The sequence below is a fragment of the Gossypium arboreum genome, chromosome 6 (assembly GCF_025698485.1).
Source record: "Gossypium arboreum isolate Shixiya-1 chromosome 6, ASM2569848v2, whole genome shotgun sequence".
Lineage (NCBI taxonomy): Eukaryota > Viridiplantae > Streptophyta > Magnoliopsida > Malvales > Malvaceae > Gossypium > Gossypium arboreum.
This window is the reverse complement of record NC_069075.1, coordinates 111,839,171-111,911,259: the sequence shown is the minus strand read 5'-3', so window position 1 is coordinate 111,911,259 and position 72,089 is coordinate 111,839,171. Positions and strand designations below refer to the sequence as shown.

At 36.2% G+C, this 72,089-nt stretch overlaps 1 protein-coding gene across 7 annotated transcripts; it reads right to left on the bottom strand.

Moving 5' to 3' along the window:
• Positions 1 to 32,173: 32,173 nt before the first annotated feature.
• Positions 32,174 to 52,040, bottom strand: LOC108477093 (cytokinin riboside 5'-monophosphate phosphoribohydrolase LOG8). 7 transcript variants are annotated; one of them, XR_008284498.1, is made up of 9 exons: positions 51,671 to 52,020; positions 51,027 to 51,124; positions 50,846 to 50,876; positions 50,462 to 50,600; positions 50,275 to 50,345; positions 50,043 to 50,186; positions 49,655 to 49,757; positions 39,504 to 39,548; positions 32,238 to 32,400 (listed from the first exon to the last, which is right to left on the bottom strand). XR_008284498.1 is itself a non-coding variant. In XM_053030216.1 (8 exons), the coding sequence occupies exons 1-8, from the start codon at positions 51,782 to 51,784 to the stop codon at positions 32,287 to 32,289; spliced, it is 756 nt and encodes a 251-aa protein (XP_052886176.1). In that variant the 5' UTR covers positions 51,785 to 52,024; the 3' UTR covers positions 32,174 to 32,286. The 7 variants fall into 7 exon arrangements, 6 of the variants coding, with proteins under 6 accessions (XP_052886176.1, XP_017635028.1, XP_052886177.1 ...); XM_053030216.1 differs by lacking the exon at positions 49,655 to 49,757 and having other exon boundaries at positions 32,174 to 32,400; positions 51,671 to 52,024; XM_017779539.2 differs by lacking the exon at positions 39,504 to 39,548 and having other exon boundaries at positions 32,174 to 32,400.
• Positions 52,041 to 72,089: the final 20,049 nt, after the last annotated feature.

Below are 72,089 nucleotides of genomic sequence, written 5' to 3'. Positions count from 1 at the left end.
GTCTTAGCCCGGATAGAATGACTCGCACGAATGCCTTCGGGTCTTAGCCCGGATGTAGCCACTAGCACAATTGCCTTCGGGTCTTAACCCGGTTATAATTTCCAGCATAATTGTCTTCGGGGCTTAGCCCGGATATCATTCAATTTCTCATGCACACATACATCAATAATCATTGGACATACATATTTCATTTTCGTTACTAAGGCTCAAACACAATTATAATCATTAGCATATTCGCCTTCGGGACTTAGCCCGGGTGGAATTCAAATACTCATACACACATAATCAATAATCATACACATCCATATTTCATCTCACATAATTCAAGCAAGGTCACTTCTTGAGGACTTACCTCGGATGTTGTCGAACGGCTTTTTCGGCTATTCGATCACCTTTTCCTTCCCCTTGTCCAATTGTGGCCCTCTTAGCTCTTGAGCTAATTCAAACAAATTCAATTTATTAAAACCTCATTGTGCTTGCTTATGGCCGAATATGACAAGGATTTTAAATGGTCATATGGCCACTCTTTAGCTTGAATACACAATGGTCATGCACATTTTATACTACATCAAGCAATTCAATACAATTTATTTGAGCATCAAGGAAATGCTAAGGCCTTCAATAGGCTACCCAAGGCCGAATATTCATGTACATGTTGAGGTCAATTTTGCACTTAATACCTCACAAAAACAGCATGCAATCTACTAATTTATGCTTTGCACATTGTGGCCCAAAACTTATAATATAGCATCAAGCACTTATATGTGTGCTAGGCGAATTGTGCTTGCAATTTCACAAGCATTCTTCCACATTTTCTTCTTTAAATCAATATATTCATCACTTAGTTCATAACCAAACATAATGTGCAATCATATATATGCATATATGAGCATGGCCGAATTTTCAAGGTGTCCATAGCCATCCAAAACACAAACTTTTAACTAACATGCAAGAAGCATGAATCATGCTCAAGAATGCATCATGGCCAAGTATGACAATCATGCTCCTTTTCAACTTTAATCATGATAAAACAAAGAGAAAACTCAAAATCTTACTCATGAGTAGAAAATCCATCATTGCATGCATCATCATCAAGCTTCACACTTAGCATGCAATGGCTTTATCACTATAACAACTTTGGCCAAATACCATTTCCATGGCATACCAAAGATTTGAGCCATGGCTAACATGCACATCAAGTTAGCAACCAAAACATGCATGAAACTCCCAACACAACCTCAAACATACCTTAATCTTGATGCAAACTTAGCCAAATCTCCTTCTAGATCTCTTCCAAACCAAGCATGAAGCAAAAATCCTCCTTCTTCCTTAGTTTTGGCTCAAAGAAAGGATGAACAAAATTTTTTCTTTCCTTCTCTACAACTCACGGCAATGGGGGAATTACCACACTCACACACATTTTTTTTTCATTTTTTATCACCCATACACCTTTGTTTATTATTTCACCCTAATGCACCAACAAAACATGTTTCATGACATGTTTAGCCCATCCTCCTTGTCATGGCCGCCACCACCCATAAAGGGGGAATTTGACATGCAAGTCCATTATTTTGCATGCATGCTTTAATTAGTCATCACACATTTCCTATCATACTTTCAAAGTTCATTACTAAGTCCTTTCTTGTGGAATTCACCCTTATAACACTAAATCAATCATCATAAAATGTCATACATGAGCACACACATATTATAGGCATCAAAATAAATTTTAATTATTTTATGCCTCGGTTTTGTGGTCCCGAGACCACCTTCCGACTAGGGTCAATTTTGGGCTGTCACAACTCTCCCCACTTAAGAAATTTTCGTCCCGAAAATCTTACCGTAAATAGGTTTGGATATCGCTCTTTCATAGAGTTCTCGGTCTCCCAAGTAACTTCTTCTATCCCGTGCTTGAGCCATAACACTTTTACTAGCGGAACCCGCTTGTTTCACAACTCTTTCACTTCGTGATAGGATACTGAATCGATTCTTCCTCATAACTCATATTAGCTTGAATTTCAATTTCCGATGGACTAATCACGTGCGATGGATCGGATCTATAGCGTCAAAGCATCGAAACGTTAAAGACATCGTGAACCTTTTCGAGTTCAGGGGGCAAAATCAAACGATATGCCACTGGATCGACTCGCTCGGATATCTCATATGGCCCAACGAACCTCGGGCTCAACTTGCCCTTACGGCCGAATCTGAGTATCTTTTTCCAAGGCGATACCTTGAGAAACACTTTATCACCCACCTGATACTCGATATCCTTGCGCTTCAGGTCCGCGTACGACTTCTAACGATCGGAGGCTATCTTCGACTTTCACGGATTACTTTCACTTTCTCAAAGCATCCCTAATCAAATCCACCCGAAAATCTTGCTTTCACCGAGCTCGGTCCAAAACAATGGTGTACGGCATTTACGAATCGCATAAGGCCTCGTAGGGTGCCATCTTAATACTTGATTGAAAGTTTGTTGTAGTGGCGAATTCAATCAACGGCAAATACCGTCCCATAAACCACTAAACTCGAGGACGCAACATCTTAACATATCCTCAAGTATCTGAATTATCCGCCGGATTGACCATCGGTTTGGGGGTGAAAGGCGGTGCTGAAATGCAACTTGGTACCCAAAGCTTCTTGCAACTTTTTCCAAAATCGCGAGGTAAATCTCGGATCTCTATCCGACACGATGGAAATAGGCACCCGTGTAATCTCACAACTGAGAAACGTACAATTCAGCTAATTTGTCAATTGAAAAATCCGTGCGTCACGGGACAAAGTGGGCCGACTTAGTCAATCGATCTACCACGACCCAAACCGCATCCTTCTTACTTGCGACAATGGCGGTCCGGATACAAAGTCCATTGTGACTCGATCCCATTTCCACTCGGGTATCGTGATTGGTCAAGTAATCCTCGAAGGCACCGATGTTCCGCTTTCACTTGTTGACATATTAAACATCTCGAAACAAAGTCGGAGATGTCTCGCTTCATACCATGCCACCAAAACCGACGTTTCAAATCATTGTACATATTCGTACTCCCTGGATGGATTGCCATTCGGCTACAATGGGCTTCATTCAGAATTATCGAAATGAGTTCCGAATTCTTTGGAACACACAGACGACTTTTGAACCTCAAACAATCGTCATCATCGATTTGAAACTCAATCCTTGTTTGGAACACACTCACCCGTTTTGCGCCCAACTCGTCGTCGACTTTCTAAGCTTCTCGAATTTGATGTATCAATAGTGGTTTGGCTTTCAATTCAGCTACTAACACACTATCGGATCGAATGCATAAGTGCACGCTCATCGCTCGTAAAGCAAATAATGATTTACGACTCAAGGCATCCGCAACCACATTCGCCTTTCCGGGTGATAGTCAATGACCAGCTCGTAATCCTTTAACACTCGAGCCAACGTCTTTGTCGAGATTTAAGTCTCTTTGGATCATCAAATATTTGAGACTTTTGTGATTCGAGTATACATGGCACCTTTCACCAAATAAGTAATGTCACCAAATCTTTAAAGCGAATACGATGGCGGCCAATTCGAGATCATGAGTCGGATAATTTTTCTCATGTGGCTTTAATTGCCTCGACGCATAGGCCACAACTCGACCTTCTTGCCTTAATACGCAACCTAACCCAAGTAGAGAGGCGTCGCTATAGATGACAAGCTCTTTGCCGGACTCGGGTTGCACTAGAATTGGGGCTTCACCAAATAAGTTTCAGTTGATCGAAACTTTTTGGCATTTCTCCGTCCATTCGAACTTAACATCCTTTTGGAGTAGCCGTCATCGGCGTGGCTATCGTTGAGAAGCCTTTTACAAATCGTCGGTAATAACCTAAGCAAGCCCCAAAAAGCTCGAACCTCGAAATATTTCTGAGGCTTCCAATTAAGTATGGCTGAAATTTTATTCGGTTGACTCGAATACCGATGCAGATACCACATGACCCAAGAAGCTAACCTCTTAACCGTAACTCACACTTGTTGAACTTAGCATATAATTGCTTATCCCGTAAAATTTGCAAGACTAACCGCAGTGTTCAAGATGTTCGGTCTCATTTCTTGAATAGACCAAGATGTCATCAATGAACACGACTACGAATCGATCCAAATATGGTCTAAAGATCCGATTCATTAAATCCATAAATACCGCGAGGGCATTAGTGAGCCCAAACGGCATCACTAGGAACTCATAGTGACCATATCTCGCTCAAGGCGGTCTTGGGTACGTCCAATCTCGGATTCGCAATTGATAATAGCCCGATCTCAAATCTATTTTCGAGAACACCGAGGCTCCCTTTAGTTGATCGAACAAGTCATCGATACGTGGCAACGGATATTTGTTCTTTATTATCGCTTTATTAAGTCGACGATAATCGATGCACGTACCGCATGGTTCCATCCTTCTTTTCACGAACAACACCGGCGCACCCAAAGGCGAAAAACTCGGGCGAGCAAAACCTCTATCCACCAATTCTTGCAATCGAAGCTTCCAACTCCTTTAATTCGTTGGTGCCATACGATACGGAGCTATCGAAATTGGAGTGGTACCGGTACCAATTCGATGCCAAATTCTATTTCCGAACAGTGGTAAACCCGCAATTCTTCGAGGAAAACATCCGGTATTCACAAACCACGAGCACAGATTCGGGTTTCTTTTCGATTCCTTGTCATCGAACACGACGCAAGGTACGCCGCACTCTTTTCTTACATATTTTCGGCCAACATTGCGATATTACAACCGGCAACCCTTTAAGTCCGTAGACTTAACCCGAATTATCTCGTTATTCGCGCACCTCAAATCGATAGTCTTGCTTTTACAATTTACGACCGCATCGTGCATGGTCAACCCATTCAAACCAAGAATAACGTCGAATTCATCGAACGGCAAAAGCATCAAGTCCGCCGGAAACAAGAACCTCGAACACTAAGGGACTTTTCTTGCACACTTTGTTGACAAGCACGTAATGACCCAAGGGTTTGACACCGAATTACAAACTCGAGAGACTCAATAGGCAAAGTCTTCTTTGGATGCTAAGGTTTCACATATATAAGATTGAGTAGAACCGGGGTCAATCAAAGCAATCACATTAGTATTGAAAAGAGTGAAAGCACCGTAATGACATCCGGAGAGGCAGCATCCTCGCGTGCTTGATGGCATAAGTCCTCGCAGAGCACGAGCCTCGGATCCGATGGTAGCATCTCTAGATCCTCTCGACCGCCATCGACATTGCCCATATTTCTAGGTGGCCTACCCGAGCGATGGTAGCACCCGAGTTTCCACTCTGACTCACATTCTGTTCAAGCATCCTCGGGCAATCCTTCCTAAAGTGGTCGGCCGATCCACACTTATAGCAGGAGCGATCACGAAACCAACAGCTCCCCGAATGCCATTTGCCACAATGTTGACACTCCGCCTCTCTCGGCGATCATTTCCACCATCAGGCGATCGAAGTGACTCGTGTGGTCACAGGGGTCGATCGCGTCCTCGTCTAGAAAAGCCCAAAGCGCCTCTAGACCGGTTCACATCATCTCAATTCTCTTGATTGCTGTTGAAGAGACTTTCCCGAGGACCTCTTTCGGAATTCTCCAATTCCCACATCAGCTTTTTGTTTCTCCTTTCTAAGCTCTTCGACTTTACAAGCTCGCTCAACAAGTACTACGATCTCTCGTATTTCGAGAATGCCAACGAACATCCTTATATCATCATTCAGCCCATCCTCGAAGCGTTTACACATAATAGCTTCGGACGAAATGCATTCTCGCGTGTATCGGCTAAGCCTCACAAATTTTCGTTCATAGTCGGTAACCGACATAGAACCTTGCTTAAGATCAAGAAATTCCCTTCGCTTTTGGTCGATGAATCTCGATGATATACTTTTTTTTCGAACTTGGTTTGAAAGAATTCCCAAGTCACTTGCTCTCTAGGTACCACGAAGTCGAGTACTCCACCAATAGTAGGTGGAATCACGTAGCAAGGAGATGGTACACTTTAAGCACTCATCGGTGTACAAGATAGCTCATCGAGCACCGGATAGTGTTGTCCAACCAAAATTCAGCTCGTTCGGCATCATCATCATCCGTAGCTTTAAATTCAGTGGCCCCATGTTTTTGAATCCTATCGATTGGGGCTTACTTGACCTTATTTGGTCGATTCTCGGAGGTATTGTAGGTCTGGGGTTGCATTTGTCGGGAATGGAGGTTGTGGGACAGCCGTGTTAGTTCGAATGTATTGATTAAACCATTCGCTTCATCACACTATAAAAGGCTTGCCTAGCCTCATCATTCGGATTGTTGGCCATAGGTTGAGAGTCCGCGGCGCTGTCCCTTGTGCGGGAGCAGCGCCACACTCTCCACATCATCAGCTATTGCTCGGTTGGGATCGGGATCCATTGCTATAAACAAACTCAAAGTCAAATTGTCGAAATCACCACACTATCGATTCATCATTTAATGGCATGTATAGCTAGACCCCAAACACCTCACGATAGTCCTAGAATCGACTAAACCGTGGCTCGATACCAATAAAATTGTAACACCCGAACCCGAGACCATCGCCGTGTCGGACACGAGGGGTTAGCAAGCCAAGTTCACTTGTTTTGCCCATCTATTGGACATTTCAGTCAGGCTGGAAAAACTGCGTCACTGTCGCCTTAAAATCATATCTCGAGTTTCAAAACTCGGAAACTGGTTTCGTAAATTTTCCTGAATTTAGACTCATATATACATCCATGGATTTATTTCTAGGATTTTTGGTCGGGCCAATTGGTACAGTTTATTAGTTAAAGTTACCCAAGTTACAGGGATCGACTGCTCTGACCTTCGCGCGGTATAACTTGAATATCTCTCTGCACAGGGCTTTAATGCTGGTGTCGTTTGTTTCTAATGAAACTAGACTCAAAATGGAATCTGTACATATAAGTTATATCTCCTAATTCTTTTGGATAATTTATAGTGAATTTTTAAAGTTGCGACAGGGAACCCAGAAACCATTCTGGCCCTGTCTCACAATAGCTTTAATATCTCTTAACCTGTAACTCCTATGACCGTTTCGTTTCTTCCATATGAAAATAGACTCATCAAGGTTCATTTACATAGCTTATTCACTATTTTATTCCATTCCTATGAATTATGGTGATTTTTCACATTCACGCCACTGCAGCTGGCAGCATCTGTTTTAAGGTAGGACTTACCTATTTGGTAGTCTCCATGATTCAACTAATCTTGCCATACATAGGTTCATATATGATCATTTTAACCATGCCAATGGCTGATCATATGACCAACATTCCCATTTCCAAACCATAGCCACATCATGACCCCAAATATATATACATACAACCCACAATAAGTCTAAGTTCATGCTCCCCCTTTCGAGCCATTTTCGCATGGCCATACAAACTTACATTACAACGTATTTAACAAACAAGAGGTAGTCCTATACATGCCATCTCAAGTTCAACCAAAAATTTATACCAAAATGGAGGCTTGATAGTGTGGATGACTTGACTTCAACGATCCCAAATCCGATTGCCTCGGCGAAATCTAGAAAACTAAGAGCCAAAGCAGCGGGTAAGCATTTTTATGCTTAGTAAGTCTCAAGGAATATAATCAACTCTAATTACAGCAATACATTCACATAGTTAAATGCATCATTTCATTAATGCACATTCACATAATCATACTTACTTCACCATCCCAACTCTTATGTTCATACACAAATAACGGCTTCATTAAGGCCGATAACTCGTTCCATCATAGGAGCGGATATTCACACGCTCTTACTCCTAGCGCCAAAGCACACACCGCACTTACCTTGTCATTGGGAAATTTCACAAGTGCATTAGCTGAAATTTTCCAGCAAGCTTATAATTTTCAAATCACATACCTTGAGTTTAACCGGATGTCGCTACTCGATCAATCGCCTTCGGGACATAGCCCGGTTATGGTAACCCGCACCAAGGCCTACGGGACTTAACCCGGATATCACGATTTGCACAAATGCCTTCGGGTCTTAGCCCGGATATCACGATTTGCACAAATGCCTTCGGGTCTTAGCCCGGATAGAATGACTCGCACGAATGCCTTGGTCTTAGCCCGGATGTAGCCACTAGCACAATTGCCTTCGGGTCTTAACCCGGTTATAATTTCCAGCATAATTGTCTTCGGGGCTTAGCCCGGATATCATTCAATTTCTCATGCACACATACATCAATAATCATTGGACATACATATTTCATTTTCGTTACTAAGGCTCAAACACAATTATAATCATTAGCATATTCGCCGGGACTTAGCCCGGTGGAATTCAAATACTCATACACACATAATCAATAATCATACACATCCATATTTCATCTCACATAATTCAAGCAAGGTCACTTCTTGAGGACTTACCTCGGATGTTGTCGAACGGCTTTTTGGCTATTCGATCACCTTTTCCTTCCCCTTGTCCAATTGTGGCCCTCTTAGCTCTTGAGCTAATTCAAACAAATTCAATTTATTAAAACCTCATTGTGCTTGCTTATGGCCGAATATGACAAGGATTTTAAATGGTCATATGGCCACTCTTTAGCTTGAATACACAATGGTCATGCACATTTTATACTACATCAAGCAATTCAATACAATTTATTTGAGCATCAAGGAAATGCTAAGGCCTTCAATAGGCTACCCAAGGCCGAATATTCATGTACATGTTGAGGTCAATTTTGCACTTAATACCTCACAAAAACAGCATGCAATCTACTAATTTATGCTTTGCACATTGTGGCCCAAAACTTATAATATAGCATCAAGCACTTATATGTGTGCTAGGCGAATTGTGCTTGCAATTTCACAAGCATTCTTCCACATTTTCTTCTTTAAATCAATATATTCATCACTTAGTTCATAACCAAACATAATGTGCAATCATATATATGCATATATGAGCATGGCGAATTTTCAAGGTGTCCATAGCCATCCAAAACACAAACTTTTAACTAACATGCAAGAAGCATGAATCATGCTCAAGAATGCATCATGGCCAAGTATGACAATCATGCTCCTTTTCAACTTTAATCATGATAAAACAAAGAGAAAACTCAAAATCTTACTCATGAGTAGAAAATCCATCATTGCATGCATCATCATCAAGCTTCACACTTAGCATGCAATGGCTTTATCACTATAACAACTTTGGCCAAATACCATTTCCATGGCATACCAAAGATTTGAGCCATGGCTAACATGCACATCAAGTTAGCAACCAAAACATGCATGAAACTCCCAACACAACCTCAAACATACCTTAATCTTGATGCAAACTTAGCCAAATCTCCTTCTAGATCTCTTCCAAACCAAGCATGAAGCAAAAATCCTCCTTCTTCCTTAGTTTTGGCTCAAAGAAAGGATGAACAAAATTTTTTTCTTTCCTTCTCTACAACTCACGGCAATGGGGGGAATTACCACACTCACACACATTTTTTTTTTCATTTTTTTATCACCCATACACCTTTGTTTATTATTTCACCCTAATGCACCAACAAAACATGTTTCATGACATGTTTAGCCCATCCTCCTTGTCATGGCGGCCACCACCCATAAAGGGGGAATTTGACATGCAAGTCCATTATTTTGCATGCATGCTTTAATTAGTCATCACACATTTCCCTATCATACTTTCAAAGTTCATTACTAAGTCCTTTCTTGTGGAATTCACCCTTATAACACTAAATCAATCATCATAAAATGTCATACATGAGCACACACATATTATAGGCATCAAAATAAATTTTTAATTATTTTTATGCCTCGGTTTTGTGGTCCCGAGACCACCTTCCGACTAGGGTCAATTTTGGGTGTCACAACTCTCCCCACTTAAGAAATTTTCGTCCCGAAAATCTTACCGGTAAATAGGTTTGGATATCGCTCTTTCATAGAGTTCTCGGTCTCCCAAGTAACTTCTTCTATCCGTGCTTGAGCCATAACACTTTTACTAGCGGAACCCGCTTGTTTCACAACTCTTTCACTTCTCGTGATAGGATACTAATCGATTCTTCCTCATAACTCATATTAGCTTGAATTTCAATTTCCGATGGACTAATCACGTGCGATGGATCGGATCTATAGCGTCAAAGCATCGAAACGTTAAAGACATCGTGAACCTTTTCGAGTTCGGGGCAAAATCAAACGATATGCCACCGGATCGACTCGCCGGATATCTCATATGGCCCAACGAACCTCGGGCTCAACTTGCCCTTACGGTAGAATCGAGTATCTTTTTCCAAGGCGATACCTTGAGAAACACTTTATCACCCACGATACTCGATATCCTTGCGCTTCAGTCCGCGTCGACTTCTAACGATCGGAGGCTATCTTGAGACTTTCACGGATTACTTTCACTTTCTGCTTCAGATCCCTAATCAAATCCACCGAAAATCTTGCTTTCACCGAGCTCGGTCCAAAACAATGGTGTACGGCATTTACGACCGTACAAGGCCTCGTAGGGTGCCATCTTAATACTTGATTGAAAGTTTGTTGTTGTGCGCGAATTCAATCAACGGCAAATACCGTTCCCATAAACCACTAAACTCGAGGACGCAACATCTTAACATATCCTCAAGTATCCGAATTATCCGCCGGATTGACCATCGGTTTGGGGGTGAAAGGCGGTCTTGAAATGCAACTTGGTACCCAAAGCTTCTTGCAACTTTTTCCAAAATCGCGAGGTAAATCTCGGATCTCTATCCGACACGATGGAAATAGGCACCCGTGTAATCTCACAACCGAGAAACGTACAATTCAGCTAATTTGTCAATTGAAAAATCCGTGACGTCTGGGGACAAAGTGGGCCGACTTAGTCAATCGATCTACCACGACCCAAACCGCATCCTTCTTACTTGCGACAATGGCGGTCCGGATACAAAGTCCATTGTGACTCGATCCCATTTCCACTCGGGTATCGTGATTGGTGAAGTAATCTGAAGGCACCGATGTTCCGCTTTCACTTGTTGACATATTAAACATCTCAAACAAAGTCGGAGATGTCTCGCTTCATACCATGCCACCAAAACCGACGTTTCAAATCATTGTACATATTCGTACTCCTCGGATGGATTGCCATTCGGCTACAATGGGCTTCATTCGAATTATCGAAATGAGTTCAATTCTTTGGAACACACAGACGACTTTTGAACCTCAAACAATCGTCATCATCGATTTGAAACTCAATCCTTGTTTGGAACACACTCACCCGCTTTTGCGACCAACTCGTCGTCGACTTTCTAAGCTTCTCGAATTTGATGTATCAATAGTGGTTTGGCTTTCAATTCAGCTACTAACACACTATCGGATCGAATGACAAGTGCACGTTCATCGCTCAGAAAGCAAATAATGATTTACGACTCAAGGCATCCGCAACCACATTCGCCTTTCCCGGGTGATAGTCAATGACCAGCTCGTAATCCTTTAACAGCTCGAGCCAACGTCTTTGTCGAGATTTAAGTCTCTTTGGATCATCAAATATTTGAGACTTTTGTGATTCGAGTATACATGGCACCTTTCACCAAATAAGTAATGTCACCAAATCTTTAAGGCGAATACGATGGCGGCCAATTCGAGATCATGAGTCGGATAATTTTTCTCATGTGGCTTTAATTGCCTCGACGCATAGGCCACAACTCGACCTTCTTGCCTTAATACGCAACCTAACCCAAGTAGAGAGGCGTCGCTATAGATGACAAGCTCTTTGCCGGACTCGGGTTGCACTAGAATTGGGGCTTCAGTCAAATAAGTTTCCAGTTGATCGAAACTTTTTTGGCATTTCTCCGTCCATTCGAACTTAACATCCTTTTGGAGTAAGCCGTCATCGGCGTGGCTATCGTTGAGAAGCCTTTTACAAATCGTCGGTAATAACCAAGCCCCAAAAAGTCTCGAACCTCAAGAATATTTCTGAGGCTTCCAATTAAGTATGGCTGAAATTTTATTCGGTCGACTCGAATACCCGATGCAGATACCACATGACCCAAGAAGCTAACCTCTCTAACCGAACTCACACTTGCTGAACTTAGCATATAATTGCTTATCCGTAAAATTTGCAAGACTAACCGCAGGTGTTCAAGATGTTCGGTCTCATTTCTTGAATAGACCAAGATGTCATCAATGAACACGACTACGAATCGATCCAAATATGGTCTAAAGATCCGATTCATTAAATCCATAAATACCGCGAGGGCATTAGTGAGCCCAAACGGCATCACTAGGAACTCATAGTGACCATATCTCGCTCAAGGCGGTCTTGGGTACGTCCGAATCTCGGATTCGCAATTGATAATAGCCCGATCTCAAATCTATTTTCGAGAACACCGAGGCTCCCTTTAGTTGATCGAACAAGTCATCGATACGTGGCAACGGATATTTGTTCTTTATTATCGCTTTATTAAGTCGACGATAATCGATGCACGTACCGCATGGTTCCATCCTTCTTTTCACGAACAACACCGGCGCACCCCAAGGCGAAAAACTCGGCGAGCAAAACCTCTATCCACCAATTCTTGCAATCGAGCTTCCAACTCCTTTAATTCCGTTGGTGCCATACGATCGGAGCTATCGAAATTGGAGTGGTACCGGTACCAATTCGATGCCAAATTCTATTTCCGAACAGTGGTAAACCCGCAATTCTTGTGGAAAACATCCGGTATTCACAAACCACGCACAGATTCGGGTTTCTTTTCGATTCCTTGTCATCGAAAGCACGACGCAAGGTACGCCGCACTCTTTTCTTACATATTTTCGGGCCAACATTGCCGATATTACAACCGGCAACCCTTTAAGTCCGTAGACTTAACCCGAATTATCTCGTTATTCGCGCACCTCAAATCGATAGTCTTGCTTTTACAATTTACGACCGCATCGTGCATGGTCAACCCATTCAAACCAAGAATAACGTCGAATTCATCGAACGGCAAAAGCATCAAGTCCGCCGAAACAAGAACCTCGGAACACTAAGGGACTTTTCTTGCACACTTTGTTGACAAGCACGTAATGACCCAAGGGTTTGACACCGAATTACAAACTCGAGAGACTCAATAGGCAAAGTCTTCTTGGATGCTAAGGTTTCACATATATAAGATTGAGTAGAACCGGGGTCAATCAAAGCAATCACATTAGTATTGAAAAGAGTGAAAGCACCGTAATGACATCCGGAGAGGCAAGATCCTCGCGGCGCGGCGATGGCATAAGTCCTCGCAGAGCACGAGCCTCGATCGATGGTAGCATCTCTAGATCCTCTCGACCGCCAACGACATTGCCCATATTTCTAGGTGGCCTACCGGAGCGATGGTAGCACCCGAGTTTCCACTCGACTCACATTCTGCTCAAGCATCCTCGGGCAATCCTTCCTAAAGTGGTCGGCCGATCCACACTTATAGCGGAGCGATCACGAAACCAACAGCTCCCGAATGCCATTTGCCACAATGTTGACACTCCGCCTCTCTCGGCGATCATTTCCACCATCGGCGATCAAGTGACTCGTGTGGTCACAGGGGTCGATCGCGTCCTCGTCTAGAAAAGCCCAAAGCGCCTCTAGACCGGTTCACATCATCTCGAATTCTCTTGATTGCTGTTGAAGAGACTTTCCGAGGACCTCTTTCGAATTCTCCAATTCCCACATCAGCTTTTGTTTCTCCTTTCTAAGCTCTTCGACTTTACAAGCTCGCTCAACAAGTACTACGATCTCTCGTATTTCGAGAATGCCAACGAACATCCTTATATCATCATTCAGCCCATCCTCGAAGCGTTTACATAATAGCTTCGGACGAAATGCATTCTCGCGTGTATCGGCTAAGCCTCACAAATTTTCGTTCATAGTCGGTAACCGACATAGAACCTTGCTTAAGATCAAGAAATTCCTTCGCTTTTGGTCGATGAATCTCGATCGATATACTTTTTTTTGAACTTGGTTTGAAAGAATTCCCAAGTCACTTGCTCTCTAGGTACCACGAAGTCGAGTACTCCACCAATAGTAGGTGGAATCACGTAGCAAGGAGATGGTACACTTTAAGCACTCATCGGTGTACAAGATAGCTCATCGAGCACCGGATAGTGTTGTCCAACCAAAATTCAGCTCGTTCGGCATCATCATCATCCGTAGCTTTAAATTCAGTGGCCCCATGTTTTTGAATCCTATCGATTGGGGCTTACTTGACCTTATTTGGTCGATTCGGAGGTATTGTAGGTCTGGGGTTGCATTTGTCGGGAATGGAGGTTGTGGGACAGCCGTGTTAGTTCGAATGTATTGATTAAACCATTCGCTCATCACACTATAAAAGGCTTGCCTAGCCTCATCATTCGGATTGCTGGCCATAGGTTGAGAGTCCGCCGCTGTCCCTTGTGCGGGAGCAGCGCCACACTCTCCACATCATCAGCTATTGCTCGGTTGGGATCGGGATCCATTGCTATAAACAAACTCAAAGTCAAATTGTCAGAAATCACCACACTATCGATTCATCATTTAATGGCATGTATAGCTAGACCCCAAACACCTCACGATAGTCCTAGAATCGACTAAACCGTGGCTCTGATACCAATAAAATTGTAACACCCCGAACCCGAGACCATCGCCGGTGTCGGACACGAGGGGTTAGCAAGCCAAGTTCACTTGTTTTGCCCATCTATTGGACATTTCAGTCAGGCTGGAAAAACTGCGTCACTGTCGCCTTAAAATCATATCTCGAGTTTCAAAACTCGGAAACTGGTTTCGTAAATTTTCCTGAATTTAGACTCATATATACATCCATGGATTTATTTCTAGGATTTTGGTCGGGCCAATTGGTACAGTTTATTAGTTAAAGTTACCCAAGTTACAGGGATCGACTGCTCTGACCTTCGCGCGGTATAACTTGAATATCTCTCTGCACAGGGCTTTAATGCTGGTGTCGTTTGTTTCTAATGAAACTAGACTCAAAATGGAATCTGTACATATAAGTTATATCTCCTAATTCTTTTTGGATAATTTATAGTGAATTTTAAAGTTGCGACAGGGAACCCAGAAACCATTCTGGCCCTGTCTCACAATAGCTTTAATATCTCTTAACCTGTAACTCCTATGACCGTTTCGTTTCTTCCATATGAAAATAGACTCATCAAGGTTCATTTACATAGCTTATTCACTATTTTATTCCATTCCTATGAATTATGGTGATTTTTCACATTCACGCCACTGCAGCTGGCAGCATCTGTTTTAAGGTAGGACTTACCTATTTGGTAGTCTCCATGATTCAACTAATCTTGCCATACATAGGTTCATATATGATCATTTTAACCATGCCAATGGCTGATCATATGACCAACATTCCCATTTCCAAACCATAGCCACATCATGACCCCAAATATATATACATACAACCCACAATAAGTCTAAGTTCATGCTCCCCTTTTCGAGCCATTTTCGCATGGCCATACAAACTTACATTACAACGTATTTAACAAACAAGAGGTAGTCCTATACATGCCATCTCAAGTTCAACCAAAAATTTATACCAAAATGGAGGCTTGATAGTGTGGATGACTTCGACTTCAACGATCCCAAATCCGATTGCCTCGAGCGAAATCTAGAAAACTAAGAGCCAAAGCAACGGGGTAAGCATTTTTATGCTTAGTAAGTCTCAAGGAATATAATCAACTCTAATTACAGCAATACATTCACATAGTTAAATGCATCATTTCATTAATGCACATTCACATAATCATACTTACTTCACCATCCCAACTCTTATGTTCATACACAAATAACGGCTTCATTAAGGCCGATAACTCGTTCCATCATAGGAGCGGATATTCACACGCTCTTACTCCTAGCGCGCAAAGCACACACCGCACTTACCTTGTCATTGGGAAATTTCACAAGTGCATTAGCTGAAATTTTCCAGCAAGCTTATAATTTTCAAATCACATACCTTCGGAGTTTAACCGGATGTCGCTACTCGATCAATCGCCGGGACATAGCCCGGTTATGGTAACCCGCACCAAGGCCTCACGGACTTAACCGGATATCACGATTTGCACAAATGCCTTGGTCTTAGCCCGGATATCACGATTTGCACAAATGCCTTCGGTCTTAGCCGGATAGAATGACTCATACGAATGCCTTCGGTCTTAGCCCGGATGTAGCCACTAGCACAATTGCCTTGGTCTTAACCCGGTTATAATTTCCAGCATAATTGTCTTCGGGGCTTAGCCCGGATATCATTCAATTTCTCATGCACACATACATCAATAATCATTGGACATACATATTTCATTTTCGTTACTAAGGCTCAAACACAATTATAATCATTAGCATATTCGCCGGGACTTAGCCCGGTGGAATTCAAATACTCATACACACATAATCAATAATCATACACATCCATATTTCATCTCACATAATTCAAGCAAGGTCACTTCTTGAGGACTTACCTCGGATGTTGTCGAACGGCTTTTTCGGCTATTCGATCACCTTTTCCTTCCCTTGTCCAATTGTGGCCCTCTTAGCTCTTGAGCTAATTCAAACAAATTCAATTTATTAAAACCTCATTGTGCTTGCTTATGGCGAATATGACAAGGATTTTAAATGGTCATATGGCCACTCTTTAGCTTGAATACACAATGGTCATGCACATTTTATACTACATCAAGCAATTCAATACAATTTATTTGAGCATCAAGGAAATGCTAAGGCCTTCAATAGGCTACCCAAGGCCGAATATTCATGTACATGTTGAGGTCAATTTTGCACTTAATACCTCACAAAAACAGCATGCAATCTACTAATTTATGCTTTGCACATTGTGGCCCAAAACTTATAATATAGCATCAAGCACTTATATGTGTGCTAGGCGAATTGTGCTTGCAATTTCACAAGCATTCTTCCACATTTTCTTCTTTAAATCAATATATTCATCACTTAGTTCATAACCAAACATAATGTGCAATCATATATATGCATATATGAGCATGGCCGAATTTTCAAGGTGTCCATAGCCATCCAAAACACAAACTTTTAACTAACATGCAAGAAGCATGAATCATGCTCAAGAATGCATCATGGCCAAGTATGACAATCATGCTCCTTTTCAACTTTAATCATGATAAAACAAAGAGAAAACTCAAAATCTTACTCATGAGTAGAAAATCCATCATTGCATGCATCATCATCAAGCTTCACACTTAGCATGCAATGGCTTTATCACTATAACAACTTTGGCCAAATACCATTTCCATGGCATACCAAAGATTTGAGCCATGGCTAACATGCACATCAAGTTAGCAACCAAAACATGCATGAAACTCCCAACACAACCTCAAACATACCTTAATCTTGATGCAAACTTAGCCAAATCTCCTTCTAGATCTCTTCCAAACCAAGCATGAAGCAAAAATCCTCCTTCTTCCTTAGTTTTGGCTCAAAGAAAGGATGAACAAAATTTTTTCTTTCCTTCTCTACAACTCACGGCAATGGGGGAATTACCACACTCACACACATTTTTTTTTCATTTTTATCACCCATACACCTTTGTTTATTATTTCACCCTAATGCACCAACAAAACATGTTTCATGACATGTTTAGCCCATCCTCCTTGTCATGGCCGGCCACCACCCATAAAGGGGAATTTGACATGCAAGTCCATTATTTTGCATGCATGCTTTAATTAGTCATCACACATTTCCTATCATACTTTCAAAGTTCATTACTAAGTCCTTTCTTGTGGAATTCACCCTTATAACACTAAATCAATCATCATAAAATGTCATACATGAGCACACACATATTATAGGCATCAAAATAAATTTTTAATTATTTTTATGCCTCGGTTTTGTGGTCCCGAGACCACCTTCCGACTAGGGTCAATTTTGGGCTGTCACAGGTATTACATTAACAATTTTTCAAATTGGTACATGGACAAACTAAATCAAGCTCTCATGACCTCAAAAATATAAAAATTACAAGAAAATAACTTAAATTTGCTTACTAATGGAGGGTCAAATGTTTCTTGAATTTCCTTTGGTTTTCGTCCTTTGGCTTACAGCAAGAAGAAAATGGAAAAGAAAAATGGAATCTTTTTATTTTATTTTTAACTTATATTGTTTAGTTAGGAACCAATTAATTTGGTTTAATTAGTTTAAGCTTAATTAAATAACCATTAAAAAAATTTAGTGGACATATCATCACCATCCACTAACCTTTAATAGAAAATGATTTATTTACCATTTTGGATCTTTGGCTAATTAAAAATCCATAGCGATAAAAATTTTACAATTTAGTCCTATACCCTAATTAAGCAATTTATAGACAAAATTGAAGGACCAAACTTTAATATTATATCATACCAACTCCACAAATTATAGACCCAGCTTACAGAAATATGGTTCCTAAACCGCATTTTCTGATATCATTAAAAATCGGGTTGTTACAACTAGCATATTCTAAATAATAAGGGTAATTTAATTTTTGAAAAAAATAGATAATTTGTTGGGAAATGTGCCCATATTGTAATAAACATGTAACTATTTTCTATGTATTTGAATGATGAATAAATAAAATTAATTTCACATTTCACTATTATGTTTTTGTGTTTCTGTCTTTCATGTTTTGCATGCATAGGGAAATTGTGACAAACAAATATTAGCTCATTGATTGTCTAAGTTCAAACTGATGATAAAGGGCACTATAAGAACGTTTACATTGCGAGAAAGATAACTTACTTCAGTAGATAATCTAAACAAGTCTGTAATCCCGTAAAAGAATCAAAGTGAGCATTTGATTCAAATACTTAGAAGGATTATTATGTTGTCTACAATTCCAATTGGGGATATGACTAGTCTTGGCTATCAGAACAGTTCACTCCATAGGTAGAGACACAGATGTATTCACTGGAAGAATGATACATTGGATTGGACCCAAGATGAATTAATTCTTAATTCGTTTGTGAATTAATTCACTTGTGACATTCTTAGTGTGATTTACCAAAATTTTGAGTTAGCCGCTAACCATGCATGTATGTAACTCATGCACTTTAATATAAGTGGAGGCTTATGCTCTAAAGATGATCGACCCCATAGTCGATATGTTGGGTACATGACTTGTGTGTGGTAATTTAGTTGGTTAAGTTGAGATTTAAGTATTTAATTATGGTAATTTGGTTGGTTAAGTTGAGATTTAGTTAGAATAGAACTAGACTACTATAGATGATAAGACTTAAATTGTGTTAAGTGCACTTAATCACGGGAATCAAGAGAGTTAGTGGAATTACCTGATTTTCCACTAATCTTTATCTCTGAGCTTAAGTATATAAGGATATATGGTCTTTTTGAACACTTTTTCATTTTCATTTTCTTCCTTGATTTCCTCAGAAATCTCTTTAAAAACCTAGGTTTAGAAAACCTCTTCGAAGTAAGGTTTGCAATATTCAAATAACCTCTACGTTAATACTAGCTCACTCTTAATTACTAATGAACCCTAGGTTACTCTCTAAGCCATTTACGTGTTTCTCATTTTGCATGCATAGATGTTAGAATAGTGTGTGAAGGAGGAAACTTTCTGATTCTAGATCGAGCGTTGTTGATTATTACATGCATGATTAGACTTGATTGATTAATGATCTGATATGTTTAATTATATTTATTTTAGTTCATGAAGTTAACGAAGGTCCAAGTGATAAAAGAAAATGACCTCCTTTATAGACTTGTGTTAGAGTTTCTGGTGAGTTTCTTCTTACTTCCATGTGTTGTAATTTTCTTTATTTTATAATTCATGTAAGGTATGTAATCCTCCTTTTTAATGGATAAAAGATGTTGTATGGTATGGTATGGTGTGAATAATAGTTATCCAAAGTCTTCAGTCTGAGAGTAGTCTATTTGTGGTATAAAGTAAGCGTCATTCTTCATGCTTAAGCCATTACCATCTATTTCTAATATGTAAGATATGATATTAAATGATATGAGGTGATGAAGACGAGGAGATATGTTTGTGTAGCCTCCGATAGGGCAACTATATTGATAACCAGATTGGCAAATCAAGACAAAATACGATGTTCTGAATGAAAATTATAGGAAGAGTTAAAGGGGAGAATGTATGTGAATAAGTTTGAATGATATGCTTCTAATTATGAATTCTAGGTATATGGCTGGCATGGGAATGGATTTGTTTAAGTTGAGTTGAGCTGCGTATAGTATACGTCCAAGTGGTAAGTAAGTTGGCATACTGAGTCTGTCTGTGTTTTGTATACGCCATTGGGCGTACTATACAGATGTGTGTGTAAATCATTCAGAATGGTTCAATTGTACTATCAGTAATGTTATGTATGATTTTCTTTGGAACTCACTAAGTTCATATGAACTTAGTTTGTTACATTTTCCTTCTTAGACTTGCTGATTGAAGGAAAGCTTTGTTAGAAGGACTATGCCAGAGTGCTACTACTTTTGTGACCTGATTATTTTGTTTTGTATCATGCATTACTTATGGGGGTGGCACATAAGTGTATTTGGAAATAATTTGTACTAAGAACTTCTACTTTGATAAGACTCTATTCTATGATATTTTTATGAAGCATTAATGATTGGTTTTAAAATATTATATCCTATTTAATAAAGTTATTATATTTGAACTCATATGTTGCATGGTTTGTACATCATTTTTAAACTGATGATGTTTTCATTCGAACCTTGGTAAAATAACAACTAGTATGTCTTATATTTATAACTTTGTAAGAATTATATAAAGCTTTCACCAAAATGTTTTAAATTTAGTTTGATTTTAAGTAGTGACAAACCATACTCAAATCTTATTATAAGGTTGGGTTTGGCGTGTTACAGAATGTGTTGGTCCATTCAACCAAGACTTTAGTGACAACCTAGTTACTTTTCTGAACCATACGTCTGTCAAGGATGGGGGTAGGCTTCTTGAGCATAGCTCCATCTAGATCCACAACGAGTAAAGTTGTTTGTATTGGTTGCTTCCCAACATGTCACTTGAGCTAAGAAACATAGAAGGTAGAATAAATGCAATAACCTGGTGGGAATTTGAGTCAATAGGCCATTTTTCCAACTCGACAAAAAAACTTAGGGGTAATTTTTGGTTCAACACCTTTCTAACTATGTGTTGCCTGTAGGGCTGTAGTTTGAGTTAGACCAACTCCTAAACTTGGAAGTTTCCATCACTTCTTCTACGATTAACAAACTCTTATCAACACAAGCAACTGTGGAGGAGCCAACTAGATAAGGTAAGTGTCAAGGTAGTGTTTGTCCATAAAGGGTTTCATATGGTGTAGTTTGTATAGTTGAGTGGAAAGTCGAGTTGTACCATTATTCAACTGAGGGGAACCAAGAGAACTAGTCCCCAAGCCATTGTCCAGTCATACAACACAGGTTACTCCCTAAACACTAGTTGAGAAATTTTATTTTCCCATCACTCTTAAGGTGGTATGTAGTGGACATGTGCAATCACATTCCTAGCTTCTTAAAGAGTTCCTACAAAGCTGAAGAATAAAAGTCTTATCCCTATCAGAAACAATAGGTTCAGAAAGACCATGGAGCTTATAGATTTTGTTGAGGTATCTTGAGCAACTGTTAAAGGAGAGAAAGGATGAGACATGCCCACAAAGTGGCCATATTTAGTAACTAAGAACTGCCAACATTTCCTTCTTATAGATGGACAAAGCTTGATGCTTTACCCTTAGTGCCTTACTAAAGAAAGCAAAAGGATACCCTTTCTGTTGTAAGATAACTTCCACTCATTGGCTACAAGCATCGGTGTCAATGCAAATTTTGAATGGAAGTCAAGAAGAATCAAGATAGGAGTAGTACTTAAGGTAGGTTTTGGTGCTTTAAAGACCTTCTCTATTAGATTTGGTGCCCTAAGTGTAGTATATTCATTTGTAAACATGTAATTTTTTCAAACAGATTAGTTAGTAAAACAAATTCATTGATTACATTAATAAATTTTGTAGAATTGTCCTCACTTTGTTTTTGCACAAAAAGTAAAATGGAAGCAAATGTTGCTCGTTGGTTGTCTAAATGTTTAACTAATACTAAGTGGTATTAAATGGTTAGATCGTAGTACGAAAAAATAGCTTGTATTAGTAGATGAATCTAAACATGTCATTAGTCTAATCGAAAATGAGCAAACCAATTAAAATACTAATATGTCATCTATCAAGTCCAATTGAGGAGATGTCTTGTCTTGGGCATCAGAGCGGAAAACTCACAAAAGATAGAGACATGGATGTGACTGGCTAAACTGACAGTACATTGGATGAGACCCAAGCAGAATAGATCCTGAATCTGTTTATGGACTTATTCATTTGTGATGTTCATAGCGTGGCATACCTAAATCTTGAATGGATGGTGGACTATGTATGCATGACTCGTACACTTTAATGTAAGTAAAAACTTGAGTTCAAATAGATAAGGAACCGAAAAATGGTACATTGGGTGTACGACTTCTATAGTATGTAACATAATTCAAAACAGTGGAATTAATAGCCCAAAAAATAGGTAAATGATATCCTCTCATTGGAATTACATGGTTGATTAAAAGTAAATGTGGCCAAGGATTGTCCATCTTTGTAATGGATGACTTGATCACTATTTGATAGTGATTGATTTTTCATAAAGAAAGATGTAATGGTTACCATGAGATAAAATAGGATTATATAGGGAGAACAAATATTATCCCAAAGAACTCAAGGATATCCTATAAGAGTAACACACTTATGACAAGGTAATTGTACTAGCACTGAGTAGTTGCTTTTGTAATGGTATGTCATTGGGGAGAGCTTAGCACAGTACTATAGTGGAATGACTTCGTGACTAAATGAATTTATAATTAATAGGTGAAAAGTCAAAACTTAATTATAAATCATTTAAGCCTCAACTATATATGTCCAATCAGTCCTTCTGCTAGCTCATTGAAACCAGAAATGTATTGTGTATTTGAATAGGAATGAACAAAATGAATAGGAAAAGAGAAATGTGAAAGATTCAGGAATGATTATGGTTTTCTTCGAAATGGAGAAATGGAATAATTTGGAAATGGATGTAGGTTTCCAAAAATGGAAATGATCCATTTGTAATCCTATATGGATTACTTAAAAAATGATCGAAAGAATGAGCTTATACTTTTGAACTATTTTGAAGCCCGAAAAAGAAAATAAATCATTTAGTCATAGTGAACATGTTGAGTTTTGAAATATTGAACATATTTTATCGAAATTTTACCAGGAGCAAAATCATCAAAATTTTGTTAGGGGTAAAATATGGATGAAAAAATTATTTTATATATAAATATTTAATTTTATTTTGGGAAATAGAAAAACTGAATCGAGTTGGATCACATCATAAAGTACTGAGTCAGAAAAGCCAAGAAGTACTCGTAATTGGACCCGATGTAAGAAAGGCCAAAAAACCCTTCATGAACATGAAGGGGGCGACAACCCTAGTTGGAATAATAGGTTGTACCGTCCACTCTAGTCCTATTCTAAGTAGGATGTTGTTTTCCTATTTGATATAAACCACTAAACCTTAACAAGGGTTCTGCCTTCTCTTTCTATAAATAGATGGTATCGGTAGAGACATAAACACAACTTTGAGAGATTGTTATTTTGCCAAAAAATAGAGAGAATTTATTCTAAAATATTACATAATTTTTTCCAGAATAACAATTCTACCTGTTTTTATTAAGAAGAGAGAATTTTCGTTTTCACCCCAAAAGGAGAGAACTTTTTCTAGTTTTGTGTTTCGATTCAATTGGTTCGAGTCCACACTCGAAGCAGTTTGTGGTACGAGAAAAGTAGAGAAGATTGTTTGGTTGAAAGCCAGAAGAAAAAACATTTGCTAAGCCAAAAACACATGTACAAATTCAGTTAAGGTTTATTGCTATAAATGTCACAAATCGGGGTGATTTTCAAAATTTTAATTTTTTGCTGTGCAAGAAAATTATTTTCAAACTTGGATTTTTACAACATCCTCCACTTTCATATTTCATCTACATTCATTCTTCTTAAGGAGATTAGTCAAAGGTTTAGTCTTGGCTCCATAGTTGCTAATGAACCTGCGGCAATACCCTGAAAGCCCAAAACAGCCTTGAAGTTTCTTAACTAATTTTGGAGTAGGCCAAGACACTTTTCTTTCCACCTTGGAGTGGTCTATAGCTACTGTTCCTTGTGAGATCACATGACCAAGGTATTTAATTTTAGTAAAAGCAAAGCTTCGTTTACTCCTATTGGCGTACAATTGATGGTTTCTCTAGTTATGAAAGACCTATTTAAGGTGCAACATGTGATTAGACCAAGACATGGAGTATACCAAGATGTCATAAAAAAACAAGAACTGACTTCCTCAACAGGGGTTTGAACACTAAGTTCATCAGTGCTTGAAAGTTGGCAGGAGCATTGGTGAGGCCAAAGGGCTTGACCAATAACTCGTAATGTCCTTCATGTGTCCAGAAAGTTGTCTTATGGATATCAGACTCCCATATTTTGATTTGGTGGTAACTAGATTTGAGGTCCAATTTGGAGAAAAAAACAACTTGCCTTAGTTTATACAATAGTTCCTCAATGATTAGGATAGGGAACTTATCTTTGATAATTAGTTGGTTTAGTTACCTATAGTCAACACACAGTCTCCAACTGTCATATTTCTTATTGACCATGATAACAAGATACCTAATATTGTTGTCTCTAATAATGCTTATTTACAACATTTCTTGGATCAGTCTCTCCATCTTATTTTTCTGAACTGTGGGATACTTATAAGGTCGAATCTTGACTATTGAATTCTCATCCTTCAATTGGATTCTGTGGTCTTGTAGACGAGATGGAGGGAGGCCATTAGGAGTCTGAAATATATCAACATATTCCTCTAATAGCTACTAAAATCTAAAGGAATAGTTGTAGTAGCTACTAACAGGAAGGTTTGCATTGGTGTAGCCATCACCATAACACATGGCCCCATTTCTAAACGCACAAAGGATAAATACTTGGAGGATTGAGTTGTATCCAAGAGTTGGATGGCCCCTGACATGATTCCTTGAAGCATACAGGACCTTCCTTGATAATTGAATTGCATGGTTAAGGAATTAAAATCCCAAACAATAAACCCTAATGATAGTAACCATTAAATACCTAACACCATATCATATCCTTTTAGGGGTAACGCAAAAAAAAAAATACAAAAGTGGTGTTTTGAGATTCCCAAGCCACTCCTCTACATGTGCCACAAGTGGACAAGCTACCTCCATTAGCAATGGTAATTCTCAATCTCCTCATCTGTCTCACTAGTGGAGATAAATACCTAACCAATTTAGCATTGATGAAGTTATGAGTGTTGCTTGAGTCCACCAAAATTTATGACTCGAGTAACGCTAATGCGTACTACAATTCACATAGTGTGGCCTTAGGAGCCTTGGGTAACATGCAAGGATAATATTGGAGGTTTAACAGATTCTTCTTCATGTGCTATATCCTCCAAATGATCTAGACATTTTTGGAAGTCCTCTCTTTCTCCATCAGAACAAGGGTCCAACAATAGCTGTTATAGTTGTGATTTAACATATTTATGGCCTAGACTATATTTGGCCCTACACCAGAAGCACAACCTTTTTCCTTTTCTTTCCTTTATGTCAGCTAAGGATAAAAACCTAGTAGGGCCTTTAACTTGACCTTTAGCCAGCAAGGGACCACTTGTCTGTGGATGGAACTCGTTGTAAGAGACACCTTCACCATAGAAAGGTTTGAGAAGAACAAGGTTTGTGTTCTATGATGTGCTCCTAACCCAGTTGGAAAGCCACGCTTGTGAGAGTTGGTAAGGATGCCTTCCACCTGTCTAGCTATTAAGAATCCTTGCAATAAGGATTTAGGTTTAAAGAGTTGTAAATACTGACCTATTTCAATTATCAGGTTGTTAGTGAAAATATTCAAAGCATAAACTTTTGGCAATTGAAGTTGATTAAGAAGGTTGACAAAAGTGCCATGGAACTGATCCACTGAGCCTTTTTGCTTTAACGAAACCAATTTAGCCATAGGGTCTTGAAAAGAACTTGAGCCAAAACGTCTCTTCAAGCTATGAGCATAATAATCCAGTGTCAACAAGTAGAACCCTCTATGTTTCTGAGTGTAGAAGTGATGCCAGTCAAGTGCTTTCCCCTCCAAATGAAGCATTACGATTCTAACTCTAGCAGTTAGTAATCCCTTCAGCTTCAAAGTATTGTTCTAGTTTGGCCTACCACCCTCTGAAATCCGAGTCATCAAACTTAAGGCACTCCCGTTTGTAAGGGCGATGGGTTGCCTTTGTACTGCTCAAACTCAATAAGGTGCCCATTCCCCCCAGATCCACTATTAGAGAATTAGACATTGCTTCCTTAAGAGAAAAGCCAAGTGGATGACCACCTAAAATACCTTTTCCCATATCCCACTGAGAAAGTTCAACTTGAAGCTTAGCGACGTCCTATTAAAGGTGACCGACATCCTTTTGCAACCGAGTGGTGACTCCTTCTCTAGCGATTGAGGATGTACAACTTTGATACCTTTGATATGATTTGTTCCAGAAAAAAAAAAGAGAAGAAATCTAGAGCAGAGAAAAGAAGGAGAAAATAAAGAGAACCAAAGAGAAGAAGAATTTCATTCCATTCATTTCATAACTGCTTCTTGTTACAACCTTCGCTAAAAAGGAAAGGAAAGTAATGACAAAAAAAAATTAGTTAAGAAGCTGTTACATGACAACTGTGATCCTTAGCCTCAAAACTAACTGTTTCATTAAATAGAAGACACGACATTTTCGACTTTCCTCTGAAACACATCATTTTACTAACATTTTTAACTTAAACATAGTGTTGAACTAACTGAACGACTTATTTCCTGCTACTAATTCAAGCCATAACAAAGGAGAGGAAGCTTTTTGATAGCTTTTTTGACTGACGATAGTGCTAGTATGCGATGGTAGTGATGGTGAAAAGCGGTTGCCCTAGGTTAAAGTAAGAAAAAAAAAGGACGATTTTAGGGATTTTGAAGGACGGAGAAGAAAAGGCCTTGAACATGTTTCCTGATCTTAACAAAAGCGGGCAACAATGCAAGCGACAATAGTGGTTGTGATGGCCATTAAGGTTGAGGAAAAGAAAGTTATTTTTTCAAAACAAGAACGTGTATTTTTTTTTTGCTAAAAGAAGAATGTTTTTAGGGTTTTGTTTGTAAGATAACTTTTTTATAATTTTTAATTATTTTATAAAAAATTTCATGTATTTTTTATTTTTAATTCCCCATTTTTATATATTTTTTAAAATTAAATTTTTAATATTTTATAGATTTTCCAAAACCACATTAGCGTTGACATGGCATGCATGTCACAGATTAAGTAACTAAGGTGTCAAGCCACATAGGACAAAGTGTTCACTACCAGTTAACTAATGAATTTCGTCAATTATGGCCTTATTTGAAAACTTTTTACAACGTTGTAGGTGAGGTTGAAAAAAAAAAGCTAAAGTGAAAACAAAACCCCGAAATATTGAGGGTAAATTTTACAATTATGCCTTTTATTATTTTTTATACTTGCACTACCCATAATTGCTAAAAAGTTATTTTATACAATAATAATATTACTTTAATTTTAAGATATATATTTCATTTCCATAATCACTAAAAAGTTATTTTTATACAATAATCATAATATTTTTTATTTTTATTTTTATTTTTAAAATATAATTATATGTTGTTTTATTAATCTCATTTAATTAATTTGTATTATAAAATAAAGAGAGATAGAGAGAGTAAAGAATAAATAAAATATGTGAGGCAATATAGAATGTATTTTATTGATCAATGAGATGATTACAATGCTTCTTCAAAATCTCTATTTATAGGCATAAGAAGTATAAATGAAGTAGAGATCTAATTCTATTGAGTATTAGGATTTAAAGTACATCAAAACTTATCTTGATCTTTAAGGACATCCACTTAATAAGATAATCATAACACTCCCCATTGGATGTCCATTGGTAGATAATGTGCCTCATTAAAACCATATTAGAAAAAACCCCTATGGGATAAAAACCTAATAAAGGAAAAATAGTACACAATCTTCTATTACAAGCTGACTCGTTAAAAACATTTACCAGGAAAACCTAATGGGGCAAAACCTTGGTTAAACGAAAAGAGTACAACTTTTTAGACTCCCCCTAATGGCAATATTACATTACATTTTTGAGTCGACAAATTCCAATCTTGTGTAGTAGTCTTTCAAATATTGAAGTTGGCAATGCCTTAGTAAAAAGATCTGCTAAATTATCACTAGAACGAATTTGTTGAACATTTATATCACCTCTTTTCTCAAGTCATGGGTGAAGAATAATTTTGCTGAAATATGTTTCGTTCTATCACGATTGATGTAACCACCCTTCAATTGAGCTATACATGCTACATTATCTTCGTATAAGATAGTTGACATCTTTTCCTGTAAAGGAAAATTACATATCTTCTAGATATGTTGGGTCAATAACCTTAGCCAAACACACTCTTGACTTGCCTAATGCATTGCAATTATTTCTGCATGATTTGAAGATGTGACAGCTAATGTTTACTTTGTTGAACGCCATGATATGGCAGTACCCTCACATGTAAATAAATATCCCATTTGAGATCAACCTTTATATGGATCCTATAAATAACCAACATCAGCATAGCCAACTAAAAGAGATTTTGAATCATTTGAATAAAATAATCTCATATTAATGGTCCTTCTGAGATATTCGAATACATGTTTAATTCCACTCCAATGTCTACGTGTTGGAGAACAACTAAATCTTGCTAACAAGTTTACAATGAAAGTTATATCAGGTCTTGTGTTGTTTGCAAGATACGTCAATGCCATTTAGATATGGTACTTTAGGACCAAGAAAATCTTCATTATTCTTACAAGGACAAAATTCAATCTAACGGCCAGACAACCATCAGGGTATTCAATAGATGAACTTTATCCATGTAAAATTTCTTTAAGATCTTTTCATTATAAATTGACTGATGGATATGAATTCCATCTTTTAAATGCTCGATTTGTAGGCCAAGATAAAAATTATTTTTCCAAGATCATTCATCTCAAACTCTTTCTTTAAATAATTTATTGCATTTTGAAGCTTTTTGGGAGTTCCAATAATATTTAGATCATCAACATAAATAATAATTATCACAAAATTCGATCCAAACCATTTTATACAAACACATGGAAAAATTGGATCATTTTTATAACATTCTTTCAACAAATATTCACTAAGAAAATTGTACCACATACGTCCAGATTGTTTTAATCCATATAAACTTTTCTTTAGTCTGATCAAGCAATTTTCCTGAGAAATTCTATATCCTTCTGAGATTTTAAACCCTTCAAAGGTTTTCATATAAATTTCACTATCAAGTGTACCATACAAATAGTATGTAACAACATCCACTAAACGCATGTCAAGTTTTTCACATACTGTCAGACTAATAAAGCCTCTAAACGTGATTGTACCCACCACAAAAAAATATGTCTCTTTGTAATCAATGTCGAGCCTTTGCGAAAATCCTTATGTTACAAGTTGAGCTTTATATCTTATGACTTCTTAAATTTCATTTCATTTTCGCACAAATACCCATTTATATCCTATCGAGTTTATATCTTTAGATGTTTGGGCTACATGTCCAAAAACCCAAAAACCTCACGTTTAGAAAGTGAATTCAATTTTTCTCGAATTGTGTCTTTCCATTTTGGCCATTCTTTTCTATTTTCACATTCTTCAAAATATTTAGGCTCAGGATCCTTATTTTATTTTGTTATTTCAATGGCTACAGTATAAGAAAATTTGATATCGAAAACTATATTTTTTTCTAGTTCCATCTTTTTCTCGTATTGACATAACTTATAGAGATCTCTTTATTTTCATCATTTTCATTTTCACTTTTAGGTACCTGAATCTCTTCTTGAGTTTTATAATTAGTTATGTCATGAGTCTCTTTAGGAACCTTGCCTTCACTATATGACCATTTTGAATGTTTGCTCATTTTCTTGAATCAACCAGTCTTCCACACTTCAGGCATGGATTACTTTTTATTGCATTAACAGTTTGCCCTATTAGGACATCAATTCGTATTGAAACATTTTCAGCTGGTATGTGAGATTTAATTAATCTAGCAATTGATTTGTAAAATGAACTATCTATTGAACTTCTGGTTAATATTGCTTTGTATGAGGATCTTAGACATTGATAATTCATTTCAAGTACTTTATTAATCCAGTTTTTTATTCTCTCCTCCTAATAGTGGGAAAACTGAAAACTCATGTCATAACTAAATCTCGAATTAATAGCTCAAAAATATTTAATAATATAAGAAGACTCATATAAATATACATTCCTAATCTCTTATGATGACCCATCTTTGTGCATTGTGTGGAGCAGTTGGAACATATACTACACATCCAAAAATTGTAAGATGGGAAATATTTGGCTCTTAACCAAAAATAAATAGTAATGGAGAGTATTTATAATTTATTGGCTTGATGCATACAATATGTAAATCAATATAATCTCATGCTGAAATAAGAAACTTTGTTCTTATAAGTAATGGTTTAGCTATTAGTTGGAGGCATATGATAAACGATTCAGCTAAATCGTTTTATGTGTGAATATAAGGTATAAGATGTTTAACTTTTATCCAGATTGACATACAATAATTATTGAAAGCTGGGGATATAAACTCACCAACATCAGCAAGATGAATTATTTTAATTGCGTAATCTGAAATTAATAATTTAAACAAGCAATCTCACAAACAACAAGTTGCGAGTTGATAATGAATATGATTATTTTGTAGATGCATCTACCAGAATCATATAATATCAAAATCATCCACATGCTAGATAAATGGGCCCATATTCATTTTAGAAATGCAAGACATTAAATCTCAACTTTAGCTAGTGAGTTTGTAATAATCAATTATCATTGAGAACAAGCAACACATGAGAATTCTTTAAATTAAAAAATCTTCTGGTTCTTTAATAAATGTCTATATGAATTCTCAATTAATTTTCGCATTATATATAATCCAGAATAGTCTAACTGGTTACTCCAAATGGTAAATGCATTTGTATCAGTAAACTTCTGGTTTACTTTAACATGTTTTTCAATTGTACTAATAATGTCAATATAAATTTCGAGAATTGATAATTTTATCATTATTCTTTTTATTTTGTATTCACATATAAGCAATATTGTGGCATTTACTTCTGAAAATATCTACGTCAATATGAAGTCCATAATGCTATTAACTCAATAAAGAAATATAATTTGCAAATGATTATTTGCAATATTCACTTCAGGAAATGTCAAAATCTTCAAATGTTCAAATTGACATTAATAATCGAAAGTGGTTATACAATATGTTATATTTATTGCAAACATTCACTTTAAGGAATGTCCAAAAAAATAATTGAACAATAATGTAAGCATATACCATATTCCTTACCAATAAGATTATATAGATATCATTTGCTTCAAGGAATGATTAATTAGAAAGAATCATTGGTCATTTTGTTCTAAGAATGAACAATTAGCAACATTTCGAATCATCCATCTTCTTTTAATCTATTTGTCAATAATGACAAGAGGTTCCATTTTATAATTGTTATGTATTGCTACATTCACTTTGAGGAATGGAGTAGAATCATTTGAACAAATAATTTATTCTTTTGTTTGGCCTTAAGAATGCATTAGATCAATCCAAAATACTTTTAAAACCCTTTCTCACAAGAGTTTTTCATTATCATTTAACTAGAAAGAAATAACAAAGTCATGCCTGGAGTTTATTACAAATCAAATGTATGAATAAAACTGACATTAAAAATATCAAACCTGATATAACGCTAGTGCCAACAAAAAAAACAATTTACAAACTATAATACCCCAAACCCGACCTAGACGTTATGGCCGAATCTGGCGATGTCACATGGAATGGGATTTGAAATCGAATTTATCAAGTTAAAACTATTTTCATTTATTAGGTTCTATTTATCTCTCGTAAATTTCAAAATTGTTTTCTAGTTAATTTGATTCGTTTAAAAACATATCCTGTAGTGGAAGCTTTTAAAACCGTGTGATTTAAAGAAAACTGTTCGTGTTTAGGTAAAACGTTGTTTTTAATTAAACCGAGTTTTCGTTGAGTTTTGTAGTTTAAAAGTCCATGAAAATAGTTAAAATCCAAATAAAGGCAGACAGTCTTAGAGTCTCAAATTACATAAAAAAAAATAGGAAATAAAAACCATAAATGGAATTGAAGCAGTTCAATAGACATGTGGTCACCGTTGAGTCCTCTACCGCTCTGATCCTTCTAAGTCTGGGGATTACCTGTACAGATAAAACAAAAAGGGGTGAGTTTACATAAACTCAGTATGTAATCCCCACAAAAGACATGTATAGAGTCAGACAATAGTTATCAGTCAAATGTAGTCTGGGGCCTAAACTCATTACAGATTTTGATACAATTTAGGCCTTAGCCCATTCAAATACAGTTTCAAGTGCAAATTAGGGCTTTAGCCCATCTCAGATACAGTATGCATACAGTAACAAAAATTAGTATCCTATCCACCAGCCTCTACACACCATCTCCGACCATCCCTACACACCATGTGGGTTTTAAAACACCCACCCAGCCCTATACACCAAGTCGTACCGAATGCGATACATAACAGTAACATTGCAGCTGAGCTGCCAGATAATAGGCATAAAAGCCTTTCAGTACACTTCCTCCAATAATCAATCATCCCACCCTAATGCAGATGTAACTAAACATGCTCAATGCAAAGATACAAAAATACATGCTTATATGCTAAAATTCGGTTATCAGTCATACATACGGATCAGTAAACTTGCATAAATTTAACATGCTCAATACATATATTATATTTTTAGGTCACACGATTTAGGGTTTAAGTATCGCTTATCGACCCTACAGTAGGTTCACGGTCGACTTGGGTGACCTGTGCAACCTTAAGAAACATTTTAACTAAATAGGCCTACACGCCCAGATTGGCTTTGGTTAGTGTGGATCACACGGCCTGGCCCAAATTCTCACACACCTGTGTGGACTACCTGTGTGGACCCACACACCCGTGTGGCCTACATGGCTTAATTCTATTTAACTCGTGTGGCCCACACGGCCACACCTTGGCTATTACACAGCCGTTTGCTACGCACGGCCATGTCTTCATCGACCACACGACCATGTTTTCACACACGGCCTACCACACAAGGGACCAAATACCCGTGTGGCTTCGATAGTGGGGTTTTTCAGCTTTTGCCGAATCCCATTTTTGTGCATTTTGAGTAGACACCTGTTTCGAAAGTAATGCAATAACAACCCTGAGCTCTCTAAAACCTAATAACAGCAATCCAAAGGCCACTTAACAAATAATTTACGAGCCAACACTTAAGCCCAAAAATTACACAAGTGACATACCGATGAAACAAACAATCCTTAGCGCGGTTTAGGCTATCCGAGTGTAACTTTACTGTTTACCACGTTTTCCTACTTTAGAAACATGTAGAAAAGTTCCTTAACTTATATACCAAAATGCCAATACAACAATTAAGCTTTAACCAACATGTTGAAAAAACCAAGTTCTAGAAACTAAAATCTCATTTACCAAAATAGTACGAGACACCAAAATAACGAGACAAAAGACTACGATACGAAAGATTAAAATCGATGGAGGAAGAGGAAAAAGAAAATACAAGGAGAGGTAGAAGAAACGTCAGTTTCTTTCTTGTTTGACTGAAACTCTCTCTGTCAAATAAGCAAAAATAAACTCCCACGCTCGCGTAGGGATTCAAACACAGGACCTCCAACACAACACAACACACCCTTACCACTAGAACCAACAAGCTCATTCTAATATGGAACTACAGGCAATTAAATATAAGCTCATTAAATAGAGATACGGTTTAATTCCAAAAATAACAAAAATTGCCAAAGGTAGGACATGAACTTGGGACCTCTCACACATACCTAGAACACTTAACCACTGAAGCATATACACATTGTGTCACCTTTTAACAGAAAGAAAAATAAGAATTTTGGGGCATTACAACTTTACCCCCTAAAAGAAAACTTCGCCTCGAAATTTACCTGATTAGAACAGATGAAGATACTGTTGACGCATTGCATCCTCAGGCTCCCATGTGGCCTTTTTAGTGCTATGATTCAACTACAGCACCTTCATTAAAGCGATAGATTTCTTTCAAAGAACCTTTACATCGTGATCAAGAATCTGAATCGACTCCTCCTCGAAGGTCAAATCTGGCCTAACCTCAACTTCCTGAACAGGGACAATATGAGTAAGATCAGAACGATAATGCCTCAACATCGAGACGTGGAATACGTCATGAATACAATCTAGCTTTGGAAGTAACTCTAACTGATAAGCGACTGGTCCCACACGCTTCAAAATTCGGTAAGGCCCGATAAACCTAGGGCTAAATTTGCATTTGCGACTAAACCTTAGAACCTTCTTCCATGGCGAGACCTTGAGAAACACGAAGTCCCTCACAGTATACTCAATCTCACATCTCTTCAGATCAGCATACGATTTCTGCCTATCAAAGGCCACTTTTAGACGATCCCGAACCAGTCTAACCTTATCCTCAGTCTCAGAAACCAACTCAGGTCCCAAAACCCGTCGTTCACCCAACTCAGTCCAACATAGGGGAATGCGACACTTACATCCATACAGCGCTTCGTATGGTGCCATCTGAATGCTAGACTAGAAGATGTTATTATAAACGAACTCTGCTAGCAGCAGGTAATCCTCCCAATTGCCTCGAAAATCGATAACGCAACTCTTCAACATATCTCTCAAGATGTCGAATCACCTCTCGGTGACCATCGATGCGAGGATGGAATCGATCAAGTCCAATCTTGAACCTAGAACCTCATGTAACTTTTTCCAGAATCAAGATATGAAGCAAGGATTCCTATTAGAAATGATTGAGACTAGTACCCTATGCAGTGTCACTATCTCAGAAATGTAGAGCTTCGCCAACTTCTAAAGAGAATAGTCGGCCCTAACAGGAATGAAGTGCACAGACTTGGTCAATCGATCCACGATAACCCAAATAGAATCCTTCTTTGTGGGTGATAAAGGCAACCCACTAACGAAGTCCATCGTTACTCGCTCCCGCTTTCATAGCGGAATCTTAATCAGCTACAGCAAACTCGAAGGTAACTGATACTTAGCCTTAACTTGCTGGCATGTCAAACATCATGCCACAAAATCAGTAACTTCCCATTTCAATTCTGACCACCAGTATAGTTCTCAAATATCTCGGTACATCTTATTCCTACCGGAATGCATAGCATAAAGGCTACTATGCACCTCTCTCAGAATAAACTACCTCAGATAAGTATCAGTAAGTACACAAATTCGACCACAGAAATAGAGTACCCCATCATTATTTAACTCAAAGTCTGTAATGTTTCCACCCTCAATCTAACGAAACCGAAGACCCAACGATTCATCCTCTAACTGCCTATTCCGAATCTATTCTATCCAAGTCAGTTTAACCTGTAAATCAGCCAACAAACTTCCATCGTCGAACAAACTAAGTTGAGCGAACATCGCTCTCAGATCAGTCATCTCCCTACGACTCAACACATCGGCCACCACATTGGCCTTTCCAGTATGGTAATCAATAGTACAATCATAGTCCTTAAGTAGCTCAATCCATCTACGCTGCCTAAGATTCACTCCTTCTAAGTCAAGAGGTACCTGATGCTTTTGTGATTAGTGTAGATAATACACCTTTCACCGTATAGATAGTGCCTCCAGATTTTCAAAGTAAAGACTACGGCAGCAGATTCCAAATCATGCATCGGATAGTTTGCCTCATGCACCTTTTAGCCGACGAGACGCATATACCACAACTTTACCATCCTGCATCAAAATGCAACCCAAAGCCACATGCAACGCATCGCTGTAAACTATAAAATCCTTTCCAAGTTCAAATTGCATCAGAACAGGAGCCTCAGTCAGAACAGTCTTGAGCTTCTCGAAGCTCTCTGCTACACATCAGTCCAGACAAATAGAACACCCTTACGTAGTAGCTTAGTTAAGGGCGCTACAATCAGTGAGAAACCTTACACCAATCGCTAGTAATAACCCGCCAGAGCCAGAAAACTGCGGATCTAAGATACATACTCAAGCTATTTCCAATCCAGTACTGCCTCAATCTTCCTAGGATCAACTCAGATCCCATCAACAAACACTACATGCCTCAGAAAAGTGACTTCACGAAGTCAGAACTCACACTTACTGAATTTAGCGTAGAGTTATTTCTCACGCAGAATCTGTAGCACAACTTTAAGAGGCTCATCATGATCATCCTCAGTCTTAGAGTATACCAGAATGTCGTCGATGAAGACCACGACGAACTGATCCAGATAGGGCAGAAATACTCGGTTCATCAAATCCATCAATACGGCTGGTGCATTCGTCAACCCGAAAGGCATAACTAGGAACTCATAGTGTCCATAACGAGTCCTAAATGCCATCTTGTGTACATGCACCTCTTTAACCTTCAAATGGTGATACCCTAAATAGAGATCGATCTTAGAGAACATAGAAGGCTCTCAGAACTACTCAAATAAGTCGTCAATCCTTGGAAGTGGATACTTATTCATAATGGTCAGCTTGTTCAACTGTCGATAGTCTATACACATCCTCATGGTCCTATCCTTTTTCTTAACAAATAGAACTGGTGCTCCCCATGGAGACACACTAGGACGAATGAAACCACGATCCAACAACTCCTGTAGTTGAGCCTTAAGCTTCATAAGCTCCTTCAGTGCCATTCGATGGGGGCGATAGATACCGCAGCTGTACCAGGAAGAAGCTCAATCCTAAATTCCACTTCCTGATTCGGAGGTAAACTTGGTAGCTCCCCAAGAAAAATGTCCGAAAAGTCCCTTATAGTTTTGATGTCCTTTACAGAAGAGTCCCCAAAAATGAAAACACTAATATAGGCCAAGAACGCCTCATATCCCTTATAAACCAGTTTCTCAGCCACCAGTGCAGAGATCACATTACCCAAATAATTTTAACTTTCTCCAATCATGACTACCTCATTATCCTCTACAGTTCTCAAGATGACCCTCTTAGTTGTACAATCCAGGCTGACACGATGCTTGCCCAACTAATCCATACCCAGAATTAGGTCAAACTCCCCAAACAAAAGCTCTAACAAATTAGCCAAAAATACCGACCCTTAAACTTCTAGCGGAACATTTCTATATTAATTGCTAACCCAAACTGATTGCCCTAGTGGACTTAGTACAGTCACCTCACTAGAAGTACTCTCAACCAAAATCCAAAGTTTTCAGACACAATGCTAGCTATATAGAAATGTGTGGAACCTATGTCTATCAAAGCAAGGTAAGGTACATCATAAATTAAGAACGTACCAGTAATGACATCTAGAGCATTTCAATCCTCTCAGTGACGAACAACATAAACAAGAGCAGGCTGCCTTGCCTCAATCTGTCTAGTACCTCTGTATGGTGCTCTCTGTCCACAGCCCATACCATTACCACCCCTAGCCTGACCACGGCCCCTTGGTAGCTGCTGAACTACCCTCTATGGTTGCACAATACCAAAACTCGGAGCTTGCACCTGATCAGCCCTCAGCGGACACTCCCGAATGCGGTGCTCTAATGACCCATACCTCAAACACACCCCAATCCTCCTCCAACACTCACTCTGATGGCGTCTACCACAATCTCCACACGGCTGTAATCCAGTAGGAGCAATAGGGGGGCTAGCTCTAACCGACCCATCAGTCCTAGCCTTTTTCTTAGGCCTCTATACTAAACTCGAGGGCTCCAAATCCCTCTTGTTCTTACCCCTCTCATGATCTCTGTTTTGGCACTCAGTGCGCTTAACCTCTTCGGCAATCTTCGCCTTCTCTAACAGAACGGAGAACTCTCGCTCCCTCTGCAGAGTTATCAGTACTCTCATATTATCCCTAAAGCCGTCCTTAAACGGACACATCTCTCATATTCAAATGCCACCATACCTCGCACATAGCAACTCAGTCTCAGAAATTTAGCCTCATACTTGGCCACTAATCGGTTTCCCTGAGTGAGGTTCAGAAACTCACGCCTACGAGCATCGATGTAACTTGCTTCCACATACTTCCCTTAAAAGGTAGACTTAAGGAACTCCCAAGACAGATGATCGGGCTGAGTGCCCACCTTAACAATCAGCCACCACTGATAGGCCTTATCGCGAAGCAACGAGATTACACCCTTCAATTTTTACCCAGGGGTACAGTCTAAATCATTCATTATCCTCTCAGTAGCCTTCATCTAGTACTTAGCCACATTAGGGGGGATTCTAGTGACACCCCTAAAAAGTTCAGCTCAATTGGACCTAAATCGTTCCATAACCGACCCTCGGCCCCCAGATCTAGTGTTGGGCCCAGCGACCCTCTCTAATACCTTAACATAGCCTGGGACAATGCTCATCCCCAACCATGTGATCTTGAGACCCAATTTCAGTAGTAGGTGACACTGGCGTCTCACTCGTATCTAGGTTTGGCATGCTGCCCAAAGAAGAGGACTCAACTCGAGGCCCCTTACGGTCTCTACCTCGGCCTCTAGTACCACGTCCATGGATACCTCGTGCGATCATGTCTATTCGAATTTATCTATATTATGAATTTTATGAATCAGTTACAGTTTTAGTATTTATTAACAGATGTTTTATGTAAAGCAGTATCATAAATTCAAAGTTTGTTTTTCATAAGTATAGTCTCTATCAGTTTCAATTTCACTACAGTTTCAATATACACTAACTAGAGTGTTTTCAAAATAGACTATTTATAATATCATAACAATTTATCAGAACACTAACAGGACCGGCGCCGGAGACTTGATGTACCACATTCTTAATCAAATAATTTCAAATCATTTGAAAATCAGTTCTTAAAAACCAAGTTTTAAAACCCAAAATCCACAACTGAGTTTTGTAGCCTGACTCTGATACCACTAAATGTAACATCCCAAACCCGGCTTAGATGTTATGGCTGAATCTGGCGATGTCACATGGAATGGGATTTAAAATCGAATTTATCGAGTTAAAACTGTTTCAGTTTATTAGCTTCTGTTTATCTCTCAAAAATTTTAAAATTATTTTCTCGTTAATTTGATTCGTTTAAAAACATATCTTGTAGCGGAAGCTTTTAAAATCGTGCTATTTAAAGAACACCATTCGCGTTTAGGCAAAACGTTGTTTTTAATTAAACCGAGTTTTTTTTTTGAGTTTTGCAGTTTAAAAGTCCATGAAAACAGTTAAAATCCAAATAAAGGCAGACAGTCCAAAAGTCCCAAATTACATCAAAAATAGTATATAAAAACCATAAAAGGAATTGAAGCAGTTCAATAGACATGTGGTCACCGTTGAGTCCTCCGTTGCTCTGATCCGTCTAAGTCTAAGGATTACCTGTACAGATAAAACAGAAATAGGTGAGTTTACGTATACTCAGTGAGTAATCCCCACAGAAGATATGCATACAGTCAGACAATAGTTATCAGTCAAATGCAGTCTGGGGCCCAAGCTCATTACAGATTCAAATACAATTTAGGCCCATTCAAATACAGTTTCAAGCACAAATTAGGGCTTTAGCCCATCCCAGATACAGTATGCATACAGTAACAGAAATCAGTATCCTATCCACCAGCCTCTACACACCATCTCCGACCATCCCTACACACTATGTGGGGTTTAAAACATCTACTCAGCCCTACACACCAAGTCGTACCGAATTCGGAAAACATCAGTAATATTGCAGCTGAACTGCCAGATAATAGGCATAAAAGCCTTTCAGTACACTTCCTCCAATAATCAATTATCTCACCCCAATACAGATGCAACTAAACATTCTCAATACATCCATACAGAAATACATGCTTACATGCTAAAATTCAGTTATCAGTCACACATACGAATCAATAAACATGCATAAATTTAACATGCTCAATACATATATTATATATTTAAGACACACGATTTAGGGTCTAAGTATCACTTACCGACCCTACAATAAGTTCACAGCCGACTTGGGTGACTCGTGCAACCCTAGGAAACATTTTAACGAAATGGGCCCACGCGCCCATGTGGCTTGCCCGTTAGGCCCACACGCCTAGATTGGCTTTGGCCCGTGTGGATCACACAACCTGACCCAAATTCCCACACGTCTATGTGGACTACCTGTGTAGACCCAAACGCCTGTGTGGCCCACACGGCCACACCTTGGCCACCACAAGATCGTATGCTGCACACGGCCATGTCTTCTTCAACCACACAGCCATGTTGTCACACACAGCCTACCACATGGGTGACCACACGCCCGTGTGGCGTCGACAGTGGGGGTTTTCGACTTTTGTCGAATCCCATTTTTTTACGTTTCGGGAATACACCTGTTTCGAAAGTAATGCAACAGAAACCCCGAGCTCTCCAAAACCTAGTAACAGTAATCTAAAGGCCACTTAACAAACGATTTACGAGCCAACACTTAAGCCCAAAAATTACACAAGTGACTTACCGATGAAACAAGCAATCCCTAGCATGGTTTAGGCTATCTGAGCGTAACTTTACTGCTCACCACATTTTCCTACTTCAGAAACATGCAGAAAAGTTCCTTAACTTATATACCAAACTGCCAATACAGCAATTAAGCTTTAACCAACATGTTGAAAAAACCAAGTTCCAGAAACTAAAATCCCACTTACCAAAATAGTGCGAAACACCAAAATAACGAGACAAAAGGACAACGATACGAAAGATTAAAATCGATGGAGGAAGAGGAAAAAAGAAAATGTAGGGAGAGGGAGATGAAACGCCAGTTTCTTTCTTGTTAGGAAGAGAAAAATAAAAATACAAACATTTACTAGAATTATCCCCAAATCCCCCCTTTTCCTTCACTAACCCCACTATTGATAACTTCCTCAGAATTCTTGCTTAAAATAATTTAAACCATAAGACTCAATCAAAAAAATTTCATACACTTTGACCTGTTAAAAAATTAATTTAATTACATATTATTTATTATAAATTATTTATACTAATTTTAACTCAATTACAAAATATTCCATATTAATGTTTATACTTAACCAATGATTAATATATATGACAAAAAATACAGGGTTTAATGCTAGAGAGGAAATAACGCATCAAATATGGAATGCCAAGTAATTAGATAAAAATTGCAATGTTTATTTATTTTATTTTTTGTTAATTTTATTGGTAATCATATTGTCGAATATTTTCTTATACTAACATATTACATATGATGATTCAATTTTAAGTTTTGCTACTTTGTTTAGAGATATTTTTCTAAAATATTATTGATAGTTTTATAATAAGTAATATTATTTTATCTTAGAATTTAAACTTATATAATTGTGTAATTACAATTTATACTTGCCAAACATGATATAAAATATTACGATGTAATTACACCTAATCAAATAACAAAACACATAAATTAGAATACCTAATAATTATAAAAGGGTGTATACTATCCTATTAATTACTACTGAACACTATAGATTAACTAGATGAATATGTGATTAGTAGATTGAACCCTAAATGAAGAAAAAAAGTTCTCTAAGCCTTATTTTCCTCATTTATAAGACTGAAAATCAAAATTTCACTTAAAAGTGATAACAAACTTCTTATCCAACAACTTCTAGGGTGTAATCCGCAAGGATGTCCCAATAACAATTTTTTTTATAATCTTTGCAATTGCAACTTGAAATTGGGTGAAGACTAGTTTTTTTTTTTTTGACATTGTCTGTCAAGGAAAGAGCTGAGATAGCAAAAGCAGGGAATGAGGACGTAACCACAGGAAGAGTTGGCAATCAAGAAACAATCACTAAGAACAATCGAGAATTACACAGAAGCTCGAAAGAGAGAAAAGCACCCCAGGCCCTAATCAATTTTGTCCGCTTCTAAGGAACCTAAAGATTAAGGATATTAATAATAGAGCATGTAGAACATGACATCTATATGTATTCCTTAGATATTTTCCGAACTTCTTAACCCACTGTCTATTCTCTTTTTCTGGTTACTAACACATAACATTTTGGTGCTTTCATCGAGATTGGACAATATGGTAAATAACACTGAATACATAAAAACTTTATAAGAGACGAGTCCCCATCACGATCAAATTTTGGTCTCTCTCCAATCTTAGGTGGAGGATCAAAAGCAATGGAATGCGACCACTCAGCGAACCCTTCAGGATATAGTTCGCCAGTTAATGGTGATTTCTGCACAGTTGGGAGCTACGGCAACTACTTCTTGTGATGGTGAAGATATAAGGGAAATCATGGCTAACCAAGGCAAGACAAAGATGATAGCTGAATCTGATGTCGTATTTCCCTTTTCACCAAAACCAGTTCAAGTAGAGTTACCCCTATTTAATGGGATAGACCCAGAACAGTGGCTAGCATCCACGAATGATTTCTTTGAGTTTTACAGCATTGAGGACCACCATCGAGTAACCATGAAATCCTTCAAAATAGAAGGAACTGCCAAGAAATGGTTTCATTGGATATAACAACAATGTCAACTGGTGGGTTAACACTGTTAACTGGCGGGTTAACATTGTTTGGTCTGAAAAATTCGACGGCAGTTCGTAGTGATGAAAACTGAACCGCCGAAAAGGTAGCTTTCTAAGCTTATCTAAACAACAACGATGGAAGATTATCAAACACGTTTGAAGACCTTGCCTTGTGTACAACCAACCTATATGATGAATTTCTTATATAATATTTTGTGTCGGGCTCTATTCAGATATAAAAAATAAAGTCCTGGGCTATCGATCCAATTCTATGAACGAAGTACTTGCTCTGGCCCAATTTCATGAAGCCAAATTCAACAAGACACCAAAATCATTGGGTCGGGTACCGAGTCTAAAACTACCACCTCTATTATTAACACCCATCACGTTTCCTATTGGGCCTAAAGCACAACCCGGACGCCCACCTCCATCAGACCATCATACGATCTCTCCTAACCCTATACAACCTCGCAAGATTTTTGCTGTTGAAGCTCAAGCATGACGAGAGAGATTTGTGTTATTACTGTGATGTTAAATTCATTTTGGGTCATAAATGTAAGGATCCTCAGTTATTTCTGTTGGATGACGAACTTGGGGATAAGCACCTAGTTCCGGTGAAAAGGACGATGGCGAATAAGGGCAACAAACTAGAGGTTTCCGACGACACCGTGCGAGAATAATCTTTGGTCTCCTTCAATGCCCTTGCGAGCTGCTTAACTCCTAATACCCTTCGTGTTACAGGGGAGATTCAAAACCGTCATGTATGTATTTTGATTGACGGTAGTAGTACACATAACTTTATACAGTCCCAAGTATCGAAACATTTAGGTTTGACGGTGATGGAAACGTCGTTATAGGGTTTTGATAGGTAACAAAAATAAGTTACAGAATGAGGGTTGTGTGCATGATCTTGAATTACGAGTTCAGGGTACTGAATTGATGATAGACTTCTATGTGCTACCATTAGAAGGTACTGAAATGGTTTTATGGGTTACTTGGATGGCCACTCTAGGGTTGGTAACTATGGATTTTTCTACGCTCCGATTTCAATTTCCTCAAGGGAAAAAGGAACATTACTGGAAAGGGGAAACAGGGTTGGCACATCAACCAATACAAATGCAATCTTTACAACATTTGAAAGACACTAAAGCAGTAGCTGCGTATTATTCTTTGCAAATCAATACAGGACCAAAGATGGAACGCATAATCGAACCAGATGTTATGAGAAATCTATTGGCTAAGTTCAAAATGGTTTTTGTTGCTCCATAAGGTTTACCTTATGTTAGAGAAACCGACCATGCTATCCATCTACAACCTATTAGAAAACAAATTAATGTCAGGCCATACAGATATCTCTATTTTCAAAAAGGGGAAGTCAAATGTCAAGTTCAACACATGTTAGACCATCAATTGATTAGAAAAGAGTAATAGTCCATTTTCTTATCCGGTGTAAAGAAGAAGAATGGAACATAGTGGTTTTGCATTGACTACCATACCTTAAACGCAGTCACTATTAAGGATAAATTTTTAATTCCCACTACCGATGAGCTTTTTGAAGAATTGGGTAATTCTCACTTCTTCTACAAATTGGATTTACTTATCGAATATCATCAGATTCGGGTCAAGGTTGACGATATCCCAAAAACAACATTTCGAACACATGAAGGACATTACGAGTTCCTCGTCATACCGTTTGGGTTAATCAATATGCCATCCACTTTTCAAACAACAATGAACGATCTCTTCCGACCATTTTTACGTAAGTTTGTTTTAATTTTTCTGGATGACATTCTTGTTTATAGTTGGAATTGGCAGGAACACCTAGAACATGTATGACAAGTGCTACAAAAGTTGCAAGAGAATGGTTTTGTCGCAAAGCGCATCAAGTGTACATTCAGACGGACCACGATTGAATATCTGGGTCATATAGTCTCAAGATAAGGATTGGCAATAAATCTCAAAAAGGTTGAAGCAATCCGAGCTTGGCCGATACCTACTACGATCAAGGACGTGTGGGGGGTTTTTAGGTATTGCATCATACTATCGCAATTTTATTAAGGGATTTGCCATCATTGCAGCTCCCATATCTGATTTTCTTCGTAAAGGCCAATCATTTGAATAGACTGAAGTGGCTCAATGTGCCATGGAACACTTGAAATCACGTCTTTGCTCTACTCCAGTGCTTGGATTGCCATAGTTTGATAAAGAATTTCAAGTTGAAACCGATGCTTCTGGAATAGGGAAAGGAGCGATTTTAACTCAGGAGGGTAAACCATTAGCCTATTTTAGCTAGAAGCTTAGTCCACGAATGTAAGGTGCTGAGAAATGTTTTCCATTACCCAAGTAGTGGGGAAGTGGTGTCAGTATCTTGTAGGTCGTAAATTTATCATTATCACCGATTAGAGGTCGCTGAGGGAATTGAACCAACAAACTATACAAACTCTGGAACAACAACGATGGTTGTTGAAATTAATCAGGTACGATTTCAAGATCTGTTATCGACCGAGGAAACTCAACAATGCTGCCGACACATTATCTAAGGAAATCGAAGCATTTTTCATGACTTTTTCTTGACCACTGTTTGGTATCATTGATGATTTATGTGTAGCAAGTCAACAAGATGCCGATATTTCGAACATTCGAGCTAGTATTCGAGAGGGACAGACCAATTTTTCTGGGGTATGAAGAGCAGGATAGTTTGATATTGGTGCAAGGGAGAATTTTGGTACCTTAGAAAGCTGCACTGAAATCACTATTGTTACGAGAATCTTATAGTTCGATAATGGGCGGACATGCTGGTATTACACGTACCTTTCATAGATTAGCTGCAAACTTTTATTGGAAAGGTATGCAGAAAGAGGTTCGATAGTTTGTCACTTTGAATGCCAAGTTTGCCAATGAATGAAAAGTGATAGCTTGGCCCCGGCGGGACTTCTTCAACCCCTTCCCATTCCCAACCAAGTATTTGTGGGCTTGTCGAAATCTAAGGGGAAGGAGACTATCTTGGTAGTTGTCGACCTGCTTACTAAGTACGGACATTTTTTTGCACTTCCGAAGCACTTCGATAGTAAATATATAGCCAAGGTCATGGTACAAGAGATTGTGAAACTTCATGGGATACTGAGAACAATTGTCAGTGATAGAGATCAGATTTTTTTTTTAGTGAAATATGGACCGAAATAGCCAAGCTGCAAGGAACCAAGTTATGTTTAAGTTCAACTTGCCACCCACAAACTGATGGGCAAACCGAAGCTTTGAATTGGTGCCTAGATATGTATCTTTGTTGTAAGGCAGACGATGATTCGAGCATGTGGGAACAATACTTGGCATGGACGAAGTACTGGTACAGTACAGCCTATCAGACATCAGTTGAGATAACCCCTTTTCGAGCTTTGTATGGACGTGACCCTCCCACCATCCTCAACTACTTAGAGGGCAGTTATTGCAATGCTTAGGTAAATCATGATTTGCAAGAACGTAATGCGTTGCTTCTGGTATTGAAAGGCAATTTAGTTCAAGCGCAAGGACGTATGAAAAATCAAGCGGAAAAGCATCGACGCGAACTAGAACTCGAGGAAGGTAGCTGGGTATTTGTGCATTTACAACCCTATTGACAACTGTCGTTACGTCTAAGGAGACATCAGAAACTTGGACAACGATTCTTTGGCCCTTATCAAATTTTAAAACACATTGGTCCTATGGCTTACAAGCTGGAATTACTTGATTCCACCTGTATACATCTCATATTTCATGTGTCCTAGCTCAAATCGTGTAAGGGTCAACCTCTTCAACAAATCACTCATGTGCCTTTGATGATGGAGGATTTTCTTCAGCCTGTACATACTGAGAAACTTAAGGACAAGGTCCTTTCAGAAAAGGGTAATGTCAAGGAAAGAGCTTAAATAGCAGAAGCAGGGAATGAGGATGTAACCACGAGAAGAGCTAGCAATCAAGAAATGGTCACCAAGGGAAAATGAGAATTACGTAGAAGCTTGAGAGAAAGAAAGGCACCCCCGACCTTAACCAATTTTGTTTGCTTCTAAGGATCCTAAAGATTAAGAATATAAATAATAGAACATGTAGAAAGTAAAATCTATCTGTGTTCTTTGAATATTTTCCCAACTTCTTAACCTACTGTCTATTCTCTTTTCTATTTCTTTTTTTGGTTACTGACATATAACATTGTCCATGACCCAGATGTTACTTTTATAAGATAGAAGAAGAAAAATGAATTTGATTTGGCCAAGCAGGACATTAACATGTTTCACTTTATGTCCCGATATCATCTTTAACATAGTCCAATTTGTTCTTATTTAGTGTTCATTGTCAGAAAATTTGTCTTCAAAAATTAAAAGGGTCACTTTCATGTCATTTTTACATGGTTGTACCAACTATTGCTGCATACTTGAGTCCCTCTTGAATAATTTATAAAATAATCTTTTTACATGTATCCATTTTTTTCTCTATTTTCTAAAATTTGATGGGGTTATTTATGATTTGATTGAATTGAATCAAGTTTAAATTCGATTTAATCAAATAAAGCTTTGAATTTGAGTTAAAACTGATGTACTAGACAAAATGATAAATGGTGATTTAATATCCTCAAATTCACCCACCATTACAGTATAGAAAGAATAGTGAAAATCCTTTTCTTTTTGTAACTAGTATGTGCAACGACCTGAAATAAATTCTGCTAATATCATCCCAACTCACCAACAAAAGAACAATATTAAGTTAGACTAAAAGCATTTTTCCTTCATTGCTGTATTTATAAGCATTTCATATGCTATTCCCTTGCAAAGACAAGTCCTTTTCAAAAACCCACTATCCATGAACCTCCCTTGGAAGACTAAAAAACCTTTTCTGATATGTAAGTACTACTTTCAATCTTGAGGCTGATAGTATACTATGACCCCGGACTGAAATAACTTTCTTTCTCCTAATTTTTTTCACCAAAAGAAGGGAAAAAAGTACTGAAAATAAGGCTCAAGTATTTCCTTTTATAATGGCTTCAAGCAAATATGATCTCAAAGGAATCCAAAAATATTTGTTGCAAGTTTACCACTAGCTAAAACTTAAAAAAAAAAAAGAAAAAGAAAAAAAGATGAAGATGTTAAGAATAAGAAGAAATGGTAAGCTTTTAGAATTGAAAGTATCATTTTCTCAACTTAAAAACACCTTTTTTTTTCTTTAATGGAAGGAATATATTTGTGAAACAATCAACTCAGAAGTCAGAAATGAGAGGACAATAATGAAACACTATGTCTGAGGAGGAAAACAACACCTGATTCTAAGAGTTGAAAAAAGGTGTAAAATTGAAAGGCGGGTCCCCATAGTCCTTCCATGGTCAACAGTGAGGATGAAGGGGACCCTCCATAGTCCTTATATTTGGGTAGAAAATAGTGATGGGATACCTCTGTAATCGCTCATGGTATGTCTAGTAAACAGTTGGTAGCTTTTGGGCAGTTGCAGCGAACCATTTAAGATCAGGCAATGGAGAAAAGATGGCCCCTAGCCCTAGGGCAACCAACACAAGAGGGGACTTTGTATACCAGCCACCATTAGTGAATGTTCAATAAGGAAAAACAATAAACCCATTTATCGGGAATCAAACCAGGCAGCCATGGACCACGCCATGCCATGAAGTGGCATTACTACCAATGGAAAATAGGCTGGCCTGTTTCGTTTCCCTGTTCTTGATATGACAGACAACAGCACAACATGTACCCCCCAAAAGTAGTGTAGTATAGTACTAACAGGAATTAATGGATACATTAATTATGAAGATGCATAGCAGGTTTTAGGACCTCCTGACCCCCCGGCGAGAAATCCATGTGAGGCAAATTTCCCAAAAATATTTCTGAAGAAAATTGTGCTCAGTTAAGGAAATCATAGCTTGCTATACCACAAGTGGAGGGGGTAGATAATGGTAGTGGAAGCATGGATTTCATCATGACCAGACTTTCAGTTATTTTCTTTTACAACATTCAACCATCCTATCCTAAGAGTTACAATACGTTTCACATAGCCATTGGGCAGGAAATGATAATAATAATGAAAAGAATGATGGGGTTTTTAAGGCATTTTTTTTTTCACTACTTTTGATGGCATCAACTTAGGATTGTTGGCAATGGAATATCATTCAAAGACTTGCAGAATTATCACTGTCAAAGTTATGCAGAAGCAAATGTTCCACTTTTGGCCCCACATAAGGAATTAACCAAAACCAAATATCACCTTAAATTTATTAGAAAGTGGAAATATAAAAGGTGGGAACTGAGAGGGAATGATTGCTTCAGCACTAATCTCTAGGATAACTCTCTTTAGAGATTAGACCTAAAGGTGACCCAAGGGTCAGGGCCATGTGGTCCAATGGCATGTCATTTTCATAGCCAAATATTGTTAAAAGATGTATGAATCAGCTGTCAACAAGCAACTTTACCCTAAGCCCCCATTCCCATCACTCAGTAAATGTGAAAATGGTTTCCCTCTCCTTGAAGAAATGCCCTTATAAAGCCGGATTTTGCCTTTAAATACCTACAACTATCAACCAAGATACCCTGTCAGTTTTTTAACGTTAACCCAATTTTTGTAGCTTGGGATTCTTTAACTTTACTGCTAAATTAATAAGATGTCCCCAGCCTACGGCACCTTATCCACCAAAGATAAGGCAGAGAGGGGCCATCTCACCATACCATAGAAGATTCTGAATGAACTTTTTTGCATTGCAAAGCACTTTTGTCTTCAATATGTAGTAATTAGTAATAGAAACAGCTTAATAGGAGTAGAGAAAACATTTATGGCAACTTAGTTGGCCATAAATCAATGCATATCTGTAAAACAGCTAAGCTGATTTTAATAGGATCAAATCCCTTTTTTATGGTGATAAAAGTACACTGGTAAACGACCAACATGTGGTCCATCCAAAGAGAGTTGTCTATGATTATGATTCACATCAGGAATCAAAGAGGTAGAAACCTACCAACAAAGCTTCATTGCGCATTTAGTTGATTGGGATAATCACCAAGTTGCTCCATCTGCCAGCTTTCTTGAGGAGCCACATGTTCATGGCAAGGTGTGTATTGCTGCAAATTTTAACTTTAAATTTTAGATATTGTTATCCAAAGGCCTGGGTTGGTTAATTAATCCAAGGCCTCATTTGGTTGGTTAATGTAATGACAATTGACAACGTAAGGCTTCCGGAATGGTTCTTTGAAAGTTTTGAACTGCTGAGATTGGCAGGCTAGCCATTTCTTTGATAAGATATCTTTTAGTTTCTTTGTTTAAGTGAATTTTCTCACCCAAGGTACAAAATCTAACCAACTAACCGCATGATACGGAAAAGAAAAAGTTTAGATTAAAGTTCATACCTCCATCTTCACCATGAGTTCTTTGGCTGTTGGAGCAGAGACAATTATATGCCTAGCACTTGGCTTGATGAATCCCTCTTTAACCCCGTTGTCAAATAAAGCAAGCAAATTATTGTAGTAACCATCAACATTTAGCAAACCAACCTGCCTCAAGCATAATTGCGCATTTTACATATAAATAAATATTAACATAGCAAGCTGAATTCTTCGATCTTGAAGAACGATTCCTTACAGTTTTCTTATGTATTCCAAGCTGGGACCATGTTATCATCTCCAACAACTCTTCCATAGTTCCATATCCACCTACAACACCAAATTTTAATGTTGGAACTAGCTATATTTTTCAAAAACATGACTCTGTCACCAAAATTTCCCTTTTCTATTCTCTACTATAGCAACAAAGGCCAAGGTACTTTTACCAGGAAGAGCAACAAAGGCGTCGGATTCTCGGGCCATTGCAGCTTTGCGCTCATGCATGTCTAAAACGGTTCTTACTTCCCCAACTGTTTCTCCTGATATCTGTCTTTTCCAGAAACTATGCATTAACAGCCAACCTATCTTTGTAGTAAGGAAAGAAACAATTGACATTAAAGATATTCCCGATAATACAAAGTCTTTCACCAATGAGCAACATCAAGTATTAGTAATTTACCAATTGCCAAATCTAGTGAGGAAAGCAGAAAACCATATTAGCATTTTCGAAGAAAGACTAATTAAAATGATATTAAACATGACACTTTCACTCAATATTCAATAACCAATGTGTGTGTGTATATATATATATATGAATGCAGGTCAGATACCTCAAGAGGCATGAGAGCTTTTGGAATTATCCTGCATGTAAACAACAATTATTTACTTAGTAATACACCTAATGTGAAACAAGAAGGAAGCCGCCTGCAACTTGGAAAAGGTTCTGCAGAGAGAGAGAAAAGAAAAAAAAACCATTAAACATAGGCCCTTTAATGCAAGTTTCTTACATACCCAAGAACATGACAGCCTCCATCATATACTGTCTTGGATATCAAACCCATCAACCCAACACTTCCCCCTCCATACACCAAGTCTATCTTCCTCTTAACCTGTGCTCAAAACAGCCACACATAAGCAAAAGCAGAAGTCCACAAGTTGTTGGAAAAAAAAAACAATTTAGGCATAGAAGTCAAGCTAAAGAAAGCTAGAAAAGACCCATTTTTTGAAATAACTCACTTGCATCAAAAACCTAAATTTCAAGTCATGGATATTCATATTACTCAATACTCACGTATAGTAAAAAAAGGGCAAATACCCTGTCAGCAAGAAAACAACCTTTGATGGTCAACAGTGCCATGACAGCAAACAGAGCAAACCACAATCAGTACATGAAACACCAAATGTACAACTCCACCATCATAGAATTTTAAAAAAATCAGTAAAAAAATCTCATCTTTCTCACTATAAACTAACACCCAATAATCTAAAACAACAAACCCAGTTTCCAGAAAAAGACAAACACCCACCTACCACCACCCCAAGACATGTACTAAACCATTAAAAAGTTCATCTTTTGAAAACCAAAAACACAAACTTTTAGTATATAAATTTTCAAACTAATGAGATAGTGTTGAAGGTAAAAGAAAAAAGCAAACCAGTTCATTGCCCAATTCAAGAGCAGCATCGCTGAAGACTTGCCTATGTCCAGAGTTGCTTCCACAGAAAACACACAACCTTTTGAACTTGCTTCTGGCTTTCTCGTCTTCCATTAAACGATATATGATGAACTCTCTTTGTATATCGGTTTTTGTTTTTATTCAAATTCTCAAATCATTGAGTTTTTACTAAAGCAAACAAAAAGCAATAGCCTTTCCCTTCGAAGGGATATGAATTGTCCTGCTGACACTATAAACTTTCTGAGAAGAAAGAACACAATTAATTATTAATTTTATTATATGAGAGAAATTATGGAATAGTTTAGACTTTACAAATAGGTTAAAAGAGTAACGACACCAATGAATACGTGAGTTTTTTCTGTTCTTTTTAATTTTATTCGTGAAATTAAAATTTTAAGATCATTTCATAAAATATTTTCTTTCAATATTTCTTTTAAAATAGTCAATTTAATTTAAAATATGTGATAATATTTGAATTTAAAATTACAAAAATGAATCATATATAAATCTTCAAATTATGATTTTGGTCATTAGATCATATTCAATTTGAGGATATAGTTTATGCACTTTTAATAAGTAATGTCTTAATACCATTAAAAAATTTGTAATTGACTTATGCAATTTTAGAAAAGTCCAATTCATGAGGCTAAGCTGATACTTTTAAATTGACAATTTAGTTGAAAACAATTACTTTAATAATAATAATTTCATCATTTAGATGACGTAAAATATTTCTACTTTTATAATTCTTTTAAAATTCCACTTCAGTCTAATAATGTACTCTTTTTTTTTTGAAGTTTGAATAGGTGATTGAGTGTAGTGCAATGAATTTAACTTATTTTTATCTTATATTACAAGATTATTATAATATCTAATCTTAATGCTACCGTAAGTAACCGTCCATCCAAACCCATAATAATATTATTAATAATTTTACTATGACATGATAATAATAAATTGTAATAATAGTAGAAAGATTGAATTATATTAAATTAAAATATATGGATTGAATATTGAGATTAGGTATATCAAAAGGATCAAAGTATAATTTCACCTATATAAATTATAAAAGAAATAATTTAACCTATATAAATTATAAAAGAAACACGAAAGGTAATTTTAAGAGGACATAATTACCAAAAGAGGACGGATAATCGATCATGGGTTGGGTTATTCGTCCAGACTCGAAGGTTCGTCTAAAAAGTGAGAGGGTTTGGGCAAAAATGTAGATTTGAAAAATAGGCTTAGACAAAAAATAAGATCCATTTTCTAAACTTGTAGGACCTCGTGAAAATTTTTTTGGCCCGAGTCTAGCCCAAATCATATGCATATATTTTTTAATGTATTTTCAATTTATTGGGAAATATTTATTTTAATATTTTTAGTGTATTTGATGTAATATATTTTTTAAAATTTTTTATATAAAAAAACTAATCTAAAAAAATTATTATGGGTGGGTAGGATCGGACTAGGGTTTAGCATTTTTAATCTAGATAGGACTTAAGCAAAATTCTAAGCTAATTTTTCGGGTCAGGCCAAGCTATGACCTAGAAAATGGTCCTAAAATTCTACATTGACCTAGCCCATAATCGATCTAACAATAGTTCGTTCAGATAGAATGATTCAATTTTAAATTATTCAAATTAATATTAATTTAATAATATTTTAAAATAAAATATTTTGTATAATTGTGGATAAATAAAATTTATTATTTAAGAATTAGAAGGAGAAACCTAAATTTATAGTTTGTTATTTCGTTGTTTTGTAACATTTTGCTTTTGTTTTATTATTGTTTATGAGAATTGGGAATTTATTAAATTTATGGTTTAATCAAAATTTTATTTTGATTTTTATATATTTTAATTTTACTATGCACACTTTTTTTTAAATTTTAAGATTGTACATATTTTATATGTTATTAGTAATAATCTGTTTTAAACCAAACGTTTCATATTAATACTCTTTGTATATTCTTCGATGTTTTTGCATGCAAAGTAAAATGGAAGTAAATATTAGATCATTGGTTATCTAACGTTTAACTCATACTAAGCGGTATCACGTAGATGAATCACAATATGGAAAGACAGATTGTATTAGTAGATGAATCAAAACATGTCCTTAGTCTAATTGGAAATGAGCAAACCGAGTGAGAGTCTAATATGTCGTTTATCAAGTCCAATTTTGGAGATACTTTGTCTTAAGCATCAAAGCAGACGACTATTAGAAAATAGAGACATAGATGTGACTGACTGGACTGATAGTATATCGAACATGATCCAAGTAGAATAGATCTTAGATACGTTTATGTTTTTATTTACTTGTGACATTCATAATGTGACATACATTAATCTTGAGTGGATGATAGACTATATATGCGTGAATCATATACTTTGATGTAAGTAATTAACTTTTCATGAGGAAGATGTAATGCTTATTGCAAGATAAAATAGGATCACCTTGGAAGAACATATTTATCTTAAAGAGATTAAAGATATCTTATGAGGGTAATATACTTATGCTAAGGTTATTGGACAGGCATTGATTGAGTAACTTTCATAATGATATGTAGTTAGTGAGAGATCAATCACGATACTATAGTGGAATGACTTCGTGACTAAATAATATTATAATTAATAAGTGAAAAGCTGGAACTTAATTATAAATTATATAAGCCCTAATTATATATGTCCAATTGGCCCCTCTACTAGCTCATTGAAACTAGAAATTAATTGGATGTAAAATGAAATGAACATAAATGAATGAAAATGATAAAGTTAGAGAAATGGGTTGCATTCACATATGAATATGTTTTCTCATCAAGTGTAGAAATGAATTGAGAATTAATTTAAGGTTTTTGAATTATTATTTAATTAATTGTAATTAAATAATTAAATTTCAAAAATGGAATTAAACTAATTAGTCATTGTGAATCCATTGAAAATGGAAATTAAATGTATTTCCTCTAGGTTCTTTTACAATAAAGTTGCCATGATATTAACAAAATTAGAATTGGATTGAAAAAATTTTAATTGGGAAATTAATTTAGTTAATTTGATTAATTAAATTAATTAAATAATATATTTTATAAAATAGAAAACAAGTATTATGTTGGGTTAAATTATAAAGTGTCGGGTCAAAAGTCTAGGAAACATATATATAATTGGACCAATACATGAGAAGCCTAAAATGTAACAACCTAAATTTCAGTGGTGTCGGGAACAGCGATTCGAGATCACTAAATCTGATGAGTAAGTTTGAAAATTTAGTAGATTGATATTAATGAGTCAAGTGTGAATTTAGAAATATTTTTGAATTAGAGAATTATGTGAATTTAAAAGAATTTATTAGGTCAAATGGGTCAAACACGAGGTATCAAGACCTTGAACCTATAAACTGAGCCATAATATTTTAGAAATATTTATGGTGTGTTATTGAGTTAGTATTAAAGTTTTGTTGGAAAATTTTAACTTTTTGATAGTTAATCAATTAGTAAGGACTAAATTGTAAAATATGTAAAACTTGCAAAAGTGATTAAATAGCTTAAGTGTCTAATAAGGAAGGATTTAAAAGGAATTAGACCCCAAATCATTTGGGCTGGACGGTAGGGGTATAGAAATGGACAAGAAAACAATGTGAACTAAGGACAAAATGGTAATTTGGTTAAAATTAAATATAAAACAAGTGACTAAATTGAAAAATCTAGAAATCTATTCATAATTCATCAGCTGAAATGCCATAGAAGGTCTCAAAAAAGTTGGTTTTTCATATTTGTTCATCATGTGAGTTCAATTCTTGCTTTTTATTTGAAATTTTTATGTTTTTGTGACTTTTACAATTAGGTCCAACTATTGAATTCATTAGTTTTTTATTTTATGGGTGAAATCAAAAGTTTACATGGATAATATCTGTCAATTTATGATGAATTATCATGGATTTGAAGCTTTAAATTAATTATATGATGAATTTATTAAGCGATTTTAGTAGGAATTGATTTTAAGACCTAATTGTGAAAAAGTTCATAATTATTATTTGATGTTGAAATTATGATTACCAAATAATATATAGTAGTTTATAATGATGGAATAAAGTGTTAATTTAGAAAAATTAGTTCAATAGGTGGGTTAATTGAGTAGGGACTAAATTGTAAAAACTGTAAATTTTAGGGTAAAAGTGTAATTTTAAAAATTGAACGGCATAAATTGTGAAGTGAATTAGAAGTGAAATGAATGCTAATAAATGGAAAAATTCTATATTATAGATCAAGAATCCAAAGATGAATGTGGAAAGGAGAAAATTGCTGATTAGTACCTGAATTGCTATAACTTCAATGATATTAGCTAGGTAAGTTCATATGGTTGAACTCTTATGATTAATTGTTAATGTATAAATGATATAATGTTTTATTTATATAAATTTGCTATTGGATTATGAAAATTGTGATAATGTGAAAGTCGAAGTGGAAATTCAAATTAAGGGAAAAACATAATTGAGTATGTTCAATCAGTGATCAGTGACGAATTGACGGATAAGACCATGGTGTTAAATCATGGAAAATTTTGTAATGTAAGAGCATAGTGGAGCTATGGCATAGTGTGAAAGACTATAACTGAGAAATGGCACCGTGAAAGTGAACGTAAGACCATGATTAAATCATGGCAGTTATATAAGTGTGTGCAAGTGTAAGACCATAGCTAAGCTATGGCAAAGTGATAAAGTGTGCAATCATGGGGAGACCATGATAGAAAATGTGCAAGATCAAAGTGAAATGAAGCATTAAGTGAACAACATATTCAATTCCGTAAGACATTTCCTAAATTTGATAAGAAATGGTAAGTGATAAATGAATTAAAGTGATAGAAATTAATTAGTTCTAATATTGAGCTCAATCAAGTGAATTAATCTTTTGAGACTGCGATTGGCAGGAAATATTAATGAAATGTTCTGTTATTATTTTGAAAATATATCATGTTTGGTAAGATTTACTTTAAACCTATAAACTTACTAAGCTTTTATAAGCTTACCTGTGTGTGTCGATGTCTTTTGTAGATTGAAGTGAATTTGGAAGATCGGATCATCACAACGAGGCACACGATCCAGATCATCTCCGGTAGACCTTGTTATGTATTTAGAGGTTTATATGGCATGTATAGGAATTAAAAGAGTTAAATTTTGAAACAAGGTTATGAATGATACATAAATATATGTTTTATGCTTATAAGAACTAGTAGTTTATAATAATTAATGAATGAAGTTAAAATAGTGAATTTATGCAATTTGAATTCTGTGATTGCTTATAATAGTTATAAAACTTGATTTTGGCTTGAATTGGTTGTTTGGTTGAGATATATTATTATATGAAAGTGTTTAGTGTAGGTTGGTGTGTAAGGGTGAGAAAAATGGCCTTAAAATGGCCTATTTTTGTCCACACGGGTAGACACACGGGCGTGTGTCTACACACGGCCTATCCCATGGGCATGTGTTTTGGCCGTGTGTCCCCTGCACCTTAAAAATGAGAAATAGAATGCTCAGAATTGAGCACATGAGTAGAGACACGGGTGTGTGTCTCAGCCGTGTGGGTTACACGGCCTTGAACATGGGCGTGCTACATGGCCGTGTGAAAACTGCACCTAATTTATGAAAATTAAATTAACAAAACAGCCTAGCACACGGGCGTGTGATTTGGCCGTATGGCCTAAATTTCTTCATTCCTTATAAGTCAGAGAGTTACACGGGTTAGGAACACGGTCGTGTGAACTACACAGCCTAATCACAAGGGTGAGCCTCTAGACCACACGGGCGTATGGGCATTGTATATAACGAAAATTTTGTAAATTCACAAAAAATTCTTAGGGTTTCCAATTTAGTCTCGAATTATTTCTACTATTCATATTGGGCTTCGAAGGTCCATTTAAAGGACTATATGATTATTATTGAATGTGAATAGTAATTTTTGGTTTGATTTATCTGTAAACTCTGGCAATACTCTATAACCCTGTTCCAGCGACGGATACTATTTAGGGGTGTTACATAAAATTCCTTATATAATATGAGAGGGGCGGCAACCCTAGTGTATTTATCTAGGGTGTGTTGCCCACTCCTATTCTACTTAAAGTATAATTGTCTTTTCTAAATAAATATTATTTGTCCAGTCTTATTCAGCCAGGATTCTCTTATCTCTCTATAAATAGATGACACTGGTAGAGCTATTTACATAAGTTTTTATACACAAGTTTTCAATTTTGTTATTGTAACATCCCCAAAACCTCATTTGTCGAAAACAATATGCGATAGATTTTTAGTGAAATAAGATATAAAAAAAAGTAAAGGATAAGGGATGTTAGAGAAAAATGAAATAAGTAGTATGTTGTAAAATATTAATTTGAGTTAAGGACTAAATCGTAAAAATATGAAAAGTTTAGTGGTCTAAGTGTAAATATTTAAAATGTGAGGGGTTAAAGTATAAATTGGAAAATTTGAATGGCCAATAGTGCAAATATCTTAAGGGTGGAAGGATTTAAAAAATAAGGAAAATGGATGAATAAGGACCAAATTGAACAAATAAAGAAAAAAGAATGACTAATTTGTAAATTTTACCCAAAAATTACATGAAAAGGATGAAATTGTAGAGAAAGTACAAGGGTAAAATAGTCATTTTCTAAATAACATAATTATAAGAAAATATTTTAGCTATGGAAAAATTTGGGCCATTGGATTAAATTGAAAAGGAAGAAGAAATTATGACCATTGGATTTAAATCATTAAACTTAGATTATTTTATTAATTAATAATATTTTATTAAAGATATTTTTATAGAAAAATGGAAAACAATCTTCAATTCTCCATGCTTCAACCATCCAACACCAATATAACTAGGAGAGGAGTTTTGTTTTTTTATGCAATTTAGTCCATTGTCAAGAAATCTCACTATTTCAACCAAAATTCTTAAAAATTTTCATAGACATCGAAGAGGAAAGATGAAGCAGAGACCCTAAAAAGTATATTCATCAATTTAGAAGCAAGAAAAGAGAAGGATAGTGAGGAAGATAAGAAATAAATGGAAGTGAGGAAAAAGGGAAGAAACTCTTGACAAGAAAAAAAAGAGGTAAGTTTTCATACAAACTATACTTGTATTCAATAAATTAAATTAAATGTGTTGTGAATAAAATGTATGAAAAGCATATTTTAATCTAAATTCTTGAAATAGAAAGTATGTAATAAAGCATGACATGTAAAAACTTGAAATACTTAGCTTTTTGTAGGAGAGTACTTCTTATTTTGACTAAAATTTATTTTGGCTTTTCTTCTCCTAGTTAAACTCTGTTTTTAGTTTCCCACTTAAACTCTAATTAACCTAAAGTTGTTTTAGTCATATATGTTCAGCCTACAAATAGAGCTTAGTTACTTTAGGTTTTACATAAAAAAAATATTTAGAATGAGAGAATTTTGTTCTTTGTTTCAAAGGGTTTTTCTTGTAGGACTTCGGGTTTTTCTTTTAATTCTCTCCATCTTTTATACTCTCCTTTATTATAGTGAAATATCATTTTCCCGTGATTTTTTATCCTCTATTGAGGAGTTTTTCCACGTAAAATTTGTGTGTTCGATCTTTTCGATTCTTATTTTTTTTTCACTTTGTTTATTGTTTAATCAGGTTTATCCCCTACAAAATGGTATCCGAGCTAGTTCGATTTCCATAGTCAACCTATTTAAAGATGGCAATGTCAAGGTTCGATCCTAAAAAGTTCAAAGGAATTGCAAATTTCAATTTGTGGCAAGTTTGAATGACGAAAATATTGGTTCAGAACGGTCTGAAAAAGATCGTTACAAGGAAGAAGCTCACAGATATGGGTCAGTAGAATGGGAAGAATCGATGAAAATGCTCTATCCACTATTCAATTATGCCTCATGAATAATGTGTTACAGGAGGTTCTGAAGGAGAAATCAACGAATGCGTTGTGGAAGAAATTGAACGCCTTATATATGAAGAAATATTTGGCCAACAGGTTAGTGTTAAAACAATATCTCTACACGTTCAGAATGGTCCAAGGTGAGTCCATTAGGACTCATATTAGTGAGTTTGTTACCCTTCTTAATGACTTAAAGAATTTTGAAGCAGAGATTAGTGATGAGGTTCAAGCTATGTTGTTGTTATGCTCTTTGCCCTCTTTTTATAATACTTTTAGGGAAACTCTGATTTATGAGAGAGATCACCTCTTGTTCGAGGATGTGAAGGGAGTATTATGAGCAAGGATAAACTCAAAAATGATTTAAGCCCAGAAAAAAATCAGACGAGCAAGCATCAATTATAATTGCAAGAGGCAGACGAAAAACTAGAAAAACATATCGAAATAGGTCTAAAGCATGGTCCAAATCCAGAAATCGTAACAAATATTGTGAATATTGTAAAAAGGTGGGCCATGTCAAGGTAGAATATTGGAAACTTCAAAATAAAATAAAAAAGGATGTCGAAAACGACGATAAAGATAAATAGAAAGCCGAAGTTGCTAATGCTAGTGTAGCCAAGGACAGAGGTGATGATTTCTTGTTGGTGTCAACGAGCAAAAGCTCTTATCTTACTTCCGGATGGATCTTAGATTCAGGGTGCTCCTATCACATGTGTCCCAATAGGGACTTATTCTCCACATACAGTTTAATTGAAAAATAACTCTACATGTAAAATATTCTAAATCGGAATAGTACAAATTAGGATACAAGATGGAATTATTTAGACATTGTCAGATGTTACGTATGTTCCTGATTTAAATAAAAATCTTATCTCATTAGGAATTTTGGATTCTAACGGTTGCAGAATAGTCATTGAATCCAATGGCTTAAAATTTTCTCGTGGGGTTTTTGTTATGATGAGAGAACATAAAAAGGGCAACCTATATGTTCTGTAAGGGTCAACGATTATTGGTGTGACTACAATTACTGAAGAAAATTTGAAATCGCTACCACGTCGTGACAAGAATAAATTTGACGTCGCGATGACATAACGTGACTCTTTCTCCACCGATTCCGATTCAACCAAACTTTGGCACATGTGACTATGTCATATGAGTGAGAAAGGTATGACAAGCTTGTGAAATAGAGGTCTTCTCAAATAAACTAAAGTTGGTAAGTTAGGTTTCTACAATCATTGCGTTTTTGGGAAACAAACTCGAGTCAATTTCGATTTAGCGATGCACAGAACGAACATGACTCTAGATTAAATTCATTCTGATTTATAGGGTTCATCTTTTGACAACTCAAAAAAAGGTAATAAACATTTCTTAAATTTTATTGATGATCACTCCAGAAGAGTTTAGGTTTATTTCTTGAAACAGAAAATCAAAGTCTTTGGAATCTTCAAATAGTGGAAGACACTGTTAGAAAAACAAAGCGAAAAGTCCGTGAAGCGGATGAGAACAGATAGTGGTCTTGAGTTCTGTTCATTAGAGTTTAATGATATCTGCAAACGAGAAGGAATGGAAAGACATCAAACTGTTGTTGGAACTCCGCAGCAAAATAGAGTTGCAAAAAGAATGAATAGAACCTTGCTGGAAAGGCTCGATGCATGCATTTTAATGCAGGCTTAGGGAAGGAATTTTGGGCTGAAGCTATAAACATGGAAAGTTAGTTGGGAAATTGATCTCATCGAGCATTGAATAGTAAAGTTATAGAGGAGATATGGTTAGGTTTGAAGTTTCAGTTGTCTTACTTATACTAAAGTTAGCCACGAAAAGCTCAAACCAAAGGCCTTTAAATGCATCTTTCTGGGATACTCTTCCGCCACAAAAGGTTTTAAGTTGCGGTGTTCAAAATTTGACAAAATAATTGTTGGCAGAGATGTTATGTTTGATGAATATCCCATGCTTCGATTAGAAAAGGGGACTTTTACCTACCACATCCCAAAAATCGGGTTAGTAGAAATTGGGTTAGTGAAACCCAGAGTGGTCACGTCTTGATTTTGAATTAAGATTGTAAAATTTTGTCAAAAAAGTTAATCTGGTTCAGTGGTTAAGTGTTGTGCTTACGTGTGAGAAGTTCTGGGTTTGAATTCTTTATCTTGTATTTTTGTGAAATTTTGGTCTAAATCCCTAACTTTTAGAATCTAGGTTAAAAGCTAATCGTGCGTATTTGTTGACAAGAATGAGCCTATTAGCTTAGTGGTAAGGTTTTAGCTTACCCTTTAGTCTTGTGTTCGAGTCTTTGTGTGTGCAAACGAGAATTTATTTTTGCTAATCTTTCCAGCTAGTCACCCATGTAGTGGTAGTGGTTGGGTCAAATTCAATTTTTAGATAATTTGATAAGCTATAAAGAAATTAGGGTTGGTTAGATAAGATTGTGTTTTCTAATGTTTTTTTTGAAAAAATAAAGAGAAAATAAATATAATATTATTATTATCAAAAGGTTTATTTTATTTTATTATATTATTTTCCTAAAAAAATCCTTTTCTTTCTTAAGTTACCCACATTTTTCCTTTCCCTTCTCTCAACCATTTCATTCTTTTTCTTTTATTAATTCTATTATTTTATTTTATTCTCTTTTACTCTATTTTGTTTCTGTCACTTTCATGTATGTTCTTTTTGCTATTGTTTTGTCTTATGATTGTCATTTTGGGTGCGATTTGGTGTGTAGAATTCAAAGAGTTTGAGCGTGACCATTTTGAGACAAATGTCCTTCCGATTACTTAGTACTATTGGGCTACTAATTTGCTTAGGGGTCTAGAGGAGTGCTGCTGTGTTGGGGTTCGAAACAATCAGATGTGTAACGGAAAGATCGAAAAACAACGAATGACAGAAAGTTGAAAATTGTTATGTTGACACCACACTACCGTGTGCCAGACCGTTTGTGTCACACAGCTTGGGCTAATTGGGCTGTGTGGGACACGCAGGCAGGCTAGTTGGCCGTATGGGCCCATTTATTAAAAATTATTGTTTTGGCCCGATTTGACCTATGACTCATAATTAGACTATTCATAGGTTCCATACTATTGAAATAAGACTTAAAATCGTGGTATTTGTTAATATGTTTTGTATGTACTATGTTTAAGGCATGTAACTCATACATGTAAGTTTCATGTTCCGTCAGTTCTGATGGTAAGTCTTCGTGTTACTATGTTTTGGATGTGAGCATGTGATGATAGAATAAGTTAACGTGTATGTTTCTGAATCTGCTATATGGCTGTGCTTTTGACTTCATTGAAAAACTGATGTGTTTTTAATGAGATATGATAAATCTGTACTGCAAGGCATGGATTATAACAACCCATTTTTATTGAAATTGGAACAGTGGTTTCGGGACCACAAATACGATCAGAAAATAAAATTTATTTTTATTTTATTACATGGTCCATATTTTGTTAGAAATGTCTTGTGAAAATCCCGATAAGAAAATTTTATTAATTATGTGCTTAATTACGAGAAGGACTAAATTGCATAAAATGAAAAAGTTAAATTCTAGTTGCTACAAGGATTAAATAGCTATGGAGTTTAAAACTAGAGGTCTTTATATGGTAATTAGACCATTAAAGAAAAGTATGTAGATATTTTGGTGACTCATCCATGGAAATATAGAAAAAGGGCAAGGACTAAATTGGAAATTGAAAAATATTTAATTAATTTAAAAGATGAAAAAAGATATCATCTTATTTTTATGTCACCTTCAACCTAAATTACATGGAAACCCTAGGAGAGAGAGAGAAGAAACTTTCATAGATTAATTGGGTAAGTTTTCTTGTTCCGTTTTTAGTAATTTTGATGTTTTTGAAACTGGGATAGCTTAATCTATCTATTTGGAAGATCAATTTGAAAAGTTATCAAAGTATAAAAATTGGGTCAAGGATGAATATGCTAAAAATTAGAAATTTATGGTAGAAAATGAAAGGTTGTTGATAGATAAACAACTTTTCCAAAGTGATTTTTGATGAAAACATGATTTACGACTAAAATGTAAAGTTGTGAAATTTGATGAAAAATTTTGAATTTTTATGGATACATGTGCTGTAAATTTCGTGATGGGATTTTGGTTAGGCTTGGAATAGGGAGTAAATTGCACAAATTTCATTTTCCGATCCTAAGGATGAAAATGAAATTTATGAAAAAGTTAAAGGCAAAATGGTAATTTTGCCTAGGTCATAAATTGAGTCCAAATGAATATGAAATGTGTAAAATTGATGGTTAAATTCATTTATATAGAATTGGACAACACAAATTTGAGGTTAGACCGAGGAACTAAAAGGTTTCGCATTAGTAGATTATATACGTGAACAAATGTCGAGGTAAGTTCGTGTAACTTAATCAAGCATGTAAAAATGTTAAATTGAATGTTGTGTTTGTATGGAATGTGATTTATGTTGATGGAAATTGTTTGATTACTATGATGAAGAATTGAATACATGTTTGAAACGGTGAAAAAGGGTTAAGCTCCGTTTGAATATTGAATTCCGATGAATATATGTGCTTTCCCGAAATGAATGACGTCCTGTATTTTTTGCTAACGAGATTTAACTCGGACAGTAATCCTATTAATCTTATTATAAAAATGCTTTAGCCCGGTCGAGTAATCCTAATATAATCCCTCTCGAGCATATATGTTACAATTAGGGTTTAGCTTAGACTGGTAATCCTAATTGAGCTCTTTTGAGCATACGTTACATAAAGGATTTAGCCTGGACTGGTAATCCTGTAATATGATATGTGGCTTGAGAGTGTGGCCCTTGATTAAGTGTCCTAATAGGTACTCTTGAAGAAGAATTGATAGGTTATTGAATCGTACACCTCGAGTGTACTACTTGAGCATCCATCGAAATTTCAATGATTCAACGGACACAAAACCCTAGGCATGATAACAGATTTATAAGATGAAATGAATAATGGCTCGAGAGAATATTGCATGATGAGCTCATCCATCTTTACTTGATGTAAATGTAAATTTTGTGACTAATGCATGTGTTTAGCCAATTTTGCCAAATGGATGGAAAACATGATATTGTATGCTTAGATTTAATAAATGGGATTGGTAAGTTTAGTTCCCGTTACACGAACTTACTAAGCATGTAATGTAGTTCCCGTTACACGAACTTACTAAGCATGTAATGCTTACTCCGTTTTATTTTCTCTTGTTTTATAGTGCTCGAAAGTTCGCTAAGGTTGGAGATCATTGGAGCATCATCACACTATCCTCTAGCTATTTTGGGTATATATAGTAAAATCATTTTGGTATAATGGCATGAATAGGCTAACTTGGCCATAGATGGCTTAATTATGTGGTTTGTAATCTAGCTATTGGAATGGCTAGTAATGGTTCTTTTTGATATACTTGTAATTTCATTCTATGGTAGTTATATACATGTTAAATGGTTGTTCAAATTATGCCTAACATATGGAATATACCAAGGTAAGATTATAAACATGTATGCATGTAATGATATGCCATGTTCAATGATAGAGTTTGCTTAATTTGAATGTTTGAAATGGTTGGTATTTGGATGTGAGTTTAAGTGCAGGTCATTGGTGTGATTTTGGGTGAGAAATGAAGCTAGAAATGACTTTATTTTGTCCACACGGGCAAACAATCGGGCGTGTGTCTAGACCGTGTTTGACATACGGCTTTGTACATGGGTGTGTGGTTAGGCTGTGTGATAAGTAGTAATTTATACATATTTTTATCCCATGCTTAGCACATTTTTTGGATGAATTATCATTGGATTTGTGGAATTTGATGCTCCTAATCCTTTAATTTCATGTTTTATACTTAGGTGAGCATAGGAGAGTAAAAAGAGCAAGAAACGGACTAAAAATGAAGAAAATGGGCCAACGTGGGAAATCAACACGGCCTGGACCTCACAGGGTAGTTCACACGCCCGTGTCTATTTAACAGATTGCAACGCGGCTTCAGCCACCTCACACGGGCGTGTCCCCTTCGAGCCCAAGTTTAGTTCTATTTGGAAAAGGCCACTCTTGAGGGTTTGGAAGCATTCTAAAGCCTATATAAACACCCCAGGAGGTACCTAGAAAAGAGACAAGGAGTAGGAGGCAAGGAATTACTCGAAGAAAGCCGATTGATCCATATCAGAAGCCAGATTATCCTTCAAGACTGAAGATCTCCCTTCAATTTCCTTCAGGAGTTTTTAGGTTTTCTTTATGTTTTGTTATCAGTATTTTTCTGAAATGTTTTCTTTTACATTGATGAACTAAATCCCCTAAATACCTAAGGGGAATGAAACCTAAGACGGATCTTGCTATTATATTCTGAATTATATGATAAATATTTGACTTGTTCTTAATTATGAGTTCTTAATTCTTGCTTTAATATTTCAGAATATTGATTCAAGTATTGATGTGCTTATTTAGAGGAGCAAAAGTCCTTGTCTAAGAGTAGATCTAGCATAATTAAGCGAAGTTGATTGCACGCCTAGACATAAGGTGACATAATTTTGCTGGATTAGGGTGAAACCTAATAAAGGAATCCATACATCGAGTTAATGCAACACTAGGGGTTTTAATTAGAAGGAGATTTCAATTAATCAACCTAGGGTTAGATGTTGTTAGTCTTGAGAGAGATAATAATATAACTTAGGGATTTCTATGGATCAAGTCAAGTGAATAAATCTTCTGATTCAGAGTCAAATAACAAATGAAGTCTAGGTGGATTTTTCCCTTGGGTATTGTCCAAATCAATCAGTTTTTCTCAAAAGTATTTCCCCAATTTTCCTCCTGTGAATTCTTAATTTTGTTAATTAATTTAGATAAAACAAACCCCTTTATTTTTAGGCTAGATAATAAAAAGAGAGTTAATACTAGTACTTTTAGTTCCTTTGGGTTCGACATCCCGATCTTGCCATAAGCTATACTACTGTTCGGTAAGGTGCGCTTGCCTTTGTCGTGATAATAGTTAGTTTTCAAGAACGGACATTCATAAATTATAAAACTTATCATGATTTACATCACATCACCGTGTGTCCCCTGCATCTTAAATTTAAGAAACATAATGCTTAGAATTGAGCACACGGGCAGAGACACGGGCGTGTGTCTCAGCCATGTGTGCTACACGGCCTAGAACACGAGTGTGTGTCTTAGCGTGTGAAACCTGCACCTAATTTCGAAAGAATTTAATTAACCATACGGCCTAGCACACGGGTGTGGCATGGCCGTGTGCACAGGTCAGAGAGTTACACGAGGTCGAACACAACCTGCAGCACGGACATGTCCCTTGGACCACACGGGCGTGTGAGCCCTACACCTTGGAAAATTTTGAAATGTCACGAAAAATTCTTAGAGTTTTCGATTAAGTCCCGACTTGATTTTAATGCTCGTATTGGGCCTCAAGGGTCCATTTAAGGGACAATATCAATAATCTCAGTTAATGAATAGTAGTTTACGTAAATTATCTGAAAATATTTTGAAAGTTCCAGTAATGTTTCGTAACCCTATTCCGATGATGGATACGGGTTAGGGGTGTTACATGGATTCCCATGCCTTTTGTCTCTGCTATTGTATGTTAGCATGTACATGTATGCCATGACACATTGCTTGGGGTTTGGGATGGTGTTGAAAGGAGGAAATTTCTGGCAGTTTAATGATCTACACATTCTGCTAGTTTAACCACATTTCTGTAAGGCAGATTGTCTGCAATTATAGTGGCTTGACCACTCACATTTGTTCTGGCAGCTTTGCTGCAATATAGTGGCTTGTCCACATATATTATGATTTGGCATTTTTAACTACAATTTCTAGTGCCAATGTCCATAATTTTTCTATTGGTGTGATTTGGTTGGATGAGTTCTGGGGAACTCTATTTTGGTGTGTAGTGGAGTGGGTAGGAAGTTTTTTGAAAAATTTGTATTATGATTTTCTGAAAAATACCGCATTGACATACTTATCCATTCTTAGTTCTGTATGGTTGATTGATATGAAATTTTCTATGAACCTTTGATTTGTATGTTGTATTGTGTGTGATCTCAATTTGACTGTTAGTTACACACTGAGCTATATAACTCACCCCTTTGTTTTGTTTCTGACGTTTTAGGTAATCGCTAAGTTTAATATCGGACGACGTGCGGGTGCTTGGAAGGTTTTATCAGTTAATTTAAAAATGGTGATTTTAGTAATTATTTTGGACTTTTAAGACTGTAATTTGTTTTTGGGTTTTGTTTTGGTTTATGTTTAATTCGTCGATATTGATATTTGGGAATGTGATACTACAAAACCTCATGGGTTAACAATTTAAAATTTCGATTTTCAAAATTAAAACTCTGAAAGTTTTCAGCTACAAAATCAAGCAATCACTTAAGTATTTTCTTTAAATGAAACACATGGATTTAGTGAATGATTATTTTAATACTAGAAATGAACTGCCAATGTTAGTATTTTCAAAACGTACGACTTTGAATTGAAATTCTAGGTTTTAATTAAGTGTTTTCGAAGTTTGACTTTTCTAATCATATATAAGAGTTTTTGCCAAAATTTCATGTTTTTGAAACACGTGTTTAGTTTGATCGAAATAAAGGCTTTTAAACAAGTTAATTTAATTCCTCAACATCCAATCATAATTTCTTGGCTGGGTTTGAGGTGTTACGTTACTTCTAAAAACACAACAAATTAGAGTGTCTTGAGCAAGGTATAGTCAAAAGTCGAAACAGGAGGTGACGTCTCGATGAGCAAATACCCAACAACACGACGGGCAGAGGACTTATCTCGAAAAAGAGTCACATAACATCACTACAACACGACAAAATTCTGTTTCTTGTATGTTTGAAACTATTTCGAATCTGTTTGGGGCTCCATCTGACCCTCAGGTGTAACAGCCCGATTTAGACCCTAGTCGGAACGGTGGTTTCAGGACCACGAATCTGTGTCAGAAAAATATTTTAAAATTATTTTCTGTGTTTATTATGTATGAACTTATATCTGTGAAATTTTCGTAATTTAATTTTGTCGTTTGAGTGTCCGATTAAATAAAAGGACTTAATCGCGTAAAATAAAATTTTGGTGGTTAAATTTAAAAGAGCTAATTTGTTGTTTTCTTTATAAGTGAAGGCATTTATTATGTAAATAGGCCATTAATAATATAAGTGGATGGCTAAGGACATGTAAATGTGATAATATAATGTTTTTAAACTAAGGTTAATATGGTAAATTAATAAAACAAGTTAATATAATATAAACATATCATAAACAAAGCCATATATGTGTTATTTTCATGTTCTTTCCTAAATAAGAAAGAAAAATAAAAGAAACTAGGGTTCGGTTGCTTTCCAAGCTCGATCAAGGTAAGAGTTCAGCTCAGTTTTTGATAATTTTTACGTTTTTGAGATCGTTGCTTCGAGTACTACAAAACCCATGCTTGAATTTTTTATTTTGATGAATATTTTGAGTTATGCCATTGTTGAGAGCTTATGATTTTTTTTTGTTTGATGATGAAATATGAAAGATATGTTTTAGATTAACATATTTTGTATTAGACTTTTTGATGATTTTGAGTAATTAGGACTAAATTGCAAAAATAATAATTTGAGGGGCTAAAATATGAAATAAATGAATTATATGGGCTTGTATAGACATGGGTAATATTCGGCCTAGCTTGGGTATGGAGAAATTTGGTGTGTTTTGTGTTTTGTGCAATAGGGATTAAATTGTAAAAATTGTAAATGTCAGGGGTAAAATGGTAATTTGTCCATTTATGTGTTTTTGGACTAAATTGAATGAAAATATGTTTGAATGAACTTAATTTGAATATGTTTTGATATATGATTAGATCAAGAACCAAAGAAATAGGATTTGGATCGGGGGAAAACAAAAGTCATCGACTAGCTGCTCTGTTCCGTTTTATAACGTCCGAGGTAAGTTTATAAGCAAATAGATGTGTTTAATTGTAGTTAAATGCTATATATATATATATATATATATATGCTGTATGAAATGTATGAATTTATACTTGTTATGGTCGTGTAACATCTCGAAATAGGGCCTAAATGGAATAGTGGTTGCGAAACCAAAAATCTAAGATAGAAAAGTTTATTTCGATTAATTTTTATGATTTACCGAGTGATTAGATGCATGTGTTAGAGTATTGATAAGAAATTTTATAGATTGCATGTTTAATTTGCCTATTAGGGCTTATTTGTAGAAGTTGCTATAACAGCCCGATTTAGGGTCTAAACGGAATGATGGTTTTAGAACCACAAAGTCGAAGTCAAAAAATTTATTTTGATTAAGTTTTAAGGTTTATTTATTGATTAAAATATTGTGTAAAAATATCGTTAAGTAATTTTACTGATAAAATGCTTAATTGGACTTTTAGGACTAAATTGCAAAAGTTGCAAAATATGTGTTCTAATTCATAAGTACTTGATTGAAATGGGGGTTTAAATAGGAGGTCTTTAAATGGAAATTAGACCATTATATTTTGTTTGGAAAAAAATGGGCATGAATAGGACAAAATTTTAAAGAAAGGCCATAAGGGCATTTTAGTCATTTGGTAATTAAAGGAAATAAAAAGGGAAAATAAAGCCAAAATTGACTCATCTTTTTCATGGAGGCCGAAATTAGCATGGGGGAGGCCATGGCTAGGGTTTTCAAGCTTTCCAAGCTCAATAGTAAGTCCGTTCTAGCCCCGTTTTTTAAGTTCTTTACGATTTTGGAATCCGGGTAACTTGATTAAGCTTATTCTAGCAATAATTTAAGCTAGGGTTCATATTTGGAAAAATACCCATAGGTGAAATGTGTTTATTTTGATGTTTTATGGTAGAATATGAAGGCTAAAATTATGTTAAACAACTTTTGCTAAGCGATTTTAAGCAAAAATGAGTAAAACGACTTAATCGGTAAAAGTTGTTATTGTTCATAACTATGTGTTAGAGTGAGAATTTGATGTTTCCATAGAAAGGGAAAAATGATCAGCATGTCATAAAACATAAGAATAAGGGATGAATTTTAATTCCCGAGCCTAGGGGCAAAAAGTGTAAATATGTAAAAGTTTAGGGGCAAAATTGTAATTTTTCCAAAGTTTGAGTTAAGGACTGTTTTGAATAGTACATTAATTAAATAAATAAAATATGATGTTTTAGATCCCGAAAAACAAGATTTGAATCTAGAATGGGAGAAAAATTGAAAATCGAGAAAGTTGGTAAAATGGTCGTTTTAGTATCGAGGTAAGTTCATATGTATAATAAGCATTAATTTATGCATGTTTCAATGTAAAATTGATATATTTACTATGATTGTTGAGGTGTTGAAAGTAAGTATAATTATGATAATTTAAATGTTCAATATTAATTCGACATGGAAATGAGAAAGTATGTAAGTTTGTATGTAAATAATACATTATCTTTAGTATGTTTTTGTATTTTAGCATATTTTATGTATTGTAGCTGATTTTTGAATCATAATTGACTATTGGAAGTATGGAATCAAGTATTAGAAAGAGAGAAATCCAGTTGAACCTTCGAAAGATTGGATGATCTGAGATGGTATGTAGCTAGGTCACATGTATGGTGTTGAGTGCACATCATGTGTACAAGAGAGCTACGAGACATTATGATGTAGCTAGGTCGCATGGGTGATACTATGTGTACACCATGTAGACAAGAGAGCTACGGGATATATATAGCTAGGTCGCATGCGTGGTTCCAGGTAAAGGACACCATGTAGATAAGAGAGCTACGAGATAAACTGGCTAGGTCACATGGGTGGTACTAAGTGTTCACCATGTGTACAAGAGAGCCAAAATTATGTGTACAATCGAGCTAGGTCACATGAGTGGTGCTAAGTGAAGGCCACTATGTGTACAAGAGAGCCTCGAATTTAAAGGTGGGTTGTGTGCGTTACCATCGCGTATCTGTTATTATTCCGAAGCGTTCAACTGGGAAATTGATTAAATGAAATTGTGTATGACTTTGTGATGATAAGTGTAAGTATATACGTATGTCACTTATGAGCAATATGCTCGATATGTAATTGGAAATTGGAAAGATTGTTATGGGAAAGTGATGAATACAAATGTGAAAGATCAAAATTGACAATAAAACTGTTTTGGATAGTTGTAGTGACGTGAATCTAAAAATTTACCAAAAATAGTAGAAATTGAATTAGAGATTGAATTAGGTATAAAATTAGAGCTTAATGAGTCTATTTTCATATAACAGAAACAAAGCAAGCAAATGAATTTTATATTATGAGATATTTAAGTTTTTGAGAGACTGGTTCAGAATGACTTGGAAAAATCATTAAAAATTGTACAAAAATAATTAGGGGATATAATTTATATGCATGAAATCCTTAATGAGTCTAGTTTCAAATTAAATAAACTAGAACATAGTTTTGATTCTGTATAAGGAGAAAATTGATTCGTAGTGAAGAGTGGTCAGAACAGTTGAGCAGTGAAATAGAAGTAACTTCAATGAATAAACTGTACTAAT

What these genes read in the sequence shown, in the direction of transcription:
- LOC108477093 (XM_053030216.1), bottom strand. Translation starts at nt 51,784, where the DNA reads ATGGAAGACGAGAAAGCCAGAAGCAAGTTCAAAAGGTTGTGTGTTTTC. An exon ending in GGAGGCTGTCATGTTCTTGG is followed by an intron (nt 50,877 to 51,026) that starts GTATGTAAGAAA and finishes GTTTACATGCAG; the next exon opens with GATAATTCCAAAAGCTCTCA. An exon ending in CGCCTTTGTTGCTCTTCCTG is followed by an intron (nt 50,346 to 50,461) that starts GTAAAAGTACCT and finishes TTGGTGTTGTAG; the next exon opens with GTGGATATGGAACTATGGAA.